Consider the following 72,089-nt stretch of genomic DNA (forward strand, 5'->3'; position numbering starts at 1 on the left):
CTATCGGAAAGAATCTGTCTTTCCTGCTGGATGTGATGGAAGATTCGAGACCTCAAGGGGAAAGTCCACCTGAGAAGTGAGCCAGTTCTGAAGCAGGTGAGCAGAGAAGCAGGACCTATGTTCTGATCACACAAGGAAGCCCTAGCTGCTCAGATGTGTAAGCACAAAAAGCTTTTGACTCCTTTGTTACCTGTCCTATTCTGGATCTTTCTGTTGCAAATAAATCTCATAGTCTAGCTGTACCAGCAGTGTTATTAGAAAAGGAAATTTGGTGGCAAAATTGCATATATTTTAGGAAAAACTTTCTTGTGGAAAAGTAGATTTTTACAACAGTGCAGGTTACTGTCAGTGTCTCATTTTGGGGTTTACAATGGAATTATTCTTTAATCTTGTTATCGAGCAGATATTAATAATAACTGGATACTTCTTTAACTTTCAGGGAAACAATACCACAAATGAGGAGGGCTGCTCTTTAGGTGGTCTTTAAGGGCAGGGCCACTTTAGAGATTTTACAAAAGAAAGATATGAGTTATTTTCAAAGTCTAACGGAGATCTGTCATAAAGGACCTGGTCTGCCAAGAGCCTCCATCTCTACTTGCTGAAGCACACAGACCTCAGGGCTCTGCCTGTTTCCTGGAGAGCTGCTCAGTGCAGGACACTACACCTGCCCTGTTTGTGGGCAAAGTAAAGAGCCAGCTGATGAAATGCCATTCAAAGACCCACCTTTGTAAGTGCCTAAAGTGCTAACAGAAGCCCAGCCAGCCCTCGGATCTCCAGGGCCCAGAGGCTCTGCCATGGGGAAAAGCTTTTCCAGTGCAGTGAATGTCAGCTGAACTTTCACCCATGGGTGAGGCTTCGTGATCATTCGCTCATGCTAATAACGGTGAGTGTGACAAGAGCTTTCCCTGGAAGTGAAGCCTAATTTACCACTTTGTGCACACAGGACAGAAACCTTTAAATGCCTTGAATGTGACAAAAGCTCCCATCTGAAGAGTACCAGCATGGACGCTGCTATGAGAGGCATTCCCTTGTCCTGAGTGTGGCAAGGGCTTTGCCAAGAAGCAGAAGCCAGGACCTTCATCAGTCTGCACACCTGGGAGATGTCATTTGCGTGCTCAAGTGTAAGATCTTCATACCTGCTCAGCCACCAGCACCTGCACAAAGGGGAGACACCTTTCCCCTTTCCCGTGCCCAGAGTGTGGCCAGCGCGTCACTTGCAGGGCGACATGAAGGCCCACCAGAACGTGCACAGTGCAGAGAGCACGTTCTCCTGCAGCGAGGCTTTCCCTGAACTCCAAGCTCCTCACCCACATCACAGCTCACACAGGTGAGAATTCTTTCCAGTGACTGCAGGAGGGCAGGAGTTTCTGCCTTAAGGCTGACATGAAAGCCCACTAGCGCATCCATAGCCAGGAGAGGCCTTTTTCTCATGGACAGCATGGCAAGAGCTTCGCCCATTAGTCTCAGCTCCCCGAGCCCCTCAGTGCATGGTGGAGAGAGGCTCTTCCAGTGCTCAGAGTGTGACAGAAAGAAGCTTCTGGCTGAAGGAATATCCGTTGCCCACCAGGATCTGCATGCCGGGGAGAGACCCTTCCAGTGCTCGAATGTGGCCAGACAGCCTGCCTGAAGAGTAGCACAAAGATCCACCATGGCTGGCACAGTGGACAGTGGACATTCTGTGGTGAAAGTGGCAAAGGCTCTTCCATCAGGTTGAACTCAGAGCACATGAGAGTCCCCACCAGGGAGAAGTCCTTTCAGTGCCCTGACCACCAGAAAACCATCCTCTCGGAGGCTGACATGAAGGGCCGTCGGTGCAGGCACTGTGGGGTGAGGCCCTTCTGCGGCCAGTGTGGCAAGAGCTTCCCTCGGAAGTCTAGTCACCGTTGCTGCGAAGCACTTGCTGTGCAGGGGCCGATGACCGAGCCCAGCAGAGCCACAATGTTGAGCAGCAGAGACTCCTCTGAATGGTGGCGGTGGCGGTGGCAGCTGGGGAGCAGGAGCAGCAGGACCGGGCAGACGGTGAGAGGACAACTTGAAGGAATAGTGTTTTACAGCCCCATCGTCTCATCCCTCTGCCCCATCCATCTTTGCTCTTCTGTTTGAGAAGCACAGGGAAGAAGGAATAACCCTGAGGTGAAAAACAACCCGAGATCTGATGAAGGTGACAGAAGTGTGTGCTCAGAATTCCCTGTCGTCCCTCAAGGTGGGCTGTCCCTGCACTCCCATCCATCCCCTACAGAACAGCCTCATTTCTGGAATTACCAGTCTGAATACTATTTTAGGTATAGGTTTGATATATTTGCTAATATTTTATTTACAAATAAATGGAATATCTCAAATTAGCTCCCATTCACATCTCACTGAAGCACTACTCTGCTCTCTCCCCAGCTGGGGATATCTGGGTCCTGTTCTGTGCATGGTTAAGGCTTCACTGGCCAGGAGTGCCCACATCGGATTCCTGACAGCTGAGCTGCAGTCACCGGCACCGTGGGCCTCCCTGCCCAGCTCCTCTCTTATAGCTGATGGGAGGAATATCTTAAGCTTGCCTTGAATGATTTTTTTTTTTCTTTTTCTAAGCCTTAACTCTCAAGATATGCTCTAAGTTTCCAGGGCAGTAGCTACAGTTTTTCCTTGTACTGAAGTGGGATAAAAACTCAGGGAGCAGCAGAAATGTGCTCTGCTCTCATTCTGTGCAGCAGGATTTTGAGGAGGTAAGAAGCACAGAGTTGACAGATTAAGCAGCTCTGGATTAGATTAGTGTTATTTAAAAATGAAGCTCATAGCTTGCCAGAGGTCACAGGGCAATGGACCCTGTCTGGAGTCCACATTTTAAAATTTCAAGACCACCTGCTCTGCTCATTGCCTCAGCCGTGGCTGCCTGACCCACTGGGCTCTCCTACCCAGCCTTCCTGAAGACTTTTTTCTCAGCTTATGTGCTCTTCTCTAATTTTTTACTGCAGCAAGTCCTTTCATGTCAAATTCTTGCTTTGTCATTGTTCTAACAACCTTGTTAAGAATGTGTTCTGGGCAACACAGAAATGAATTCAAGTTGTCTTTTGTATATACACAGGCGATTTCTCCTGCACATACTAAGCATAGTTTAATTTGTATCTAAAAAGTATCTTGCACACACTACAAAATCCTGGGACTCTTGAGCCCTTTCCTCTGTCTTTGAAGTAGTATATGTGCATCTGTGTCCACGTGTTCAAGGGCAACCCCATGAATGGATCACAAGGGCTGTCTTCAGTCCCTGCCGAACTTATCCTGTCAGGGTGGCCTGCTCTGAGAAGCATGGGCACAGCGTCACGCTGTGAAATCCTGGCTCTGGAGCCAGACTGCCTGGCTTTGAACCTCAGCTCTGTCACTTACTGGCTACGTGACCTCGAGCAAGTTACTTACCTCTCTGGTCTGTAGTTCCCTCACCTAAAAATGTGAATAATACCTGTCGGTGTTGTTGGGAGAATTAAATGGGCTACCTATATTAAAGTATCAGCCTGTGAGAAGCATTTTGATGGTGTGAACTTTCTATATTATCACGTAAATGTGATAAGACTACTTAGCATGGGACTTCCGGTCAAGATGGCGGAATACATGGTCCCTAGCGTCACTCTCTCCCACAAATCAACCGATTTAAACTATAAAAACATAACATCAAGTGCACATGGAATGGGGAGACGTCCAGTGAGGGGGGCAGGAGCTCCTCGGAGACCACATGCCCTGCGGGGCTGCCGTTGCATGATCTGGCAGATAAGCTTCACCGCCGCCACCCGGCTCCATTCCCAGCCCAGCCCAGTGCACACAGAGTGGGGAGACGTCTGGCAGGGGAGGCGGAGACTCCGTAGAAACCATACACCCTGTGGGGCCGCCACTGTGTGATCCAGCAGGTAGGCTTCACCGCAGGCACCCGGCTCCATTCCCAGCCTGGCCTAGTGCACTCAGAGAAGGGAAACATCCGGCAGGGGAGGCGGGAACTCCATGGGGACCACACTGCTGCTGTGCGATCCAGCAGCCCGGCCTAATCCGTAAGGAGCACAGAGACGTCCAGCAAGGGAGATAAAAGCTCCGTAGAGTCCACACGCCCTGTGGGGGGGCTGCCGCCACGTGATTCAGCAGCAGGTAGGCTTCACTGCTGCCACCCGGTGGCATCGCAAGCCCGGCCTAGCGTGCACAGAGCAGGGAGATCCTGCAGGGGAATGGGAAGTTCTGCAGAGACCACACACTCTGTGGTGCCTCGGTGCATCCCAGCAGCGTGGGCCAGAGCGCACAGAACAGGGAGAAGTCCAGCACGGGAGGTGGAAGCTCAGCAGAGACCACACACCCTGCAGTACTGCCCCGTGATCGAGCAGCCCGGCAGAGTCCAAGCTGACCAGAGAGGTGGCTCCCCAGAGAGGCCCAAGACCCGAGGCAACCACACATGCAAGGCACTAGTGGCCAACTGAGCAGTCACTGAGGTAGCCATACCAAATTGGCAACCTCAGCAACATCTTAGTCAGTCAATAGTGTCAAACCTGTGGACTGTGAAACCCCCTGCCACAATGAATACATAAAAGAAAAGATACCAGAAATACCAAAAATCAAGAAAGTACACTACCAAAGGATAATAACTCTCAAGCTCTAGATGCTATAGAACAAGAAGCCCTTGAAATGACTGACAAGGAATTTCGAGTGATAATTCTAAGGAAACTGAATGAGTTACAAGAATACTCAGCTAGACATCATGATGAAATGAGGAAAAGTATACAGGACCTGAAAGAGGAAATGTACAAGGAAATCAATGTCCTGAAAAAAAATGTATCAGAACTTGCCGAACTGAAGAAGTTATTCAGCGAAATAAAAAACACAACGGAGAGTTTAATCAGCAGGCTTGCAGAAGTTGAAGACAGAACCTCAGAACTTGAAGATGGGCTGTTTGAAATAACACAAGCAGACAAAGAAAAAAGAAAAAAGAATCAAAGGCATTGAAGAAAATCTGAGAGAGATATCAGACAACCTTAAGAGCTCAAATATCCGAGTAATGGGTATTCCAGAAGGGGAGGAAAAAAGAGATTGCATTGAAAACATATTCAACAAAATAGTGGCAGAAAACTTCTCAGGTATAGGAAAAATGACAGATCTTCAGATCTAGGAAGCTCAACGATCTCCAAACGTATTCAACCCAAAAAGGTCTTCTCCAAGACATGTTATAGTCAAATTGGCAAAACTCAAAGACAAAGAGAGAATCTTAAAAGCTGCAAGAGAGAAGCGTCAAATCACCTATAAGGGAGCCCCAATCAGGCTAACATCAGACTTTTCATCACAAACCCTAAAAGCCAGAAAGGAATGGGATGATATATTCAAAATACTAAAAGACAGAGATTGTCAGCCAAGAATACTCTACCCTGCAAGGCTATCCTTCCGAAGTGAAGGGCAAACAGTATATTTCTCAGACAAACAAAAACTGCAGGAGTTCACCACCACACGACCACCCTTACAAGAAATTCTCAAGGGAGTACTGGGTTTGGTTCCTGAAAAATAACTTCCACTGCCATAAAAACCCAAGAAAAATCTAAACCCACTAGTATAATAAAAATGGCATTCATGAAGAGAAAACAAACAAACAAAAAGGCATTCTACAACCTAAGGAAACAACAAACATAAAACAAACAGTAAATCAGAAAGCAAGGAACAAAAGACACCTAAGACAACCAAACAATAATCAATAAAATGCTAGGAATAAATCAACACTTTTCAATAACAACTTCTAATGTAAAAGGCTTAAATTCCCCAATCAAAAGACACAGACTGGCTGACTGGATTAAAAAGGAGGACCCGACTATATGCTGCCTTCAAGAGACCCACCTCACCCATAAAGACTCACATAGACTAAGAGTGAAAGGATGGAAAAAGATTTACCATGCAAACAGAAAAGAAAAACGAGCTGGAGTAGCTATTCTTATATCTGACAACATAGACTTTAAACTAAAAACCATAAAAAGAGACAATGAGGGACACTACTTAATGATAAAAGGACTGATCCATCAAGAAGACATAACAATCATAAATATGTACGCACCCAATGTTGGAGCAGCCAGATTTATAAAACAAACTCTATTAGACCTAAAGAAGGAAACAGACACTAATACCATAATAGCAGGGGACCTGAACACCCCACTGTCAATATTGGACAGATCATCTAGGCAAAGAATCAGCAGAGAAACACAAGATCTAAACAAGACTCTAGACCAATTGGAATTGGCAGATATCTACAGAACTTTCCATCCAACAACCAACACATACGTAAAATTATTCACCATGATCAAGTGGGATTCATCCCAGGGATGCAAGGTTGGTTCAACATACGCAAATCAATAAATGTGATACACCATATTAATAAAATCAAACACAAGGATTATGATCATCTCTATAGATGCTGAAAAAGCATTTGATAAAATTCAACATTCATTCATGACAAAGACCCTCTATAAGTTAGGTATAGATGAAAAGTATCTCAACATAATTAAAGCCATATATGATAAACCGACTGCCAATGTCATCCTGAATGGGGAAAAGCTGAAAGCTTTTCCTTTAAGAACAGGAACTAGACAAGGATGCCCACTCTCACCACTCCTATTCAACATAGTTTTGGAAGTACTAGCCAGAGCAATCAGAGAAGAGAAGGATATAAAGGGCATCCAGATTGGAAAAGATGAAGTCAAACTGGCTCTGTTTGCAGATGACATGATCCTATATATTGAACAGCCTAAAACCTCTACAAAAAAACTCTTGGAGTTGATAAATGATTTCAGCACAGTAGCAGGATACAAAATCAACACACAAAACTCAGTAGCATTTCTATTCTCCACTAGTGAACATGCAGAAAGAGAAATCAAGAAAGCCTGCCCATTTACAATAGCCACCAAAAAAGTAAAATACTTAGGAATTGAGTTAACCAAGGATGTGAAAAATCTCTATAATGAGAACTACAAACCACTGCTGAGAGAAATTAGAGAGGATACAAGAAGATGGAAAGATATCCCATGCTCTTGGATTGGAAGAATCAACATAGTGAAAATGTCCATACTACCCAAGGTGATATACAAATTCAATGCAATCCCCATCAAAATTCCAATGACATTTTTCTCAGAAATGGAAAGGACTATCCAGATATTTATATGGAATAACAAAAGACCACGCATAGCCAAAGCAACGCTGAGCAAAAAAAAAAAAGCTGGAGGCATAACACTACCTGACTTTAAAGTATACTACAAAGCTGTAATAACCAAAACAGTACGGTACTGGCATAAAAACAGACACACGGATCAATGGAATAGAATAGAGAATCCAGAAATCAACCCACACACCTACAGCCATCTGATCTTTGACAAAGGCACCAAGCCTATACTTGGGGAAGAGACTGCCTCTTCAGCAAATGGTGCTGGGAGAACTGGATATCAATATGCAGGAGAATGAATCTAGACCCATACCTTTCACTATACCCTAAAGTCAACTCAAAATGGATTAAAAAATTAAATGTACACCATGAAACAATAAAACTTCTTAAAGAAAACATAGGAGAAACACTTCAGGAAGTAGGACTGGACACAGACTTCATGAATATGACCCCAAAAGCACGGGCAACCAAAGAAAAAATAAACAAATGGGATTATATTAAACTAAAGAGCTTCTGCACAGCAAAAGAAACAATTACCAGAGTTAAAAGACAACCAACAGAGTGGGAGAAAATATTTGCAAAATATACATCTGACAAAGGATTAATATCCAGAATATATAAGGAACTTAAACAACTTTACAAGAAAAAAACAAGCAACCCAATTAAAAAATGGGCAAAAGAGCTAAATAGGCATTTCTCTAAGGAAGATATACGAATGGCCAACAGACACATGAAAAAATGCTCAACATCACTCAGCATTCGGGAAATGCAAATCAAAACGACACTGAGATACCATCTAACCCCAGTGAGGATGGCTAAAATCCAAAAGACTTTGAACGATAAATGCTGGTGAGGTTGCGGAGAAAAAGGAACTCTCATACATTGTTGGTGGGACTGCAAAATGGTGCAGCCTCTATGGAAGATGGTGTGGAGGTTCCTCAAACAATTGCAGATAGATCTACCATATGACCCAGCTATCCCACTGCTGGGAATATACCCAGAGGAATGGAAATCATCAAGTTGAAGGTATACCTGTTCCCCAATGTTTATTGCAGCACTCTTTACAATAGCCAAGAGTTGGAACCAGTCCAAATGCCCATCATCAGATGAGTGGATACGGAAAGTGTGGTACATCTACACAATGGAATACTACTCAGCTACAAAAAAGAATGAAATACTGCCATTTGCAACAACATGGATGGACCTTGAGAGCATTACATTAAGGGAAACAAGTCAGGCATAGAAAGAGAAATACCACATGTTCTTACTTATTGGTGGGAGGTAAAAATAAATAAATAAATTCACACACACACACAAAAAACCGGGGGTGGGGGGTGAAGGAGGGAGGTTTCGGTAATGGGCCACAATAATCAACCACATTGTATATCGACAAAATAAAATTTAAATAAATAAATAAATAAATAAATAAATAAATAAATAAATAAATGCATCAAGGCCCTTAAACGTAAAAAAAAAAAGAAAAGAAAAGAAAAGAAAAGCAGATGTATTCAGCTGAAGGAGATGGTAGGCTATCCCATCTCAAAAATATACATTTCCTGAGGGGTTTTTAAAGGAAGGCTTGAGGGAATGGAATGTGGGAGGTGAAAAGCAGGAGAGCAGGAGATGTGAGTTATGAAGGGTCCATTTCTATGGGTCAGGTACAAGGTCTTGCCGAGGCCTCATCTGGTTTCTGTTCTCATCTTCGCTGTTATCTAAGGACCCTGCAAGATTTTGATTTGCGCTGGTGTACGTGGCTGGTGCTGAAGGTCAGCTTCAATCATGTGGCCTTGATCATTTCTCAAAACTCTGCAAGTCTCAAAGAACTGTTACCTTTGCAAAGAAGTAATTCGCTTCTCAGCCTTGTTTTCCTACTTAGCGAGTGAGATAAGAAAGTCAGGAGATGGGAAGAAAGAGTGGAGAGAAAAAACTGTCCTTTTAAAAATCCTCCCCACCCTCCTCAGCCCAGGCAGCTTTAGGTCCCAACATGGCTTGGGTCTTGATCACTCTAACACCACCTCCTTAATTGAATATTCATTAGATAGCATGAATATGTCTAGCCAAACTATGGAAGTTAAACACAGGAAGAACGTGGGGCTGCCACTCACTCTCTGGAGCCAGCCCGCACTTTCCTGTCAAGTGTGTATTTCTTATTCTTTACATTAAAACTGTTTTGTCTTTCTACTCTGAAAAAAAAAAAAAAAAAAAAAAAGGCTACTCAGCATGGTTCTTCCAGCATAGCTTGCCAAACTTGTAGAAACAGAATTTTCTCTTCTAACCAAGCTTTTGACTGATTCCTGTAGCAGGGACCTCTTGGCTCAATACTCACTGATCTATGTATAATGCAAATCAGCTCTTATTAACTCCTGTTTCATATCGGATTTTAGCACTGAAAATGCTCTTCTCTACTCTCTCTATGGCTGCGGATATTTGTGAATAAGAGGAGGAACCGAAATAGTTAAACAGCATCAGCCGAGGTGGTCTCCGGGTTGGTTAGGGAAAGGCACAATTAGAAGAGGCCGGTAAATGACTTGCCTGCTCAGCAAGATAGACCTGGGAAGTGCACCATCCAGCGAGGGACGTTTTCATTATCAAATGCAACAAATGTCGCAAAATCTTAATTTGCATTATTCCCTCAACATCTTCCAAACTGGTCCTTTCTCTCTTTCTTTTTTCTCTTTTTAACCATTTGGGAGCAGTAGTCCATGAGTCAGAAGCTTATATTCTGTTCGGTGCTTAGCTTTGTTTCAGCACTGAGAGAGATGTAGGCAAATGGCAACACTATTTCAAAACTCAGCGTGTGCAACGTTTGGGGGAGAAAAATGTGCACTATATAAAGATGAATTAATAGCATGTAATGAAATGCCAAGCATGAAAGAGCTCAATGCAGCTGGAACAACTGGGTAACTCTTCGTGAATTGGGTGTCACCGAGTAGGTCACTGAAGGACAGCGAGGGAAGGCTTTGAGACAGAGATGGCCTGGATGAAGCCTGGAGGGGAGGATGAGCAAGCCGGCTGCGAGGAGTCAGGCAGTGCCTGTCCAGTGCGCATGCGAGACTGTGCTTTCAGGCGGAGTTGTTAAGAGAAGCAAACTGCACCTCTATGCGTGTCATTCCCAGATCAAACTTGGTGTCTTGTCTACCGGGCCAGGCTCTGTGCCACAAGCTTTCCTTCTGGGAGCACCATGTCGTAGTGCTGCTCAGATGTGAGCAGAGATGGGCTGAGGGGACAGTTGAGGTTGGCGAACTTATTTTCTTAGATAGTCCTTTTTAGTTCTATCCATGAACTTTTCCATTTGGGATAGGTTGGGAATTAGTACATAGGGTAGAAAGAGCTAGAATAAAAAGCTATTAAAGGGTTCACATATACAGGCTTTCATAGCAAAACTGCCCCTCCTATCATGGCAAAAATGGTCACCTCCACATAGAAGCATGGAGATGGGCTGGGTTTTTGTTTTGTTTTTGCTTTTGAATGCTAAGAGTATCTAAGATGAATTTCTGAGAAGTAAAAATGTTTGGTAAAGTGTTGCATTTAAATATGTTGCATCATAAAAGAAGATTCTGCAAAGCATTATATTGGTTTCATTTCTGCCTTTATTTCTTTTTTTTTAAATGTTTTTAATTTTTTAAAAAGATGACCAGTAAGGGGATCTTAACCCTTGACTTGGTGTTGTCAGCACTAACCGGCCATCCCTATATGGGATCCGAACCCATGGCCTTGGTGTTATCAGCACCACACTCTCCCGAGTGAGCCACAGGCCAGCCCATTTCTGCCTTTATTTTACAGGAGTAGATAAACCAAGACATTTACAGATCACTAGGTTTCTAATTATACTTCAGGAAAGAATTACCTTTGAGAGTACATAGTTATCACACCTAAGTAAAAGACATTGGTTTATTCACTGATTTGCTGAGATTTCTAAAGTGTATTTCAACTTTCTCTTTCTTATGTATTATAAAAAATCATACATAAGACAAAGGGAATTTTAAGGGTATTGTGTCTTAGTTTATCTTGGTTCAAGCCATGTAGATGATTCTATAGATGTCTAAATAAAACTGTGAAGTCCTAAACTGGGACTTAAAGTGTCATGCATTAAATTATCTAATTCCATACTGAACAAGTTTGAACCCTGATATGATTCCTCTTCCTATCATCACTTTCACAGAAGTTGTCTTCTCCTAGATTTAGCACTATGTAGAATTCTGTGATTTGTGGGAAGAGATCAGCCTTTAAGACAGGACTTTCTTTAATAAAAAATTAAGTTGACTCCAGAAGAGCCATGATACCAGCATGGGCTGCTTCCTACCTTAACACGTACCTCAGTTCCATCTCCTGTTGCTGGTTCATTTGAGAACACCCCAGGTCATATTCAGGTATCGTGAGCCTCGGCCAGTACAGGTACCTTGGAAAATGGAGCAGTTTCTCAATAACTTCATTCAATAAGCTACTTTATCCTTTCCTAGACTCCTCCCCCTCAATTTTGTCCTCTTTTAAGAAAATTTTTTGCCTTTAATTATGAAAAATAGAATGAACCTGACCCCAGTCTCCTGTAAACATAGACTGAAGATGTGACAGTAACACAGTCGAGAGGGGCCTGAGCACTTGTTCCATCGTCTCTCACTGCCCCATGCTTTACAGGGTATCCGCCAGGTCACTGGCATGATTTTACTGTTACTGGATTTTCTCATGTCCTTGGTTTTGACTACTCCATACCTTGGTATGTAAAGTATGGACTGGATTTCGGCGATATTGTCATGTACAGGTAATGCCAATAATAATCTGGAGATGAAGTGAACAACTTCTCTGTGGCTCAGGTAGCTGAGTCCTCGTTATTGTACAGAAAAGCCTATGACTTACTTAGGTACTAAAAAAGGAAAGTCACTTTCTCCTCCACAAGGTGTTTTGGAAAAGATCGGTTAGCCACCTATGTAGTACCTAGATTTTCAAAGTCACAATACAAGGGCAAGGGAAGAGTTCTATGCAGAGACTGACCAAATGCCCACTTCAGGACGCCCACGCATGAGGAACACCACAGATCCATTTCTAAAAGTATGTGTACAAAGATGCTACCCAGAGACCCAAGGCAGAAAACCTATAGCTACTCAGATCAAAAGAAATCAGCTTAAAATATCTCCTCTGTCTGGCTAGTGTTTCAGTATGACTCACAAGTAACAAATTAAAAAACACAAAAATGTAAAAAACAAAATACAATTTTTTATTTCTCCCAAGTTACAACAAAGCTTTTTTGAAGTACATATGTTGTCCAATTTTGCTGTGCTTCATCAAACATTATTAATTAAATAAGAGGTGTTTAGTAATAATTTTAAATTACATGACTGATAATTTCCTTCCATATACAAGAGAAGAAACTGGAGAAGAAGGGGCCAGATAATAAAAGGCTTTAGCCTGAGTGGAGTAGGTGAGTGGCATGACAATATTTGCTTTTTGTGAAGATCACTCTGGGGCATGTGGAAATGGAAGTGAAAGCAACTAGAGTCGGGAAGAGCAGGTAGAAGGTGGTCTCACACTGATCCCGCTGACAGATGGTGGTGAAAGTTGACATTATTATTGTATCAAGGCCACATACTTTCCTGACATAGGATGTAGGGAGAAGCACACTAAGACAAATATTTATTGGATGCTGACTATGGAGCAGGCATCAAGTTAGGCCTAGGGATATAGTGGTTACTATCAGTTATTGTCACTTCCCTTGTGAAATTCATATTCTTGGAAAATTAGTGACCCCTGAGCACTATTTGACAGGCCCTCTGCTAAACATTTCAAAATGAATTTTTTCTGTTGACACCCTGTAATAATTCTATAACTGAGCATTATCTCTGCCCTCATTTTACAGAGCCTTATTACCTTGTACCAGGTCACACAGCTGTTAATTGTCAGAGCTAGTCTGACTCCAGCACTCTTGTGATTAACTGTCTCTCTGTGAACTCTGACACTTTTCAAATAAGGTAGACGGGCGAGAGGGGATGAACACTGTGTCCTCATATGGCAGAAGAGAGTGAACCCACTCCCTTAAAACCTTTTATAGGGACTCAAATCTCAAACATGAGTGCTCTGTCCTTATGACTTAATCACCTCTTGAAGACCCCAACTCTTAATACTATCACATTAGCAATTAAGTTTCAACATAGGAACTTTGGGGGACACATTCAGACCACAGCAAATATCATCAACAACTTTATACTAATAATTTTGACAACTTATATGAAATGGGCAAATTCCCACTAAGGCTCACTCAAGAAGAATAGCCCTGTCTCTATTAAGGAAGTTAAATTTATAGTTAAGATCTTTCCCACACAAAATAATTTCACTAGAGAATTCTTTTTAAAAAAAGATGACCAGTGAGGGGATCTTAACCCTTGACTTGGTGTTGTCAGCACCACGTTCTCCCAAGTGAGCTAACCGGCCATCCCTATATAGGGATCCGAACCCGTGGCCTTGGTGTTATCAGCACTGCACTCTCCCAAGTGAGTCATGGGCCGGCCCTTCACTAGAGAATTCTACCAAACATTTAAGGAACAACAACAACAAAAATACCAATTCTACACAAACTCTTCCAGAAAATTGAAAAAGAGAGAACACTTTCCAATGCATTCTGAGGCCAGCACTACTCTGATACCAAAACCAGACAAATACAAGAAGAAAAGAAAATTAAAGACCAATATCTTTTGTGAAAATAGATGCAAAACTCTCAATGAAATTCCAGCAAGTCCAATGTATATAAAAACAATGATATATCATGACAAAGTGAGGTTTTTCTCAGGAATGCAGGTTGGTTTAGCTTATGAAAATTAACCAATATAATAATCCATGTAAACAAACAAACAAAAAAACCCCACCATATATTCCATTTCTGATTTAAAAAAACTCAGAAAACCAGGAATAAATGGGACATTCTTCAACCTGATAAAGGGCATATACTGAAAACCTATAGCTAACATCATATGTAGTGGGAAGACTAAATTGTTTCCCCTAAGCCAAGGAACGAGGCAAGGATGTCCACTCTCATCACTTCTCTTCAACACTTATTTCAACCAGTGAAATAAGGAACAAAAAAGAAATGAAAGTCATCCACAATAGAAGTAAACTGTCCTTATGTGAAGATAACATGACTTATGTAGAAATGATAATCCACTAGTGGAATCTACAATAAAGCTACCAGAACTAATGTGAGTTTAGCAAGGTTACAGGGTACAACATCAATATACAAAAATCAATTGTATTTCCATATACTTTGCAAAGAGTAATAGAAATCTGAAATTTTAAAAATGTTATTTAAAGTAGCGTAAAATATTACAAAATATATGCAAGATTGCATACTGAAAACTACTTGGCATATAGTAGGTGTTAAATAAATATTTAATGAGTAAACCAAGTGGTAAAAACAAAGGTATGGGGCCGGCCTGTGGCTCACTCGGGAGAGTGTGGTGCTGATAACACCAAGGCCCCGGGTTCGGATCCCTATTATAGGGATGGCCGGTCAGCTCACTGGGTGAGCATGGTGCTGACACCACCAAATCAAGGGTTAAGATCCCCTTACCGGTCATTTAAAAAAAAAAAAAAAAAGGTATGTAATCCTCCAGAGCCTCTACTCTTACCCTTTCACAACCAATACCAGTACAGTGAATATCTTTTATTTCTAATATAAAAGTGTTCTATTTAAGTTTTACTGCCTAATTTCCACAAATCCCAATGGCGCTGGTCTTTTTAGTAACAGCCACCAGATGCCTAGGATCTTCCAGCATTTGGTGACAATGAAACTTGAGCATTAAGAGAAGAATCTTAATTTGAATCTTAAAATATCTTAAGAATTATTTCACCTTCAAACAATGAGAAATGGTGGCCAAGACCATTGGCTTAACAAGGAAATGATTGGGCCAGTTACCTATTTCTGCAAACTTGGAAGGAACGTCACAGACAATCCCCTGCAAAAATGTCAAGTTGTCCTTACTTTCAATGGCTGACTACATCTATATTACGTGACATTTCCCTCTTTTGAATCACATCAAAGGCGGTCAATACAAAAGTTATTGGAAGATACAATAAAAACTGCAGCAGCTAAAATGTCACATTCTTAAATGTTATGGTAGAGTCTGAGTATGGTGTCTTAGCTATGCACAGAATGGAGTTAAGGAACATGGTAGGCAACCTCGGGCATCTGCCTGAGCAGTAAAGGTGTTGCTTTGCCTCACACGGATTTGTCACCTCTCTTCCCTGGGTGATGGAGCCGTGAAAAGGATTACTCAAAGCCCATTTCTTCCGAGCAGTGAGTGACCCTGAAGGGGTTAATTTCCCAGAACCTTCGAGAGAGGCATTCCTTCCTTTTGGAAATTAACCACAAACTGGGGTTCTTGCCCTGCATTTATTCTCCAGACCAGGAAGTTACAGGAAAAGAACATAGGTGAAATTATGGTTAAGTATAGTTTAACAATAGAGGCTGGTAACAAGCAAAGTGACATTCCATAATGCAATTTGCAAAAGCTTGAGTTGATCCACCAACAAAAGCTTGATCTTAGCAAACACTGTTTTTCCCTACAGCAATTTCCCTAGTATTTTTACATATCAATCAAGTAACTTGTCTGTCCTTGAGCCAGCAACTTTGCTGTGTTACAAAGACTTTAGCCTGAAGAAAGTTTCCCGTCTTTTGCAAGACTAACACTTCTTTATGTAATTCCAAAAGGTTAGGCCAAACCTGAGACTACACGGCTTTGAAGAATAGGCCTTGTGAAATACATTTGCTTTATAAATGTTGGTATACTCTACATAAAGGAGTCCTGAGTTGGGCCTGGGACTTTATTTCAGTCTGTAATCTTCAAGAGTCAAGGTGGATCCTTTGGGGGAAAAAATGTCAAAGGTAAAAAGACAGACAGACAAACGAATAAATAAAAAATGTGGATCCTTCAATGGAGAGCTGAGTTCGCTCAGAAGACTATGTAACAGCACGGGTAAATGATTATGATGTGATATTGTTAAAAATGTAGATGTAAAATTACATGTAGATTATATCTGTGGCTACAAAAGTATTTGCCTGAAAGGGCAGAGATTTCTGAAAATAAATTCACTTCTGAAAGCTTCAGCTTTTCCCTTTTTCTAGGATCACAATCACGGGAATGTAGGATCATTTCTGAGTTCTGCAGAACACACAAGAAACTGTTTCATCCCACATGGTTTAATTCCTGTATAAGATTGACCATAAATTTCTTACATGCAGAGCATGTAGATTGTGCAGCTGCTGTCTGGCCTCAGTTTAGTTTTCTGACCATATAAGCTCAGTCTGTGATGGGAGACATAAGTGCCAGGATTGTCACAGACCCACCCGAGACAATCTAGATGGGGAGAATTATTTTCCAATAGGCCACTTCTCTTAGGAGTGCCATGTAGTAGTAGAGGAAAACACATTTTCAGATTGATCTATAGGGGCTGGCTGGTTAGCTCAGTTTGAGCATGGTGCTGATAACATCATGGTCCAGGGTTCAATCCCTGTAACAGCCAGCTGCCCAAAAAAGAACAACAACAACAACAAAACCACAAAACACACACAAAAGAAACCACACAAAAATAATAAAAATAGGCAAATTGATCTATTAACCCAGCCTAATAGTGTTAGGTGGCAGCCGTGGGGACAAGCCAGGTGGTTCATTTATATGAATGAACTTCCAAGTTAGGGTCCAGTCTATGACTTAACGGTCAGCTTCTCTGCATTTACAACCAGTTATGGAGATCTTGGAGATATTCATGAAAGTAGCATCTCTCTCCATTCTGACCCTCAACACGGTGGTCTCCCAGCCTGCTTGTACCCACAAGCAAATTGGGTGAAATTAAGGGATAAAAAAGAACAAGGAACTTTCTGACTTAATGTAGTCATGTTTTGCTGAATGAAGTTCTATTGCTATCCTCTAAATGCTTTTTAAAAAACCATTATTTCTTTAATTTCACAAGATATGTGTGTATATACATGCACAGACATAGCACTTTGAGAGGTTTCCTCCCACACCTGTATCAGTAAAGGGCCTTAGTGAAATTGGTTGTATTTGTCCCACATCTGGGCAAACAGGGCCTTTGTTCCTCTCAGTTTAATAAAAATTCATGGAAAACCACTAAGAAAGACGAAAATTCTGACTGGGCTCTACCTTTTGAAGAGTTCTTTAAAATGATATTGAACTGTTTCACAGCCTACATTCATAGCACTTAGTGTGTACTCTGGTGTTAAAGTTACTTGCGTGTCTTTCTGCCCTACAAAAGTGACAATGAATCATCACATTCATAGGAATTAAAAAAAAATTATTAAATTAAAATTTTATAATTGCTAATGTCTGTGATTGGCCTGCTTTCTTTCTTCCTCACTTAATCTGTATTTAATTTAATTTAATTTGCCTTGTCAGGCACATTAACCCCCAGGTGTTAAAAAAATCCGAAACCCTAATACACACCACAGGCTTCTTTTCTGACATACAAAAATCATTATCTTAACCTACTTTTCTTCCCCAAAGTGACCAAGAGAGAAAACCTCAAGACTATATTTAGATCTATGTAAAGCACAAGAGTGCCTGTCTGGTATGTCTGTTTTGCAGAAAATCTCGAGAGGAATAAATAACATGAGGCAAAGTTCAGACAAGAATCTGATGGCCTGTTCATAGTTGAAACCGTGCAGAGGCTTCCCCAAATCCTATTTCTGGATTCACTTTACTGCATGCTCATCCCCACCCCCAGCCCAATACCCAGGACAGAAATGCAAATTCATTTGCTCAAGCAGAAAAAAGAAACCTAGGAGCCCACGAACATGAAACAGATTCTGGAGCCTCGTTCTCTCCTTTTCCCACCAACTGACTGGCTCGTGCTCCTCCGCCCGCTCTGGTCTCCAGCCTCACGGGGCACCGGCAGGTCCCGGCGACAGCCCCACTCGCCGCCGCTCCGCTAACGACACGTGTTCTTCCGGCCAAGCTCCGCCTCAGGAAGCCGAGCCTCGCTCCGCCCCGTATTTCCCAGGCCCCGCCCCCCCACGGCGCCGCGGGCCAATCGCGCCCTGAGGGCAGCCAGGCCCCGCCCCCCAGGGCCCGCCCCGCCGCCTTTGTTCTCCCCCGCTCGCTCTCTCCTCCTGTGCGCTCCCAGCAAACCGAGTGGCAGCCGCTGATTGGTGGCCGCGGCGCAGCCAATCAGAAGGGGGCACCTCACGTTAGAGCTCGGAGTTTTAAACGCGCTGCGGAGGGGCGCGCGGAGGACCCAGGGAGGGTCGTGGGTGGCGGGTCGGGGTTGGGCGCGGAGCAGGCGCACACGGAGAGTTGCGCGGGGGTTGGCCGGCCCGCGGCTTCCTACTCCTCCAGCCGGTCGCTGGGGGGACTCACTGCACGGCTGTCCTCGCTTCCCTCCCGTGGCGCTCGGGAGGTGAGGGGCGGTCGGCCGCAGCCGGAGGCCCGGGAGTGCGCCGCGCCCGCGCCTGCCGCCATGAGGCCCCGGAACGCCTGCCTGCTCGTCCTGCTCTTGGCGCTGGCGCAGCTGCTGGCCGCGGCGAGCGCGCGGGGAACGGACGAAGGTGAGCGGGCGCCGGGCCGGGCCGGGCCTGGATGGCGGAGGCGCAGTGTGCGCCGCGGGGCCGGGGCGGGGCGGGGCCGTGCGGCGCCGGCGACAAGTTGGCGTCCGCGCAGATCCCTCCAAAACAGGCGACAGGCGCCACGACCGACGCAGACTTGCTGGAGTTTGAGGGGCGGTGGCAGGGTTCCCGGGAGAGGAGGGTGGCCTGGAGGCCGGGGCTGCGGGGCTGGGGCCTCACTGGAAGCCCTGCCACCGCGGCTTGGACGCGGACAGGGGCGCAAAGTGCCTTCTTTGCAGCTGGTTTCTTCGCCCTCGCTTGCTCGGGTTTAACTCGGGTCCAGGCCGGCTGCCCTCTGCTCGCTCCTGGGAAAGCGGGGCGTGAGACCCGGCCACAGTGTCCAGGCGAACACGCCTAGCGAGGAGAGAGGGGCACCGTGGTCAGAGCCGGCTTCAGAGCAGGGCGAGGGTGCGAGGAGCCAAGTGGGAGCGCTCTGGGGCGGCCAGCATTTTACTAGTTAAAAATGTGGCCTGTAGGTCTGAAAGCAGTTGTCCCAGGCGTTCTGGTTTGAGGGATGAAGGGATGGCTCGGTCTTTGAGAAACGACATCTCTTTCCTTCCGCGAGCGTTTATGCAGCACCTAACTGGGCCAGTCACTGCGCTGCGTTCCGGGAGCAGAGGCCGGTGAGGGGTCCCTGCCCAGGAACGTGCCTTCCAGTAGGAACAGTGATCAGCTACCAGGCATCGTTCCAGCATTTTTCTTCGAAACCACCTAGCTGCAAACATAAGAGGACTTTGAAAATTAGGAAGTACTAGTTAAGAAAAGATTGCTGTTCCTAGAGAACAGGGTATCCCAGTGCTGGTCTCAACCTTCTTCCTCTCTGCCCTTTCTCCTATTCACTGGCTTTTTACCTACGGAGTTTGCTGCAGTATAAATAAATCCCTTTTTCTCATATTAGTGTGGAGGGAAAGCGTGAACTTTATACTCTTTTTAAACGGATTGAGTAACTTCTGTGAAGGTCACTGATTCAAAAGACTCTTTGCCCAAATAGAAAAGGAAGTAGAAACCAGCACTTGGTGGAGGGAAAAAAAAAAACACAAAAAACACCTGTGGAAAGAAACCAGCTAAGCGGTGTTGCTTACAAGTGTGTCTTGGGACCTTTATCCAAATCACCTGGCTGCTTATTTAAATACAGATGCCCAAAATATACTGAAGCGGAGTGCGGGGATGGGCCCTGAATCTCCTTTTAAATTAGTTTTCTGTTGATTCATAGGCAGAATAAACCTTGGGAAGCACATTAAAGTCTGAGGACCGTGTGGATGGCGGTTCTCTTTGAAATGTAGCTAAAAGTCATGATAGCTTTGTCCTGGTTTGGGTCCAGGAATCTGGGTTTTTTTGGCGGGGGGTGGGGGGCGGTTCTTTAACGGCCTGTGAGAGTGGCAGACTTGGGTGGTCTTCAAGGGCTGCTAGGGTCAGCGAGTTTATCTTTTGGGTCACAGGTCGCTAATGCAGTAGAGTCCCTCCTGGGAAGCAGCTGCCTCTGGGGTGAGCCAAGGAATCCCTGGGGTTATCATGCCATGGGCAGTCCTCCCAGGGCATGTCCTCTGGGGCAGGGCATGTAGCTCTTAACTTTGATTCCTGTCCCTGAGGGAATCCCTGGCTCTTCATTTTCAAAGCCTGTTGCAGTTCACTTATCCAGCAGATTTGTTTCAGGGCTGTGCATCCCCTACGGGAGATGTTCCAAGTCTTTAGGCTTTTTCTTTTTTCTCTGTTACATTTTAGATTCAAATAGCACAGTGATGTCTGGGCACCTAAATGCCTTCTCCCCACCTCCCACCCTCTATAGTTACTGAATAGACCCTAAGTCTTGATGGTTTAAGCCCCAGGTTGCAGGGCTTTCCTTGTCTCAGATTAAAAGTCACCTCTACTCTTCACATCCTTGCAGCTAAAATAGGAAAGGAAAATATTTTGATCCTGTTTATTACCTGTTTTCATTTAGGATTGGTTTGTTTAGATTTAAAAGTAAGTGGAAATTCACTTTTGTGTAATGCTGAGAAACTGCCCCTCTTCATTTCTGAGATGTCATTATTTTCAGAGCCTTAACATGGGAAATCTAAATTCCACCTAAAACTTTGGGCATATTGGGAAGAAAATCCAATGTGACAGTACAGCATAGCACTTCAGTGGTCAGGACCCTCCACTAAGTAGCTCTGTGATCCTCGGCAGGTGACTAAAGTTCTCTGTGCCTCAGTTTCTTCATCTGTAAAGTGCGTGTAATATATATACTTCCCTCAAGGGGTGAAGTGATGTGTTTAAGAGCTCAGCACAGTGCCTGGCACGTAACAATTAACAGCTAGAATATTATCTCTATCTAATAACAAATTGCCTGCTTTCAGTGTTTAATATAACTGTTCAGTTTTGGCCTAGTGATAGAGTTCATCTAACTGTTATAGGCACTGCTCTGGTGGGACTTGGAGAGCGGCCAGCTGAGGAAGTAGAGTGAGGACATCCTTAAAGTACACATCCCATCCTGCATCTAGGCTGGCAGGGACCCAGTGTTATCACCAGGTGTGTCCAGTGGGAATGGACAGGGAGTGCAGTGACCCAGTTAGATGAAGGGCCCCACATTTCAGGAGTGACGTTACCATGTGGGCTAAGTCATGTGGAGGTGAACGTGGAGGCTTTGTTCACTTCATGCTGAGGAAAGTTGCACCCTTTCAGAAGGTACTAGAAAGCTTTGGATATATTTTCTAGAATAGCCAACTTTAAAAGTGATGCCCAGTGAAGAGTGGTCTCCCCATTAAAATGTGGGTGTTTTGCTTGCAGGGATGTGTGGGTTTGGTAGGAAAACAGAGACATCACCTTCTCAAGTTGCAGAGGAATCGGTGCTGGGGTTGTCTGGGTTGGGGAGGAACGGAAAGGTAAGGGCTATGCCTGAATGCAGTCGAGAGTCCTTAATTATGTCAGGAATATCCTGTCATTGTTTATCCTTTAAAAAGATACTGAAATTCATTTTTTTGAAGTGTCAAGAAATAAGTTGTCTCTTAGAAACATTTTGTCCTGTTTTAACTTGTTGACACCCATTGAATTATGAGAGCTCCATCACTAGTAGGGTTCAGAGTCCACTTCAGGCTGAGCATAGGTAGGAAAACATCTTCACGTTTTCTTTTTCTGAGATTCCCACTGGAAGGGACTTGCTGATGTGGCTATGTGTTTTAGGCCTGTAAATGTAGCCCATGCACTGAGCGGATTGTTGAGGTCCTCTTCCTCTCCCAGCTGTGTTTTCTGCCTTGATGAAATTCCCCAGTGTTTGCTTTCCCACTTCCTCCAGTCTTCCCATCTGCCTGCAAGTAAGCTGAATTCTCTTATTGTGTAGAGCAGCCAGGCAGTGAGTGAGAGGGGACATGGATGGTACCCAAACCCTACTTGTTAGCACTGGCTTCCAGCCTGTGCTCAGGGGAGGAGGGAGTGTGGTGCCCACCTGGCCCCCAGCTGAAGCAGAGGAACATCCCTGCACCAAACCCCAGGGTCACTTGGGCTGGACTTTCAAGTGAGGGGTATTCAGATATTCAGACTAGCCTTTTAGAAAGCCGCTGTGACTAGTGTTGACTTATTTCCTAGGAAGTGTCTCCAGAAAAATGATGGCCCCTTGAAACACTCTGGCTGCAGAGTCGATGAAATTATCATGCTTGCTGCGCTCAGTTCTGTTTACCCATGTGCAGTAGCTGGAAAACCTGGTTAATCCAAACAGGGGTTCCATGCTTAATCTTATCTATGGCTTGGAGAGAAAATTAAGCTGAACCTTGAGAATAAGATGTGTGGTTTCTTGCATTCTGGGAAGAAAACTTAGCTTCCATGCAAAAGTGTACTTTATTGTATATTTTTGATGCATGTCGGCCCCATAAATTCCTAAATTCATCATCCCCAAATAACTTCTACCCTGGAAATTACTCAGAGGTGACTTTATAAGTAAAATATAATTCCTTACCTCCTTCCCCTTCGTGCTTCAGACTTTCCCTTGAGGATAAAAAGAATTAGTGTTCGTCCTGCAGAATGAAAAGTCGAGAATAAGTACTTGCTTTCTGTTTGTACTGTTTGGGGCCCAGGGAGGTAATCTGTTCACAGGAGGTTTTATTGAGGCCCTACCTCTGGAGAGCTTACTGGGTGAGGAGGAAGCGTATCAGTGAAAGATCACTTTGCCCTTGAGCACAGACATGGGGGGACCACCAAATGAGGTGCTCCTGAAATGCAAAGCGTGGAGTGTGGCTAGGGGAGCCTGTGCTGCCGGGGCAGGGGACGGCGAGGCCTGGGAAGACTGCAGAGGTGGCGGGCAGGGAGGAGATGGTGCACAGAGTGCAGAGCAGGGCAGGGGGCTGCAAATCTGCAGAGGGGCCTGTCCTGCCCTCCAACAACTGCTGGGGTGTTTGGACTTGAAATTCCAGAACTGTTGTTCTCAAACATCATTTAGCCAGGACCTCCTTTTCATTGAAATCTTAGGTGGCCATCCAGTATGCAAATTTAGAGAACTGCTGGGTGAGGGAGGACTGGTGTCACCACCCCATCTCAGGGTGGTCCCCAGGCACCACCCAGGGCTCCTGACACATTTTAAGACTTCTTGGATTCTGGGAAAGTTTTAAAGAGAAGAGTAGCCAGTTTCCTAACCAGTCTGGGTATTTTCCTCTCAGATTCTTCAAATAGAGAAGACTCCATTGAGGAGGACGAGGAGGAGGAGGAAGATGAGGAAGAGGAGGACGACTTGGAAGTTAAGGAAGAAAACGGTGTCTTAGTACTAAATGATGCAAACTTTGATAACTTCGTGGCCGACAAAGATACTGTGCTGCTGGAGTTCTACGCTCCGTGGTAAGGACTGACGTTCTTCTAGCTGGACAACCTCTGTGCATCCCGAGCCTGGCCCCTCATGAGGCCATCCAGGCCCCGGGGGGAGTGCCTGGCTGCAGGAGCTCACGCTCTTGCTGTAGGAACACTGGGCACTCAGTGGGTTTGCACTGAGGAGGCAGGCTGCTCTTGTTCCAGGGTCTGTGGGTGAACTATGAACGCATGCTCTGTTAGCCACAGCTGGGGCGGGCGCTTAACAGGCAGTGCTGACACGGAGACCCATGCTGGGAACAGACACGGCCTTGTTACACATGCTACCCCTGTCCTGTCTCAGGGCCACCCTTCCACTCCCCTGCACGTGCAGGCTATTGGCCTGTGAGGTCGGTTTTTATTGCACACACAGGCCCTGGGAGAGCAGTCAGGCACCCACCTCTTCTCCCGTCTTCCACCTCACAGTGCAGGGTGTTCCTGCCCCTCACCTCTCGTGTGTGTGCATCTCATAACCCCGGCTGTGCTCCCTTCCCTGCCTGCCCCATTTCATTTCTGAGATGAGAGTCAGGATGGACTCACGTTATTTGCCCAGTGCCTGATGTTCAAGCATAGTATAGGTGCTTTACGTAAAACATCTCGATAGTCCTTTTAACAGGTCTGTGAGGTTATATTATTCCTGTTTCATAGATCACCAGTTCTTAAACTTTTTGGTATTAAGACCTCTTAAATATTAAGGACCCCAAAGAGGTTTTTAGGTGGGCTGTGTTTATCAGTATTTTACCATATTCGAAATTAAAAATATTAGTTCACTTTAAAATAACAACCCATTTCATGTTAACATCAGAACACTGACATCCTTGTGAGTCAGGTGGCCTTTGAAAAACTCCACTGTACATGCAGAAAGAGTGAAAAAGACAATGTCTTACATGATGAATTTTGACCTCATAGACCCCCTGAAAGGGGGTCACTGGGTCAGACCTTGGGAAATTTATAGGCGCAAAAATTGAGGTTTAGAGATGTTGAAAGTATTTGCTCAGGTAGAGCTGGAATCAAAATCTAGACCTGTTTGTCTTCAAAGCCCCTTTGACCTTTTCCATTGTGTTGTGTGTCTTAACTGCACGTATTTCCTAAAGCCCCCATTTTTGTGTATGTTGGATTTAAATCTCTGTGGGTACAGTTAACCTGTTTCTCCTTCCCCAAATCTAATTCTTAGGTGTGGACATTGCAAGCAGTTTGCTCCAGAATATGAAAAAATTGCCAGTGTCTTAAAGGATAATGACCCTCCCATTGCTGTTGCTAAGATCGATGCTACTTCAGCGTCCATGCTGGCCAGCAGGTTTGATGTGAGTGGCTATCCCACCATCAAGATCCTTAAGAAGGGGCAGGCTGTCGACTACGAGGGCTCCAGGACCCAGGAAGGTGAGGTGCTACTTGAGCTGTTAGAGGAAGCTGGGGCCCAGAACTCCCTTCGCCAGGAACAGAAAGTGAGGGGAGTGGGAGTGTAGATAATAGAGAGAAAGGAAAACAAGTTGAGTGGACTCGTAACTGACTTCCCTGGGAGCACCAGCTCTCTGCTGGAATGTTTGGGGTAACCAAGATCTAAATTAAACTCATCCTTGGATGAGAGAGGCATCTGTGCATTTCAGACCACGAAACTCAAGATCTGGAGCAGCAGTGTTAAGAAATGACATGAGAGGCCAAGGTTTGTGGTGGTGTCCTAGAGCAGTGGTTCTTCATGTTTAGTGTTCAGCAGAGTCCCCTGGAGGGCTCCCTCCAGCAGATCCCTGGGCCCCACCCCCAGAGTTTCTGATTCAGTAAGTTTCAAGTCAGGCCAAATAATTTGCATTTCTTACAAGCACTCAGGGCTTGCTGCTGCTGGTCCAGAGCAGAAACAGAGAACCGCTGGTGCAGAGAGCCACAGTCCAGGGAGTCTCCAGATGGCATCTGCAATCTGGCCTGATGGATCTCTGCCTGACTCACTAATTAGGCACTGCATAAATTTTATTAAATGAATGAACGAATAGAAGTGTGGTATCTTCAAGGGCATAACTCTTTAATGACCATAAGGAAGGGGGAAAAAAAGATGATGCTACGTTTCCCGTTCCCAAAGTGGAATAGTAGAACAAACATTGAATAGGGTTCAGATCTTTATAGCTATAAAATAGGCATGTGTTGGGCCTTGGGTTCTCATCTGTGGAATGTGTGGTCAGTTGGATGTCATCTCAGAGTTCCTTTGAGTTGGTGTGAGAGTCTCCTCTGCTCCTTTAAGCAGTGGACCCTGTTGTGGACACACAAAGAAAATATGGTCACTTCCATTGATACTTAATTTCACAGTGTATTGGTCTATCCATTGACTAGGTGGTATGTTTATATGCTTCGTGATTGGAAGAGGTAGATTAATGAATAGGCTTTCTGCCCTGACCCTGGTGTTGCAGCTCCCCTCTCAGTGCAGCTGTTGTAACCGGTTTCTTCTGCATTCTTCAGAGATAATTTGTATACGTAAAAGCCAGTATGTTTTTTGTGTGTATAGTTTTTCTCCTTTTCACACAATTGTTGGCATATCTTAAACACTATTCTTCACCTTCGTGTTTTTATTTAACAAATATGTCTTAGCCATATCAGTACATAAAGAAGTTGATCTAGAAACGGGTTGAAAGTAGTATACTTCTATTGTTTAAGAGTAAATAGGTGTATATATTTAGAAGTCTGCCCAGTGTTTGACTGTGAGGGATGTGGCCCATTTTGGAACCTTTAGAACAGCACATGCTGGTAGGCCCCGCAGGCCACTCCAAGTGTGTTTTGCTGAGCAGGCCCCCACGGTGGTTGGCTCAGGACCCCGGCGTGGGCCCGGCAGGCCGTCTGCGCTGTGAGCTGGCCATGGAGGTTCCTCTTGTGCGTGACTCAGTTTGACGCTGCTGCCAGGCAGGAGCAGTTCTTAGATTTGGCTCCTCGGTAGGTTCTGCAGTGAAAAAAGGAGAGAAACAGTGTGCAACATTGGACCTAGGAACCAAGCACTTGGCGAGTCTTATGTAAGCGTGTATTATGTCTCACTCCAGTTGCTGAATCCGTTTCTGGGGAAGGAGGCTGCAAATGGGATTTTTTTTTTTTTTTTTAAAGACTTCCCAGGTGATGCCGTGCACCTTGAGCAGGGGGAGCTTATGTTATGCTCTTTCACATTTTTTCCGTTTTTGCATACATTTTACAGTGTGTAATGTGCTTGTGCTAGATGTGTGTGACTACATGTACATTTTGTGCATGTTAAGGAGATGCCCCAAAATCGTCTCAATAGGTGTCTGTGATCAAAACCACTGGGAGATTTCTGCTTTGTGCCTGCAGTTGGTCACACAGTCTGTTAATAAAGGAAGTCTCGTTCATCAGGCAGATCTTAGGCTGTCCAGAGAAGTCTGCAGGTCGTGCGTGAGGTGGTGGAAATGCCACAGACAGTTTTTGGGAAACAGTGGGCCTTCTGCTTCTTAACTGTGTCCTCGGAGCTGTGGAGGTGGCCGTGGCCAGAGATTCAGTCACGTGTCAGGAAGTGAAATGTTTCCTGTTCTCCTTGTGGACCTGCTGCTCTCCCCCTCTCCCCACTGCTTCTGGAGTGAGGCGAAGGACCTGCCAACTCGGGGTCTCCATGTGCTCAGTTTTATTTGGTTTCTTTCAGAAATTGTTGCTAAGGTCAAAGAAGTCTCCCAGCCCGACTGGACGCCTCCACCGGAAGTCACGCTCGTGTTGACCAAAGATAATTTCGATGAAATTGTGAATGATGCAGATATCGTTCTGGTGGAGTTTTATGCCCCATGGTAAGATGGGTGTCATTTCATATTAAGATATTAATTAGGCCCTCAGGGGGTGCTGGGGGTGTCCAAGGGAAGGAAGGTGCCAGGAAGAAAGAGAGTAGGAGAGAGTGCGGGTGGCTGATCTGTGAGGTGCCCAGCTTCACAGGCAGGGGACAGAGACTGGGCCAGCTGCATGGCTAAGCCGGGGGAGCAGTTGGAGAGACTGTTTCCAAGGGAGAGATGAGTGTATCTCCATGAGGGCCATCAGTCTTCCCAGGACACAGCCCGAGGTACCATTTATGAATTTGTCATGGGTCAGCTGGTAGTTCTGATTCTTGAGCAGGCTTGGTATTTATCACGATATGCTGTGTAAACCAGAATAGAAGCCATAAGAGTGGCCTCAGGTGGGTGTTGCCTATAGATGAGCCCCTGGGAGGCAGCGAGGCCAGGGAGCTTGTGAGCCTGGAATGGGCAGGCAGAGGCCATGGTTGACACAGGCAGGTGCCCTCGCTCTGGGCAGTGCCTGGACAACCCCAAACCCCAGGCTGTCTGGCTTCTGCTGCAGACACCACTGCACCTGGAAATGATTGGGTGTATGGATGAGAAGAGAAGACAGGGGTGGTTGGAGAAGAAAATGAGTTGGGGAAGAAGGCGGGAAGCGCCCTGGTGTGTGTGGGGAGCAGGCGGGCGGGCGCCCTCCCTCTCCCTGCAGTGCTGGAGAGAACTGCACTGGTGGTGCTATGATAGGGGCCCAGCCTGGTGAGCAGGAGGAGGAACAGCAGGACCCTGCCATCTGGCTGCCTGGCTGCTTCATGGCGTCTGTGTGTGTGACGGCTCAGGAGCTAGGGAGAGCGGTTAGGTCGCTGCACGCTCAGTGCGCGTGGTGCGGGTCCCTCTGGTCAGTGAGACCTCAGAGCATGGGCCCTCTCACTCACCAGTAGTTGCAGGTGAACGTTTATTTCATGTGTGTCTTAAGGACCTGGATGGGACAATGTTCTTTTTTTTTTTTTTTTTTAAAGATGATCGGTAAGGGGATCTTAACCCTTGACTTGGTGTTGTCAGCACCACGTTCTCCCAAGTGAGCTAATCGGCCATCCCTATATAGGGATCCAAACCCACGGCCTTGGTGTTATCAGCACCACACTCTCCCGAGTGAGCCATGGGCCAGCCCAAGACGATGTTCATTTTAACTCAGTAGTGGGACCCTACGGCAGTCAGGGCCCTGGCCTGTCCGTTCTTATTGTATAAACGGGGCTATGTGACATCTTAATTCCCAGCTCCCTGATGTGTCTCTTCCTGCCGGGTCAGTGTGTGTCCATGTGGGTTTGTCACACTCTTCAGCTCTCCATGCCTTTGTTCATGTCGTTACCTCTGTCTGCTGTCCCTCCCCTCATCCCACATTTCATGGGCTCCTGTCTAAATCCCTCATGTCGCAGCTCAGCTGTCCCTTCCTCTGTGAAAGACATTCTGAGCTCATATGCTTGCGAGCTCCCAACTCCCCAACCAAGAACATCCTCCCTTCCTGTACCTCGTCTCTCTCGGTCTCTCCCACGCCTTCTCTGTGCCTGTTACTGACGCTGCTGTCTATGTGTGTTGTGTGTGTGACTGCCTTCCTCCTGCTGCCAGCCCCTCACCTAGGCCTTCAGAGGTTTGCTAGATGTCACAGAATTGCCTGGGGACACAGGATGGGTTTCTGCACCTCATGTAGCTGGAAGGCGAGTCCACACTGGAACAGGTCCCTGACAGAACTAGCTTCCTCTTGGCAGGTGTGGACACTGCAAGAAACTCGCCCCCGAGTACGAGAAGGCTGCGAAGGAGCTCAGCAAGCGCTCGCCGCCGATTCCCCTGGCAAAAGTCGATGCCACTGCAGAGACAGACCTAGCCAAGAGGTTCGATGTCTCCAGCTATCCCACCCTGAAAATTTTCCGCAAGGGAAAGCCTTTTGACTACAACGGCCCACGAGAAAAGTATGGTATGGCCACTTCTCTCATCCCATGGTGGGGAAGGGAGCCCCCTGACAGGAGCTGCCCTTGGAGGGGCTGGCGTAGGTGCAGGTGGGGGGTGGGCAGCTCCGAGCCACTCCTCAGGCATGTGCTCTGCTCCCAGGGATCGTTAACTACATGGTCGAGCAGTCTGGGCCTCCCTCCAAGGAGGTTCGGACCCTGAAGCAGGTCCAGGAGTTTCTGAAGGATGGAGATGATGTCATCGTCATTGGGGTCTTTAATGGGGAGAGTGACGTAGCCTACCAGCAGTATCAGGATGCCGGTAAGTAGTGACCCTCTGTGCTGAACAGAACGCATGTGACCCAGGCCACCAGAGGGTGCTGGGACATTTGCTGCTCTTGTATAAAACTCCTTGGGCATTGATTTAGGGGATGGCTTGATGGAGGAATTGAGGCAGCGTTTGTGGGAGTAAGCTCTCCATGCTGGGCCTTCATTACGCCTGGCTGATGCTCACAATCACACACTGATCACACACTAAATTAGGTGAGACGGGCTGCACCATCTCCTGGACCCAGAGAGAGGGGCACAGTCAGACTCATCCAAGTCCATCCACTGTTGCCTTCCGACCGTAAAGTGAGGGTCTCTGCATCAGACCTGGCTTGAGTCCATGCTCTGCCATTGTTAGCACTATGACCACAGGCAGTGACATGGTCAGCTCGGTGTTCTCATGCCCCAGGTAGTGGTTTCTTCTTTGAGAGGTTGTTGAGATAATAGAGATGAAGAGCTTAGCACAGTGCGTAATGACACTAAGTGCACAGGGAATGCTGGTCTCGATAGTCTGGGAAGTGAAATTATGAGCAGCTGTCAGTGGTGTCTGCGAGAGTGGGGGAGGTGGCAGTCACCCCACCCCAAAACCCATTGTCTGCCCAAGTCTGGCTCCTTGATGCCTGGGGACAGGGGGACTTGCTATCTTGGATGGCCTCTAGGGTGGGAATGGAAGATGGGTTTTTCAGGGACACTCAAGATCCTCTTCATCTGTTTTCTGAGTGCCCCCCCCACACACACACCACAAACAGCTTGGTTTCTACTTTAGAGTACTAATTATAATCTTTTAAATGTACTGCTTGCCACTTGGTGTTAATCCCTCTGCTATACAATAACAGCTGCGCATAAACCAAATGCAGCTTAATGTTGTAATAAAACTTATAGTACGGCTATATTCTGTACGTGTTTCCTCCATCCATTGATTAGGTAGCCTTGCCATCCACTCCTAACTAGTGGGTTAGGAAGAAACATGCAGAGAGAAAGCCCTGTCACCTCTCGTAGAGTGACGGAGATTCAAAAGATGACTCAGAGCCCATGTATTCAGAGCAATGAGAAGCCCGAAGGGACTGCACTGAGGAAAACTTCGAGAGGAGAGCCCAGGCACAGCCCCGAGTCAGTTTCTGTTTTAGTTTTTATTGTAAAGACAAGAAAGTTACAGAAGGAAAACAGGTGGTTAATCAATCATAGTGAAAACAGACAAACTGGCTATGTGACAGTCTTCATCAAAGCAGGTGTAACTTAAAATAGATCAAACAATTACGATCAAAAGGAGTCGTAAAACTAAGCTGTGTGATGTACAAAAGGAAACAATGAGATAATCACCAAAGTGCTATAACTCCTCGAGAAACTCAAAGAAACAGCTTACAGTGAGATGTAGAACGTCCCCCAAGCACTAACTAGCAGAATGTCCTTGAAGATTTTGGTTCACATACTTTCCCTTCATTTAGGTTTATCTGCACGAGGGCATCTGCCCACCCACTGAGGGCAACTGCCCCCCCGAGCAATCACTTCTCGCTGTGCTTCAGTTCTCTTATCTACATCAAAGGGTTTAGTCCTGTGAAAGTTTTCTGGTCTTTTTCAATCTTAGCATTTCTATGTGTTTTCCTAAAGGGCTGGGCTTTGGCCCCCTAAACTACAGGCTTTGTCCTGTGAAATACATGTATTTTATTTCTGTCTCATTAATAACTTCTTAGTCGATATCCTCCACAAACCCCAACCTGCCCAGGGCTGTGGGCAGCAGTGGAGTCTCCAGACCTAAGTCTGGCTGCAAAGTGCACAAATTTATGTGCATGCAAATTTCCAGGGATCTTGTTAAAATAAGGGTTCTGGTGCAGTTGGTCTGGGGTGGGCCTGGGCACCACACTTTACATGGTCAGAAGCTCTAGCTTAGCTCAGGCAGGACAAGGCCTGCAGGCGGGGACAAGAGCCACTGGGCCTGCTGTGCCTACCCTCCCACTGTGGAAGCATGGAGGGCGACAGAAATGGCCCCAGGGAGACAAGATATTTTATGGAGAGGCTGACGGGGCAGGAGCAGAAGGGATGGCAGCAAGAGGAAAGGGTCTCTGTGGTTATGGGGTCAAGAAGTGAGGTCTTGACACAGATCCGTCTCTGCCCAAAGCCAACTGATGACAAGTACCTGGGGCACTGGAGGCTCAGAATGGTGGGCGATGAACGATCAAGGGCCTTCGACATAGGTGGATTGCTTTATTTAATCCTCACAATGGTTCTGGGAGGTAGATTTTAATGTCTCCACTGTACAGAGGAGGAATCTAAGGCTCAGGGAGGTTAATAATTAACATGCCTAAAGTCACACAGTCAGTAGGACACAAAATTGTGAATTGAATCTGTGTGATCCCAAAAGCCATCAGCTTTTCCAAGCTGCCCCCCTCCTTCCCAGAAACATGTGGTGTGCTGTCTCAGCCCTGTGTTTCCTGTAAACCAGCTGGAGGCCCAAACCTCTAGACCGGGAGTCCTTCAAGGGAGGGGTGACACCCCAGTACTTAAGTGACTAAATCACAGAATCATCTCAGGATGGGTTTGGATGCCTCAGTGAGGGGGCCGGGTGACTGGAGGTGAGTTCACCTACAGGATCTAGGGCAGAGGTTGTCATACTATGGGCCATCTGCCAAATCTGGCCCACCACCTGTTTATGTAAGCAAAGTGTTACTGGAACACAGCCATGCTCATTGATTTACACATTATCTGGCTGCTTTTACACTGCCACAGCAGAATTAAGTAGGTGGGACAGACCATATGGTCTTCAAAGCCAAAAATATTTACTATCTGGTCATTTCCAGAAAGTTAGCCAAGCCCTGTTCTGGTGTATCCTCAGACAGTGGCTTTATTTTGGAGTTTTCACAAGATTTAAGTAAAAGTATATATCGCAAAAGAACTGCATGCAGAGCTCCAGCCCACAGACAGGCAGCTCACCAACTCCAGGAGAGATTGAGACCCCCACAAAAGGCGTTGAAGAGGAAGGCGTGCAGGGGTGTGTGGCACACGCATGCCCTCACCGCACCATCCGTCCGCCTGAGCATCCGTGTGCTGCTCGCCATGCATGGCAGTCATTGGCAGCTCCTGACAGATTAGTTCAGGGTTTTTCTGTGAACATTCAGTTTATTTTTGACAAATTCCAAGACAAGGGATTTAGATATTATACCTGTATTAAGTTTTTAAAAACAAACTCCCTTCAAGTGTTCAAGCTCGAGGTGTTGTCCACACAGAATTGATGGTGGTAATTACACTATTTTCAGGATATTTGCTTTGGCTGAGATGGGTAACAAATTAAACCTCAGTCACTTAAGCAGTTTAATAAATTGTGTTTTCCTTCTGTTAACTTTTCAGCTAACAGCCTGAGAGAGGATTACAAATTCCACCACACTTTCAGCACTGAAATAGCCAAGTTCCTGAAAGTCTCCCCAGGGAAGCTGGTTGTAATGCAGCCTGAGAAATTCCAGTCCAAGTATGAGCCCAGGAGCAACGTGATGGACATGGAGGTGAGGGAGGGCTCCCTGCAGCAGCAGGAGGACCCCAGCTGAGCACCTTTTGGGTCTGAAGCATGGAGGCTTTGCTCCATTCTTCTGTAGGATCTGGAGTGCCTTTTGCAATGCTCTCTCCCCACCCTACAGGATCTTTGAATGCACAGAGTGGAGGTAGAACCGTCAGGCAGCAGGGATGGGCATGGGGGGGCTCGCACACACCTGAGGCCCCTGGCAAAGCTCCACCCACTTTTGCTGTAACAGTTGCTCCTGCTCCTGGCAGGCAAGCACTGGTGTCCCTCGGGTGCATATTCCACTGAGGGCTTGGCCTGGGTGTCTATCATGGCTGGGGCCCAGACGTGCAGCTCAGGCTGAGCCGGGCATCAGTGCTGGGAGGCGGCTCGGATGCCTAGGGCCTTCTGTTTACCGGGTGAGCTGCTGAGCTTGGCATGTGGATTTGCCCTCCATCCCACTGCCCCCACCGCACCCCCCTTGCTTCAGCTTCCTAAAGGGTGGCACACACACAGTTCTGGAAGGGTCCAGGGAGCTCCTGGCCCATGGTGAGCCTGGGTCCAGCTCAGTGGGGCCTGGCCTTCAATGAATAGATCTCAGATTGGGAGGGAATGTGGGGTGTCGAATCCACAGCTTTCATCGCACAGAGCCTGGGATGCAGAGAAGTGAGCTCTCGCACCCAGGGCCCATGGCCAGTTAGAAGCAGAGCTGAGGTGGACGTGCAAGTGTCCTGCCCAGGCTGTGCTGGCCCACAGCGCCGGGACCCTTGCTGGGCTCTGGTGGGACCTGAAGGGGCGGGGGGGGGGGGTGACAGGACAAGGCGGGGTGAGCCCAGCCTCCTCACCCGGAGTTCCTGGGGCCTCCACTGAGGGAACAGCCCAGAACCTGGGAAGGCGGCCATGCCTAGGAGAGACTGCCTTGTATCTTTCTGCCTTGCCCTTGTCTGTAAGAAGGACGTACCTCCTGTGAAGATCAGACCGGCTGGGATGGAAAGTTTTGCACAGTTCAGTCCATGTAAACAGCTGCTGGCTTTCCTTGAGTGGCTCTTACTGGGTTTGGTGGGCCCAGACCCTCCAGGTGTCTGCCTTCGCCTGAGAAGCCTCCTTAGTGTTCATGGGAGGAATGGAAGCCCCAAAGGCAGCAGGGAGTTATTGGGGTGTGCTTGAATGGGGGCAGGCCCAGAGCTGTCGCCTCCGAGACCCATCCCTTCAGACAGCTGCGCTTCCCAGCCCCCACGCTGAAACCCCTCAGAGCAAACATTTGTGCTGGTTAACAGCGGCAGTGGGAGATGTGGGTGTCAGACGGAGCCCGTTTTGGGGGGCTGGCTCTCACCCGTGCCCTGTCTGGAACAGGGTTTGGCGGAGGGGTCGGCCATCCAGGACTACGTGGTGAAGCACGCCTTGCCCCTGGTGGGCCACCGCAAGACCTTCAACGAGGCCAAGCGCTACAGCAGGCGCCCCCTGGTGGTTGTCTACTACAGCGTGGACTTCAGCTTCGACTACAGAGCAGGTGCGTGAGGGCCCACTGGGGTCTGGGGCCGGGCTCAGGCTCGCTCACTTAGAAATCCTGTCCTGGGGTGGCCCCGGTGTGGACTTTTCTTTTTTAATTTATGGCTTCGGGGTCATTTTTCATTCTGTGCTGTATAATTATCCATTTTCCTTCCCTTTTTAGCAAGGGAGGAGCTTAGAGTTGAGTCCAGCGCCATGTTAGAGATGAGGATGCTGAGCTGGAGAGGTTGAGAGGCTGCAGGGCCAGGTCAGGCCTGCCTCGGGCTCCAGGCAGGCAGTGCTGTGGCACCTGGGCACAGGCCTGTGGGGCTTGCTGGGTTTGCGGCCATAGCCCAGCTGCTCACAAAGCGTGGCTTTTTCAGAAGTGCTTGTCTCTCTGATTGGAGTGAATCCAGGACTGGCCGGTGGGCTCAGTCGGTTAGAGCACGGCCTTACAACACCAAGGTCAAGGGTTCGGTTCCCCGCACTGGCCAGCCATCAAAAATTAAAAAAAAAAAAAAAATGAAGTGAATCCAGGGCTTGTGCCTTGTCTGCGAATATTAGCGACAAAATCTTAACTACCTCGGAGTCTGAGCTGGGACTGTCGGTCCGTTTACCTGCTCAGCTCACAGCCCTCGGTCCATTTCAGCTACTCAGTTTTGGCGGAACAAAGTCCTGGAGGTGGCCAAGGACTTCCCCGAGTACACCTTTGCCATTGCTGATGAGGAGGACTATGCCACGGAGGTGAAGGACCTGGGCCTCAGCGAGAGCGGGGAGGACGTCAATGCAGCCATCCTGGACGAGAGCGGGAGGAAGTTCGCCATGGAGCCGGAGGAGTTTGATTCCGACACCCTCCGGGAGTTTGTCACAGCTTTCAAAAAAGGTGAGCCGGGGCCATGATCTCCCTTGGGTGGCTCTTGTGCTTCATCAGCACAGAACCTGGGCAGGCTGCAGAGGCATCTGGCCCCATGGAGGGGCGGCCCCTCCCAACCACTGGGCATGCGTGACTCTGACTTCCTTGTCCCAGGAAGGGTCAAGTGGCCCCAAACACCAAGGCACCAGTCAGCTTGGAAGTTTTGGAACATTTGGAAATTTTTTTATTTCCTTTTGGCAATTCTTCCATTGTTTACTTTGAAAGCAAAAGCAAGATTTGGGGGTTCATCTTAGGGCTCATTTAATGTCACTTAGCCTCCACCAGCTACAGTTCAGGCTTACAGCATGGCCACGCAGAGGGGACATTGGAAGATGCAGCCCAGACAGATGGGCAAAGTTTGGGTGCGATCAGTGCTGTTGCCGTGGCTTCTGAGCCTGGCTTGGGCCTCTGCATCCTCAGTCACTGGTTCTCATGGGCCTGACCCTTGGTTTTCGCTCCTGGACCCTGAGGGATAGGGAGACAGATGGAGAATCCCAATTCATGTGCTTTGTTTTCTTTTTCTTCTAGAAAAAGAGGAGGTGTGTCTTGGAAATTTAAAGGAGACTTATTTTTAAAACCTTTAGAATAGGCTTTTGGACTTAGAAATTAAGTTTTGTGTATATGGAAACCTACTGTGAGGCTTTAAGCAGAGTATCTTTATTGATCTTGGTTGAGCACATGGCCCCAGTTCCCCAGCTCTGGCCAAATTATGTGCAGACCACAGTGTCTTCTCAGAACTTCTCCCACTGTGGCTTTACGGTCCTAGGTGCTGGCTCTCAAAAACTCCATTGCACTGGGCAGCATCTCTCTTATGACAGCCTCACTGGACAGGACCAAGATGGCCCTTTACTCCTAGGTTGGGATTGACCTGTGCCCTCTCTGGGCTTTGCAGGGACTGGGAGAGAAGATACCAGTTAACCAGAGAGATAACGTGCCCATTGTTGGGGTGGGGCTTTTGGAGATGAGGCCTTTCCTGGCCTTGCTGCACAGTCTACCAGGGTCCAAGGCCTTTTCAGTGCTGACACCCTTCCCCCGCCTTGCTTTCCTTGGCAGGAAAACTGAAGCCAGTCATCAAATCCCAGCCAGTGCCCAAGAACAACAAGGGGCCGGTCAAGGTCGTGGTGGGGAAGACCTTCGACTCCATCGTGATGGACCCCATGAAGGACGTCCTCATCGAGTTCTACGCACCATGGTGTGGACACTGCAAGCAGCTGGAGCCCGTGTACACCAGCCTGGCCAAGAAGTACAAGGGCCAGAAGAGCCTGGTTATCGCCAAGATGGATGCCACTGCCAACGACATCACCAGTGACCGCTACAAGGTGGAGGGCTTCCCCACCATCTACTTTGCCCCCAGTGGGGACAAAAAGAACCCAATTAAATTTGAGGGTGGAGACAGAGATCTGGAGCACTTGAGCAAGTTTGTAGAAGAACATGCCACAAAACTGAGCAGGACCAAGGAAGAGCTTTGAAACCCTTGAGGTCTGCAGAGGGTCAAGGGACCAGACACACTGTGGCTTCTGATGGCTGCAGCCAGGGGTGCCAGCCCGTGGTGCTGCCGGGCCACATGCACAGTGGCAGTACCTTGATTCTTATTTTTTTCCCCCCAATTTTTTATACTTTGGTATTTCACCTCATGCTCTGAATATGGAATAGTCATGAATGACTCAGTAGTTTGGTCCAGATTTTTATGGAGGATACATCTATTTTTACCATTTTTTGGGGTTTGATTTTTTTTTTTTTTACCTTCTACTTTCTTTCACACTTCCTCAGAGCAGATAAGTTGAGACTCTTCTGTGCAAGAATATTTTCTTTTTTAATTTAAAGTTTAAGAAATCCTTTGCCAGATCACATTGATTTTGTCTTTTATTTTATCATTGAGGAATTGTTAAAGATTTGACTGTTTTAGTTTTTGGCTTCTTACTGTTATGGCACAAAGTGAAAACTGTTGCCAGCTCCCTGCCGAGGAGGACACCCGCCCAGGTCCCCCAAGCCAGGCTCAGCTCCAGAGAGAGGCCACCCACCCATGGCAGCCCCGCCTCTTCAGAGTCCCCACTGCTCAACTAGAAATGACCTCGGACAGAGCATGGGTACTTTGGGGTGGTAGAAAAGATAGGCTAGGCTGTCATAATGGAATAAAAATTATTAAAAATTAGCCTCCATAAATATGTTAGAAAACACCCGCTCTGTTCTGGGAACCTTGAGGTGGAGCAGGAGCCCAAGTGGGCTTGAGTTGAAGGGCCGGGGAGGCCTGGCCTGGGCTTGGTGGGTGGGCTGCCTCACCGACCCCTGCAGATCCCAGGGAAGGCTTATCATCAGTCTGACCTGGGCTGAGGCGCCTCGGAGGTCTCAGTTCCTGGTTGTGTGTTCAGGTGAGCACTGGCAGAGTGTTGTGATGGGGAAGGACACGGAGGCCACCCTGAGCACTCTGCGGGGGGCTGGGAGGAGGGGAGAGGACAAGGAGGGTGGGGCAGCGCCAGCCCAGCCCTTCCTTACAGGTTGCCCTGGGCCGTAGAGTTCTCGGGAGATTGTGTGAGATGTGAGCTCTGTTCCAGGATCATTCACGGAGCTGAGCCATTGCCGCCTCCCCATCACTCACCTGTTCCTAATTTCCACTGAAACAAAAGTGATGAGGCTGGAAATTTCCTGCCTTGGCAGTTCCCTCAGCAGTGACAGCTGTTTGTCATAGGGTTTGGGTGGGGTGCAGGGAACAGGTCTCACGGGAAGGGGCAGACGACTTTAGAGTTGGATCTGGCCGAGGCAGACTGAGAACTGCAGGTGGGCTGTGGTGTGTAGGTCCCCAGAATCTTCAGTGTGACGGGGAGTTTACTGCACCCCCATGATGCCCTCCATCAGGAGAACAAGTCGCCCCCATCCTGGGCTGGGGCCCTTCCCTCGGGCTCATAGGAGTAGACGTGGGTGGGGGGGCCTCACTTAAGGGCTTTTTTTGAAGCAAAAGTCACGTTCATTCAACGCTGTGCCAGGAGAACAAATGGTTCTTCTCCTGGGGCTTCTAGTCCAGTCAGGGGAATGCTGCCCATGAGGATAAAGGACCATGAGGAGGACAGCCAGTCTCCAGGAGAGAACAGCAGGGTGGCCTCATTTCAGTTGAGGTGTCAGGGAAGCCTTTCTGAAGTGACATTTGAGATGGGACCCTAAGGACAAGTTCGCTTGAGCCAGGCAAAGAATAAGAGCAAGTCCTGGGTCCTGCCGTGTTGGTGTTACCTGGATGTTTGTCAGAAATGCAGCCTCTCAGGCTGGGCCCTGGCCCTAGGGAATCACTCCGCATGTAGGATCTCAGGCGATTCATGTGCACGTTGAAGATTGAGAAACCAGGAATAAATGTTCCAGGCATTGGGCCAGCATGTGCAAATGCCCTGAGGCAGAAGTCAAAAAAGTATCCGCTTCTGAAATATAATTTGAAAGCCAGGTTGCCCAAGTGTCTTAACTGAGTAAACTTCATATTGACTGCAAAAGGCAAGACCTCTGTGAGGGAATTGACCCCAGACTGGTCGGGGAGCTCACAGAAGAGACAAGTCAATCAGTTCTGGTCCAGTGCGATCAGTGCCTCATGGGGGCATGGGAGCCCGGGGGACACCGTCCCAGGTGGAGAGCCTAGGTCAGCCCCTCAGAGAGCTGAGAAGAGGAGGAGGAGAGTCTAGTAGCAAGGGACTGGTGGATGGGCTGCATTTTGGGTAGAAAATGGGCTCTATCGGGTAAGAGTACCAGGACTCTTAACAGTACTCGTATCTCCAGGACTCCCGGGCTGATCAGATGTTGGGGTGGGTAAGTGGAACTAAGGGTGATTGGATGCCCAGGTTCCTGAATTAAGGTTTTTGTTATTATAAAACTTATCAAGCACACACAAAAATGGAAGGAGTATAAACAACACCCTTTACTCACCATCCACCTGGAACTATCAAAATTCTGCATTTATATCTGCCCGATCCTCTTTTTTTCCTTTAATGGCATACCCAGGACGTCTTTCACCCCTACATACCTGAGAATGCGTTTTCCTACAGAAACAGAGCCTTATCTCAGCTACCAAAATAAGTCATTTCATACCCAGTACATAGTCAAATTTCCCCAGTTTTCTCAGAAATGTATTTTTACAATTGGTCCTTCAGATCATCAGCAATGTCTGCACTTTTACTTATGTCTCTCAAGTCTCTTTCTAGAGCAATCTCCTATTGCCTATTCTTCTTTCCCCACAATTTTAATTCATTGAGAAACAGTGACATCAGTTGTCCTGTCACGTTTTGTACAAATCTGAGGAATGTTTAGGTGTCACTATCTACTTAGTATATAGGAGGTACTGCATATATAAATCTAGAGAGATCTGAGCATAGAAAACAATGCCAAATCTTAGACTAATAATAGCTGCCCTCAATTGGGTGCCTACTAGGTATTAGGGACTCAGTATATATTGTTAAAGCCTTAATCCAGGTTGGTTCTACTGTTTAGCTGTGTGGCTTTGAGCAAGTTACTTAACCCCTATCTGAGTTTATTTTCCCATCTGTAAGACATTTATAAGGATTAAATGAGATAAAATGTGTAGGGGCTTAGCACTGTTCCTGGCGTGTGGTAAGCACGGGACCAGGGAGGGTGTTGCTCAAGGTCACGTGTGGAGCAGCTGAGTCCCAGGCTTGGAGGTCTGGTTAAAGAATGCACAGTCCCTCTTCTAAATGGTTTTCCTTTAACCTAGCATGTGCTAAGTTAATGATGTGATTGTCAGTGTCTGAAAGAGGAAACTGGTGCACAGAACATTGGACACCAATTTGAAGGTCTGCAGAGCCCTGAAATGCTAAGTGTGAAGGCCTGTTTCCTTATGTTGCAACTGCTTATCTCTGTCTCCCGCCTGGGTATTGGGCCAGGATGGGCCACTGGCCTAGCTTGTGCAGACACAAGGTACTTCCAAATGGAGGGTGTGGGTCTGTGAGTGACTGATTCAGCCAGCAAGGCTGGAGCTGAGCATCTGTTTTCAAAAGCTCCCAAATACCATCACATTTTACCACTGGAATGTAGCACGTAGAGAAGGAAATGGGGGTCAGGAGATTAAATAATTTCCTCCATAGCACAGTGTCAGTAAATTGGGAAGCCAGAACCAGAACTGAGAACCAGTGTTCTTTCCATGACACCAGCAGCTCCCAAAATGTGTTGGCAAAACACTTCTGAAGGAGATTAGTAAGTGCTTCATTAAAATCAAATTCTGTGAGTTATTTGGCTTGGGTAATACTGGAGCTAAGAAATAAAAATAAAAATGCTTCAGTGGGATTCCTTGTGAAGAACCTCTCAGAGTCTGTAGCACTGGCATGCAGGTGACTCTCCTGGAGATGATAGGACCTTTACCTGGCTTCTTTGACTTCAAATTCCACAAATCCACGGCGCTCCAAGTGACCAGCTCTCCTGCTGCTGTTGGCTTGAGTGCACAAGGGATCTTCAAAAAGTTAATGGAAAGATTCATTAATTTTGTTCTATTTTTCATGAGCTTTTTGAAATACCCTCATTTTATGAGAGGACACCTGCCCATAGCTCCTGCCCCAGGCCCCGAGGAAGTGCCAGGGCCTTCCACTGTCAACAGTGGGCCTTAGGGAGAGGGCTGTGCGCCAGGAGGGCTCCAGGAGACCTGCTGTGGATTGAATTGTGTCCTCAAAGTTCATATATTAGAAGCTTAATTCCCACTGTAACTGTTGAGAGTGGGAAATCTTAAGGTAATTGAAAGGTGCAATCTTGAAGTGGTGATTAGATTATAGGACCGTGCCCTAGTGAATGGATTAAAAATGGTGGTCAGGGGCATGGTTCTGAGGGCTTTAAAAGAAGAGCATGAGAGGTTACTTTGTCTCCGTTCTGCCATTTTCTGCCATGTGAGACCGCTGGGTCACTGTTGCCACCACCAAGGTCTTCACCAAATGTGTTCCCTACACATTGGACTTCCCCAGGCTTTGAAACTATAAGCAATAAATTTTGTTTCCTTTCATATTACCCAGTTCTAAGGTATTTTGTTATAAGCAACAGAAATGTACTAATATAAAGACCCAAGGACAAATCTCACCCTCAAGCCCATCACTGTGCACAACTTCAAAGAGCAAGTAACATATGTATCTCACCCTGTTTTCTGAAGATACTATCAGGTGGAGCAAAGGGATTAGACCCTTATCTGCGGGGGTACTTCCAAGACCTCCAGTGGGTGCCCAAAACCACGGATAGTACCGTACCCCGTATGTACTATTTCCAAATTTATTTTTCCTTCTTCACAGTTTCATGGATAGATTTTCTCTTACTGTCTATCTTAGCAGCATCAGCATGTGATTTTTTTTTCTTTCCTTATTAAGTAGAGAGCTTTTACCTTTTCACTTAAAGGAAGCACTTTACAGTTTCTGTTTGGCATGTCTAAATCACCAGCATCACTCCTCTTGTGCTTTGGGGCCATCATAAGGGTGACTTGCACACAAGCGCTGTGACACCACGACAGTCAATCTAATAACCCAGATAGCTGCTAAGTGACTGCAGGGCAGGCAGCGTCTACAGCGTGGAGATGCTGGACAAAAGGAGGATTCACGTTGGGTGGAGGGGACAGGATGGCGCGAGATGTCATCCCACTACTAAGAATGGTGCACAATTTAAAACTTATGAATTGTTTATTTCTGGAATTTTCTATTTGATATTTTCGTACCACAGTTGACCTCAGTTACAAACTGCGGACAGTGAAACCTCAGATAAGGGGGTTCCTGTCATAATGACTTAAAGAGGTATTGAAAGTGCATTCGGTGGGACCTCAGGGGAAGCAGCCGTCCCCTGCAGGTGTCCTTGTCCACGTGCTCACTGGCTGGTCCAAGCACAGGGCTTGGGAAGCAAAGCTGGGAGCGGGAGGCGACCCAGGGCCGAGCACAAGTGACGGATTTTGATCATTTTGAATGAGTAAGTGGAGAGTGATAGGTCCTTGGGGGACCAGGCTGGAGGGGCCAGGCGGGAAGGGGCTCCCCTGCCCAACCTCCGCTTAAGTCACACCCCCTCCCCCAACTGCACGTGCTTTTCACCCGGCTCAGCACAAAACAAAATGAGCATAGGTTTCTAATTCTACGTGTTCCCATCTTAGGTTACCGAGATAGATACGTTGAGAAGAGGACAAAGGACCACTTGTTAGTAAACAAAGACCCAGAAGGGAGCCTCTTGGAAAGCATTGGCTGTGCCTTGGGGAAGGAACCTCATAAAGCACTTTGGGAGTGTTTGGGGAGGAATCTTTGATGATAAAATCAGGGAAATCTCCCTTTGCTTTGCCCTAAATTGTAGTTTAGAACTTTAAGACAGACAAAGAAAGACTTTTGACAAAGTAAGATTACTTTAAGAAGCAACTCCGGGTAGGGCGGCCTGGCCTTCTGCAGCAGGTCCCACCTGTTCCAGCCTGTGGACTTGACCTCCCGGGAGAGAGCCGCCCTGCCCACGCTGCACCGCGCAACTCACTGCGGTTGACCCTGTGCACAAGTCCAGGGGTCAAGGGAGCACAGACCTTGGTAGATGGCTCCAGAGCCCCCTCGGCTTCCTTTTCAGGGTATCCACAAGGGCTATGGGACCCCCCCAGGGGCAGGGTGAAAGGGATGCAGGGTGGACGTCGGAGACTCGTTTGAGACCCAGTCTGCCACTACTTAGCTTACTAACTGGGCAAACCTCCCAACCTCATTTTTCTCAGTCATAAAACTAGAAAAAATATTGCCAATCCTACCCCCTTCACAGGATTGTCATGAGGACCAAACCACTGTTATTTAAAATTGGGATGGAATTTACATAATATAAAATTAACCGGTTTTTTTTTTTTTTTACACGAGGTAGGTGTGAAAAAATTGAAACTTTTTAAGTGTACAATTCAGGAACATCTAATACATTCTCAATGTTCTACAATCACCACCTCTATCTAGTTCCAAAAACGTTTTATTCACCCCTAAAGGAAAGCCTGTACCCATTAAGCAATCACTCCCTCCAGCCTCTGGTAACCACCAATCTTCCGTCTCTATGGATTTGTCTGTTCTGGACATTTCATGTAAGTGCAATCATACAATACGTGACCTTTTGTGTCTGGCTTCGTTCACTTAGTGTAATGTTTTCAAGGTTCATCTGCATGGTAGCATATATCAGAACTTCATTCCTTTTTCCAGATGGATAATATTCCATTGTACATATGGACCACAATCTGTTTATCCATTCATGTGCTGATGGACACTTGCTTGTTTCCACCTTTTAACTGCTGAGAAAAGTGCTGCTGTGAACACACGTGTACGTGGATTTCTCTGAGTCCCTGTTTTCAATTCTTCTGAGTATATGCCTAGGCGTGGAATTGCTGGGTCATATGGTAATTCTGTGTTTAACTGTTTGAGGAAATGCCAGACTGTTTGTTGAAAGCATTTTTCACAAAGTCAGGAATCATTCAAGTGTGAGGAAGTGTATGTCACCACCCTGGTCATCTTCCCTAGGGTCCACTAGTTTGTCAATGTCTTTTTTTAAATGTGGGGCCCAAAACTGACCCCTGGGCTCTGAGTACCACCAGACCAGAGCAGACCCCAAAGGATAATGACAGCTCTGTGTAACTATGTAAGTATTTGCATTTTTATTTTGTGGCATTCTCTTATCTGGTACCTGCTCAGATTTTTTTTTTGTTTTTGTTTTAAACTGAAAAGGGAAAGTTCAGCCTTGTTAGTTTGTGTCTGTTGTCTTGTTAGTGTCTGTTCAGCCAGGGAAAATGATTCTGAACCTTGAGAGCTCACATTCTTACAAGATTTTTTTTTTTAATGTGCTGGTAAACCATACATGGCTTCTCATTTAATCTTCCAAACGGCACTCTACAAGGTAGATTACCTTGGTTATGCCCATTTTATAGATGGAGAAACTGAGGCTCAAGCAAGGTAAGCTACTTGAACAAAGACACATAGCTGTAGATAGTGAAAACTAGGACTCGAACCCAGATAATGGAATTTCAGCCCATGCTGTTAATCTCCAGTGTCTTCCTGATTCTCACTGCATATGACCTATTGTGTCAATGATAAATTTCATTAGCCACCGCAGGTGTCTTCATTCATGTGGTTGATGAAAACAAGTTAGACATGGTCTGGCCAAGGAACAGCCCATGGGACAGCCCGAGGGACCTCCTCTCCCAGGAAGATCTCAGTCCCCATCAGCAGCCTGTGATCCTGCTTGTTGAGCCTGCTTCAGCCACCAAACCAGACCGCCCCCAGCCCACGCAAAGGCAGAATGAGAGATGTAAACAGTTTAATAAAATCAAGCCGTGCAACTAAAAACAAAAAGAAATTAAACTATTTTGGTGTGCAAGTTTTTCTCATTAATTTCAAGTTGGCTCTCTATACATCCGCCTTGTGCTTAATCATCCATTCTAGACTTGTGCTAGAGCAGCATCAGTTTAGAGATTCTCTGTAATTTACGAAACTCTTACTCTCATTTTTCCCCTCTTTTGAAAATTAGGACAACATTTACCTGTCTAGTTTTCTGGGGTCATTATTCTCCTCAATCTCCTTCATTCATTCACTCAACACACGTATTGAGCACCTGGTAGGTACCAGATACCGTGCTAGGTACCAAAAGGAGTCAGATAGAGTCGACAATTCTAATTTCCCATCAGCCTGGGGTGGGTACCCAGGGGCATATTTTGTCGGGCCCTGGAAACTTGAACTCAAAAAGGGGCAGCTGCCTTCCTGCCCCTCTGGTCTGCACTGTCCCAGTGGGGGCTCCCCTCTGCAGGAGGAAGATCCTTCACCAGAAGCAGAAGGGAGCCCAGCAGCCCCAGTCCTTGTTGCTACAAACACATCCCTGCTGTCCTTTTGCTATTCCTTGCATTCAGAATGAACTTCAGGTCTTTCGGAGCTTTGCCTCTCTGACACTTGTACGGAAATCTGTTCCATTTGCCTTTATTTAGTTATCTTTGCTTCTGCCTTTTGTCCCTTTAAATTCTGAAGTCCTCAGGAGCATCCAAGACATTTTGGTGTTTCGGATGCCTCCCCCTCACCTTCCTGTGATGGTGTTTTTCGGTTTTTATCATTTGGGGTTTCCGGAGGAGGCAGGGATCCTGGGCAATGGGGGAGGCACCCGCCTCTGCCAAGATGCCAAAGTGTCAGCTCCCGGGCGTGGAGCCCTGCTGCAGTTGACAGATGTAGGAAGCACAGGAGCTTATCAAGCAAGGCTCACAGTTTCCTCCAGGTCCCACAGGGTAAACAGACGCAGGAGGTCTGTGCAGATTGGAGGCTCTCCAGGTCCCTGTGGCGGCTGAAACACTGGAGCAAACAGGATGGGAGGAGAGACGCTCTGGTGACGAGCTGCTAATTTTGCATGTCTCTTTCCCAGGATGCTCAGCAATGCTTCTGATTCTTGTTAAATACATTTATCCTATGTATTGATAAATAGGTGCTCTGGAGAATCCTTAGAGGACATATATGATCGATGCTATAAGAGTAGTTATTGATAGCCTACAAGTAAGACATCACCATAAAGTAAAAATGAGCAAATATTTGAGCTTTAAATAGATCAAGCAGCAGAAGGGCCTTTCGGCTGGTCCGAAGGTAGTGAGTTATCTCAATTGATTGTTCTCAGTCAGTTACAGATCGAACTCCTTGTTCTACTCTTCCCCCCTTCTCACTACTGCACTTGACTAGTCTTTTGCAGGGTTGTCCCCGCTCCAGGTATCCCATTGTTCTTGTTTTAACTTCATTTAAAATATTTGAGTCAACACCAACTAGTAGTATTACTGTTTTTGCATCATTGAGATAAGAGCTGGGAATACAGGGAAAAACAAAACAAAACAAAACAAACAAAAAAAAAAAAAAAAAAGGAAAATAGTCTTTTCCCTCCAGGAGCTAACAATGAATTTGGGGACACCCATCACAGACCAAAAAACAAACAACAACAACAACAACAAAAGACATGGTACAGGTGCTAAAGACCAATGATTGGTAGAGACAGCACATGTCTTAAGAAATCAAAGAAAGGAAATGGGGTAGGGTGAATAGGGCTTTTATTTTCCCCACTTTTTAATATAGTGAAGGTTTTATTTAATTTCTACATTCTTTAAATCATTTGGAAAAAAAGAAAAGAAAAGAAAGAAAGAAAAAGAGAAAGAAAGGAAAGGAAAAGTCTTTGAAGCTATGTGAGGATTTCAATACGTTTTAATATCAGTAGGTAAAGGACTGATATCTGATGATACTCAAACACTCAACAGACAAAAGCAGGAGACATTTCAAAGCTGACAATCCCGTTAAGTTTTGAAAACAGAGATGTGAACATTCTTAGACATAAAGTATTTTAGAGGAAGCAAAATGAAGTCCAAGAGTCTGAAAATAGAGAAGAGAGTGGGAGATGGGCAGAGTACACTGTGGGACGCCCAGGTGAGACAATTGGAGCTGCTGTCTAGTCCTGGTTCTGCCCTTGGGTTCTGGTGTCAGGAACCTTGAGAAAGCCATCGGCTGCCTCCTCACCTGAAACAGGGGGGTCATAACACCCTTTGCTACATGGTATAAGTTCTTAATCTCAGAGACAAGATATGGTTTCATAAGATTGGGATGGTGTCTCAATACAGTGTGACTGCCACAAATAAAAGGAAATATTTTCTTTGCCCTTATAGGTGCAGGCCACCCAAGGCACCTTGAGAGCACACTTGGGCTTCCCAAGGGCTTCCATGGTTATCGCCTTGTTTCAGTTTCAAAATGAACCCACAAGAGAGGTAAAGGGGTCATAAGGAGCACTACCCTCAGGAGGCCAAGACTTAGGGAGACTGTGGGCTCTTTGTGGGTCTTTCTCAATCTAGGTCTCCTGCCCTTTCCTGTAAAGCTCACTGTTTCCTTGCAATGGACATATCTTAATTGCAGTGGATTGTTCAAACCAACTGATGCTGGTCATACACCAGCCATTAACATAGGACTATCCTTGTATCTGAGAAACAATGGCAGTTAAATGATACTGCGAAAGAGTACTGTCTGCTGGCCATAGTCAACATTCTGCATTTGCCAAAGACGACCCTTACATCTGTATTGACGGTTTATAAGGTACAGAGATTTTCATCTAATTTATTCATTTAATATTCTTTGCAATCCAGTTAGGTCAGTATGACAGACATTGCCATTTTACAAATGAAGAAACTGAGGTGCTGCGAGATTACACGAACTGTCAGCCACTGAGTTTATTACTTGCAGAGCCAGAGTGACCTTTCTTCTTCATGAGGACCCTCTCTGCTACCCCACGATGAAAAACTGGTGACGAAACAATGGCAACAAAGCCATGAAACTGATTGCTGTAGTATCCCAGTCAGTAGAAACATTGTAAAAAAACTAAAAAAAAAAAAAAAAAGATTAGATAAATGAGAGAGAGAGTGTGGCAAGCGAAAGAGGTAAGTAACTGACGGTGGAATAACTGTGACCGTGGACACTAAGAAACTAAAAAACGTGACAGCAGTGTCAGCTTCTCTGATTTTAGGAAGATTTCCACAGGTATGGGGTTGCGCAATCACACCAGTCTCGATGGCATATGTATCCCTTCTCCAGAAGATTCCTAACCAGATAATAACATCTGCAAAGCAACAATGCATGGCCAATGCGACAACGAGGGCAGCCGAGAGTCACATCATAACTCTAGAAGGAAGAGTTTGGGATTAGTTCTTTCTTAAGACTTACATATTTCACTAAGATAAGGTTGTCAGATAAAATACAGGATGCCCAGTTAAATTTGAACAATCAATAGTTTTTTTTAGTATAAATGTGTCCCCAATATTGCATGGATATATATATCCTGCTATCATTCATACACAGCAGTTTAAAAGCAAAATAATTTTGATTTGCAAAAGCCAGGCTTTTGAAAAAAGAAAAAAGGGCATTTGTTCGATACCCAGATCTTTACATTTTACAAGAAAAGCAAAGCTTGGTGGAGCCAGGTCTTAGAGCCAATAGCATGAACCACGGAGTCTGAGAAATACATGAGGAAGCGTGAGCAGCTTGCCCACCACTCAGCAAGCAGGAAAGCAAAATTTCTGCGTTATTTCCAGCTTAGCAGCTGGGGGATTTCTGCTCTCATCTTTCACCTTGCTGATATTAACCCACAAACTTACACACAGATGTATGAAGTGTTTTATTTTGTAGAGGGAGACAGAATCGTGCTATTCGGAGTACTTTGCAACTTGCTGCACCTGCTCTTTCCCTTGCTTCCCTCTCTCCATGCCTGGCCCCTGGATAAAAAGATGCATGAGATACGGTTCATTCCTTAAGTCACCTAAACCTATGTCTCTGCCTGTTCTCCACGAACAGTTCAGAGACAAGGGGACCTCCCTTTTCAACGTACTGCATGCCAGAGCCCTAAACCAGTAAGCTTCGCTGGCGGGGAGTGATGCACGATCTGATGTGTTTAAAACACCGTGTGGCACGACCTTGTGCTGTCCCGCGGTCGGGGTCTTCTTTTTTCCTCCCCATGCAGCAAAAGGCGAGTCAAGTGAAGCAGTGGGAGTGGAGAAGGAACAAAGAAATCTGTAACTGGTTGTGATCAATTAGTTGTAAGCACCACTGCACTCGGACCCACCGAAGTTCCCTACCACAGCCTTGTTTATATAAGTCTCCAAACTTTCATCTCTTCTACAGTTACGGTGATTAGTCATAATTGGGTTTCCTTTTTAATGTATAAATGTACGCTCAAATATAAACCATATATTTAAAAAACGAAACGTTAAACGCATTGGCTTTGTTGAGAAAAAGGCCTTTTTCTCTTCAATGGAATCCGAGGTGATCCGCGGCAACTCCGCTCAAAGCATTGTGGGTGATTTGCATACAAAACAAGCAGCGGTCACGTCAAGACGCCAAGAGGTGGGTCCTGACGTTCTCTAAAGCGCCGGGGAGGCCCCCGCTTGGTCTTCAACGGTCAGGGCGCCTGGAGAGCCGGCCCCGCGCTCTCTGAGGAGGGACACGCGGGGACAGCGTCTCCGGGCGGGCGGGCGCGGGCCATTCTGCACTCGGGGACCCGCTGCGGCGGGTGTCAACCGTCGCGTGGCCCTGCGTCCGCGGCGAGGAGCGACACTGCGCCGGTTCGTCCCAGACCCTGGCGTCCCCCACCGAGCTCTGGGGACGCCGTTCTCCATAGCGACCCTCTCCGCTCCTGTCGAGCGTTTTTGTTTCCAAGACACCTGGGGGCTCTGAGCCATCCTGGAGGGGGACGGGGGTCGCCCCCGTGTGAGCAGAACGGGAAGCAAGTGAATGTTGACCCTGAGGCCAAAATAAAGAATGCGTGGTGAGCAATACCGTTTCTAAACGTGATGCTGCGGAGAAATAGGGCGCACGGTCCCCGCAGGCAGAGGCCCGGGGCTGGGAACTTTCTGGGGTTTCCTCCCAGGAGCAGGTCCCAGGGGCCCGACGCCCTCGACCCTTCCTCTGCGGCCCCACTGGCTGGAGCACCTTTGCAAAGTGACAAGGCATTTCCCTGTCGCCTGGGAAGGGGACAGGGGACTTGGGGGAGAGTGACAGCTGGCCCAGCCGTGCAGCTTTCGCGGGCACTGGCATCTCCAGTCTCAGCGGCCAGGACCCCGTGACTTGCCCCTCGGAGCAGGTCATTTTGAACAATCCCCTGGACGACAAAATTATTTTCAGTAAAACACATGTAATAATCAGTAATAACTATTGTTTTCTTGATTCGTCCTTTAGTTTTAAGACAGCGACTAACAATTTTAAAAAGAAGGAATTTCTTTCTGTTTTAAGGATCTTTTTTTTTTTAATTCGGAAAAATATTTCATGTATGAATTGAAATTCGCCCTTGCCCAATAAAAACATCACACCTTGTGATGTCCTCTGCTTCCCTGTTTTAAAGACTGTGTGTTTTAAATCTTAAATTAAACACATTTAAATTTAATTTTTAAACCGATTTAAATCAATTTATTTTGAATTAAACCTTAGAGCTCATTGAAATTAATTTTTCATTAAATTTTAAACAAAATTTCCAAGAGGTGACACACAATGACAGAAACGAAGAAGCTCGAGTTCTGTTTCTTGGCTGCACAGTCACTATCCTGCGGTGGTTTGGTGGGTCTTTTACTGTTGTTGTTGTTTTATTGACTTTATTTCTTAGCGCAGTTTTAGGTTCACAGCAAATTCGAGCTAAAGGTACAGACACTCCCTATATACCCCCTGTCCCACATACCACGGGCTCCCCCACAATCAACCTCTCAGCACCAGAGTGGTACATTTGTTACAATTGTTGAACCTACATTGACACATCTTTGTTACCCACAGTCCACAGTTTACTTAAAGGTTCACTGTTCGTGTTGTGCATTGCATGGGTTTTGACAGAGGCATAACGACATGTACCCACCACTACAATATCATATAGAATAGTTTCACTGCCCTAAAACTCCTCTGTGTTCTGCCCTAAAACTCCTCTGTGTTCTGCCCGTTCGTTCCGTTTCTCCCCTCTAACCCCCAGCAGCCACTCCTCCTCTTACTGTCTCCATAGTTTTGCCTTTTCCAGAATGTCCTAGAGTTGGAATTACACAGTATGTAGATTTTTCAGATTGGCTTCTTCCACTTAGTAATATGGGCTGAAGTTTCCTCTGTGTCTTTTCATGGCTTGATAGCTCATTTCCATTCAAAGCTTAATAATATTCCATTGCCTGGGTGTTCACAGTTTATTTATTCATTAACCTACTGAAGAATTTCTTGATTGTTTCCAAGCTTTTGGCAATTGTGAATAAGCTGCTATCAACATCCATGTGCAGGTTTTTATGTGGACATAAGTTTTCAACTCATTTGGGTAAATACCCAGGCGTGCAATTGCTGGATCATATGAAATATATATATAACATAAAATTTACCATTCTAACCATTTTAGGTGTACAGTTCAGTAGTGCTGATAACCTTAGTGAGACTGGTGAAAGGGCCTCCTTTCTTAAGTTAAAAAAAAAACCAATTTAATTAATATATTATTTATATATCAATAATAACAATAGCAACAGATAGAAAATCATTCCATATAATTGTATAAACTATGCATAAATGTCAAATTATTAAGCACAAAATAATAGAAATATGAGTTTTAAACCACTATAAATAACAATACAAAATCAAGGTACAATAATTTTCTATAAAATAATCTTACATTCATAGAAAGAAAATGGTGTCACAATGCTTACTTGCTTTACATTATACACTGATTAAATTCCCCCAACAACAAATAAACAACTGTTATGAATAGCAAACCATTACAGAGTAATGTAAATTTATGTCTAGATCATACTTTTTGGATAATAGTAGTAGATGTGTATTAGTTATTACATAATAAAAGTGCTTGTTGGTGTTACACGGGAATTCGGTAATACAATTCTGCTGCAATAAATAACAGCTGAGTTAGAACAGCAATGCAAAATGTCAAATTTAGCCAATACTCTAGTTAGCACCAAGAGGAGATGTGTTAAATTTGAAAAATATCACTGATCAGTGCAGAAAAAGAACTCCTCATTTAGCAGAACAGAATATTGTGGGTAACAATATTTCAGATATTAGGTCAACAAGGTTGTTCTCCAGTCAAACTTTTTCCTTCTTTGTAATTCCAAGTGGAATGATCTATATCAATCCTGTTAGAATGAGGCAATTTACTTCTTTTAGTAAATTTGATACGCTAATTTTGTTAAGACACTTTATTATTATTGCCAGAACACTGTTATTATAAATATGTAAATTACCCATCACTGGAGTCAATAAAATTATAAAATATAAATATTTTCAAAATAATCCAGATTCCGCAATGGGAGTGCATCTGTGTGTATGTAATGCTCTTGTGCAGGGCACGCCTTGCACACCATACATGAAGCAATCGTAGTCCTTTCTTCCTGCTTATAGGTGTGCACACGCACACGCACGCACACTCACACGCATGTGCATGCACGCACACACAAGGCTGGCTGAAATGAGATCCTGCCCTTCTGGTTAGGTGGGTGAAACGTGCGTAAATAACTAACCTCTTTCTCGAGATTAGGGCCAAGCTGACAGTTTCCCAGTGGGACTTACACTAGTATTCCCACGCGAGATATTCTCTTTTCCTTAGGAAACAGGAAAACTTTCAGACTGAACATTTGGATGAATGGTTTGTTTTGAAAGGGTATTTTTAAACTTTTCTCTGGTATGCACGGTGTTTCATAACCCAGTCTGTGATAACTCATGGGCAAACCTATGACATGAATAGTGTGATTTGTAGGAATGTCGGCTGCATCCATGTTCCTGTGTCTCTAGTTGCTGCCCCTCCCACAGACCCAGCAACTGTAGCATGTGGCATGACTGGATCTTTGTCCTTCAGTGCGTTTGTTCTGCAGGCACTGGCGACCTCACCATTTTCTCACCACCTTCAATTATTTTTTATTGTGGTAAAATATATGTAATATAACATTTATCATTTTAACCATTTCAAAGTGTGCAGTTCGGTGGCATTAAGTCATTCACATTGTCATGCGACCATCACCATCCATCTCCGGAACTTCTTTCATCTTGCAAAACTGAAACTCTGTACCCCTTCAACACTAACTACCCATTCTCCCCTTTCCCCAGCCCCTGGCACCCACCACTCTGCTTCCCGTCTCTGTGAATTTGACCACTCTACGTATCTCATATGAGGAGAATAATTCAGTATTTGTCTTTTTGTATGCCTGGCTTGTTTCACTTAGCATAATGACCCAAATATTCATCTGTGTTGTACAATGTGGCAGAGTTTCTTTCCTTTTCAAAAACTGTGGTAAAACACACATATCATATAATTTACCATATTAACTATTTTTTGAGTGCACAGTTCAGCAATGTTAAGTACATTCAGAGTGTCGTGCAAACATTCTCCAGAACTCTTTTCATCTTTCAAAACTGAAACAGGGAGGCTGCTACTGCTGCTGAAGGGTATTGCTACAAACTGTTGCTGTCAGGGCCCCTGGGACCCTCTGGGAGGCCACTGCTGCTGCTGCTGGAGGCTGCTGTAAGCTGCTGCTGAGGACTGAGCTCGTGTCATCTGTCAATGGCTCCCGGGATCTTTCCCAATTACCTAGCTCGTGGACTTGCATGTGAGGGGTCTAGTGACCCAGCCTGGCATGTGAGGGATCTGTGACCCAGTCTCTACAACGGGTTTGGAAGGTATGAGGGCCCTAGCAATGCAATTAGCTATGACGGCAGGACTCTGACAATTGCCCTAGCCAGACAAATTGCCTTAACCCTACACTCTGGGAGAGTCCTTGGAGAGGTCATGGCTCCTTGGGAAGCTTCACTCAGGAGAACTGAAGATAGCCTCGTGTGCCCTATGCCCACGTAGGGAGGGTCAGGGTCAGGTGGGGGGAGGTGCACAAAGGCAGAGACATGTTGGGGCTGGGGCATTTCCAAGGAGGGTGGGACATGAGATATTTATGAGGGAGCAATGCCTGTGAAAGGAACGGGCACAGGGTTGGGTGGAGGGAGAAGCTGGACTCTGACACAGATCCCACACCAGCAATCCGGATGGAGCTTTGGAGCAAATCATGCCCATTAGATTCAAACTAGTTTTTAAAAGTTTTTAAAAGACAAAGGAATGCTAGAACAGATACTTGTTTCATAGCAACAAATTACTCACAACAGCCAAAGAGTGGAAACCCCCAAATGTTCCTTGATAGATGAATGGATAAACAAGACGTGGCATATTCCTACAATAGAATACTAGTCAAGTTCATAGAGACAGAGAGTAGAATGGCGGTGGCCAGAGCTGGGGGAGGGAGGGGGCTGGGGAACTATTGCTCAATGGCTGTGGAGTTTCAGTTTTGCAAGATGAAACAGTTCTGGAGATTGGTTGCACAACAGTGTGAATATATGCAGCACTACTGAGCTGTACACCTAAAATGGTTAAAATGGCAAGCTTTATGTTATATATATATTTTACCACTATTTTTAAGAAGAGAAAAGAAAAGGTAAAGGGTGATGCAGGTGACAGGACATCTAGAGCACAATCAGGCTCCAGTGTGGAGCGGTCAGGACCCTGGCTCAGTTTCTCTGGAATTCCCTTGCTCGGTTCTGCTTCCCCTGTGGGCCTCGTCCTCAGGTGCCTTCCCTCTTCCTCCGCAGTGGGGACAACATGCTTACGTGGGGACAACATGCTTACTAGTGTACATCCAGCAGGAGAGAGACGCCTCCCCCAGCTGTGGAACTAAAGTCCATCCCATCGATAGGCTGTGATCATGTGCCCAGATAGTCAATATAATCAATACCAGACGCCAGGTCAGGGCCACGCGCTGATGGGCTGAGACCCTGAACCAGCTCCTGGCAAGGGTGTTGGACCAACTGGATTGGGGTGGTCTAAATGGGACCATCTATCCCTAAAGCTGCGGAGGGGGCCACTTTCCTTGAGTGGTGATGTAAAGCTACATGACTAGGCCAGTTGGGTTACAGCAATAGCTATGCTCATTGTCTGGCTAGGTATTTCATAACTAAAGCCAAAACGTTTTATTTTAATTATACTAAGTTTCCATTTGTATTGTCAGGGCTAGGGCTCAGACCCTTCAAACCCATTGTACAGACTGGGTCACAGAGCCCTCACATGCTTGCCTGGGTCACCAGACTCCTCACACACAGGTCCACGAGCTAGGTAATCGGGAAAGGTCCTGGGAGCCATTGGCAGACGACATGAGCTCAGTCCTCAGCAGTTGCAGCGGTAGCAGCAGTCTCCAGCAGTCTCCCGGAGGGTCCCCGGGATCCTGGCAGCAGTAGCCTCCAGCAGCAGTAGCGGCATCCCCACAATCCCCCCACCCCCGGGGTATCCGGGGAGTAGGGGGGACCTGTGGGTCAGAGCCACTTGTCCTTTATACTTAAGTCTATAACCCAGGACACCTGGGTGCACATGTGCAATTACTTTAGACAATAACCAAGGAACACCTGGGTGCACGTGCATATTTACATCCAATGCTCAGCAAGAGTCTGAACATCTGAGGGGCCCTGACCATTGTCCCGTATTTTCCCTACAGGTGGGCTCTGTGAAGGAGGGGTGGAGAGATGAATGAGCACCTCTGTTAGCAAGAAGGCGGGAGGGGACAAGAACCAGCCAAGTCCACGACCACTTCGTCTTCCCTGTCCACGCCCCCTCCTTCTGCCAGCCTTTCCCTTAGTCCCATATTTTGAAATTAGTGTAAATAATCAAACTCATACTTTACCCACAGCAAGTGCCCATATTAGACCCCTTGATTATTAGACTCAAATGTCATGCCCTTGAGGAGCTCAATAATTTAGGAGAAATATCCAGTTTGGTTGTTTACATAAATTCAAGTAGATAACTGCCAAATCTCTACTTCAGAAAGATTCAGTTTTAATCTTTTAAAAATTTTGCTTAATAAATCAGAAAAGTCAACACTGAAAAGTGCAGACCTAAATCAACAGTCTTTGACAGGTGCTTTTAACATTCCCAATGAAATCAGGACAGTCAAATGGCAAAACAAGCACAGCAACTGGAGGTAAGTTTAATGGAACGTGGGGAGTTTGGGTAGGATGGGGCTCTTTAAAGGCCAGTCGTTTAAAGGCCTTAGAATAGTTGCCCGGCAGCTTTGTCATGGTCAACTGCATTTGTGAATAGACGTAAGTGTACGCCTGTGCAGGGTGATGCTGCCACGTGTGAACAGCTCATGGCAGCCCCGTTCCTCATCTCTCCACTTGGTCCTTAGGGAGCCTTGTCATTTTACCTGACTCATAGCAAGTTTTCTCAAATGAGGTGTTGGTTTGCTCTTTCCTTCCACTATCAAGATTCTGGATGAAAGGACTTTTATAACTGGGGAGACCTTGGAGAATACTGAGTCCAGTGTTAACAAAGCCAGTGCCCTGTTCTGGAAGGGAATTCTCTCAGTCAACCCCAATTTCCGATGCTAATGGCCTCAGTCTTCCCACTGGTATTTCAGCTCAGCATCCTGGGCTCAGCGACAGTGGAGAGATGACCAGAGGTGTAGGTAGGTCCTGGTCCTTGGATCTGGAGATGGGGTTTGGTCAAGGTGGCCTTGGGCCAGACCTCTCAGGGTCATGGGTGGGAGGGGAAGGAGGCCACTGTAGGGGAGTCTAAGCTGTTGTTCCTTCAACACCAGCAGAAGAGGGAAGGCAACTTTGAGTGGCAGGAGACCCTATTCCTCCCATCATGGGTGTTCTTGTCTCATTTCCCTTCCTCGTTCTCTCCTTTTTCTGCAACGCTTTGTCTTTACTGGCCTAGAAATAGGATTAAAGTATACTTTAAAATGTTTATTGATTATTTTTATACAGTTCTGAGTTCGTGATGGCTTATTCTTTTTAAAGTGTGTGAGCTAGATACTGTATTTCTCTCTGACCAGGAGACAGCATAGTTACCGGAGACAGTATCAGCTGACCTGGTTTAATATTCTGGCAACTAAACATCCTCACTTCCTGGGAGATGGGGCTATAAGTGGGTTAGTACTAAAACTGCAATTTAAGTTGTAAAATGTTATTTGTTATAAGTACCATCTCCTGGATGTGCCCACCATCCACATTTATAAATTGTATCCCCACCAAAACACCTTATCCCCATCAGTTTAATCACAGTGCTACAATTAATGGGCTGTTGTGATTGTGGGCAATCAAGTAACTGCTTAGAATCTTATTTTCTTGACTTGGAAAAGGAGGACTTGGTCTAGAGACCTCTAAAATGCATCTCTAGAGTTCAGTGATTCTGGTATGATTTTTAAAAGAATTTTTTACAGCTTTATTGAGGTATTCACACACCATAAAATTCATCCTTTTAAGTTATACAATTCAGTGTCTACTGTATACTGACAGAGTTGTGCAACTGGAAAGCTACGCGACTACGCCAGTTGTTGGGTTGAGGCAATAGCTACACTAATTGTATGGCTAAAGCCAAAACGTTTCATTATTTTAATTATACTAAGTTTGTATTGTCAGGGCTAGGGTTCAGACCCTTCAAACCCGTTGTACCGACTGGGTCACCAGACCCCTTACACACAGGTCCACAAGCCAGATAATTGGGAAAGGTCCTGGGACCTATTGGCAGATGACATGAGCTCAGTCTTCAGCGGCGGTGGCCTCCAGCAGCAGTAGCAGCCTCCCTGTGGCCCGCCTCCCCCCGGGGGCATCCTAGGGATGGGGGTCACCATGGATCAGAGCCACTCATCCTTTATACTTAAGTCCATAACCCGGGACACCTGGGCACACATACTCGATTACATTAGTCAACAGCCAAGGAACACCTGGGCGCATGTGCATATTTACATCAAATGCCAGGCAAGATTCTGAACATCTGAGGGGCCCTGACCATTGTCCTATATTTTCCCAACAGCAACCATCACCATTAAGTAATTTTAGACATTTTCATGACCTGGAAAGAAACCCTGTAGCTATTAGCAGTCACTCCCCATTTCCCTTATGCCCAAACCCTGGCAACCACTAATCTACTGTTTTTATAGATTTGCTGATTCTGGATGTTTCATGTAAATGGAATCATAGCATATGCGGCATTTTGTGTCTGGCTTCTTTCCCTTAGCATAATGTTTTCAGGACTCATCCATGTTGTAGCATGTGTCAGTAGTTCATTCCTTTTTATGGCCGAATAATATTCTATTGCATGAATGGACCGTATTTTGTTTACGCATTCAGCAGTGAATGGACATCTGAATTCTCACTTTTTGACTATCATGACTAATGCTTCTATAAGCATCCGTGTACAAGTTTCCAATGTGACTTCAAGTGGTTCTTTATTTAGGTAGGTCTTGATATACTTTTTACCACTGTGGGTCAGTGGATTGCAGGAGATAAAAGATTCTCCATGCCTGTCCTTCAAAATAAGAGGACAGCACTCAGGGAGGCAGCGACTAAAATACTGATACACATTTGTTGAGTGATTGAAAAGAAAGACAGAGTGCAAAAGAATCAAGTGGTGGTACACGGTGAGACTGCCTCCCCAGGTGCTTATGACAGACAGACAGATTAGGTACACGATGTTTAAATCATTAAATATTGATATCCTATGATTGCTATGGATTAAGAAAAAGGGAAGAATGAGGAAAGTGTTCAGAAAACTCCCCATCACCTACCTAATTTATGTGAAATCCTGAGCCACACAGTACAACTCTGGGAGCATGATTCTCAGTACACTCTGTACTCTAGACTCTGTAGCAACAGTGCCCCCTGGAGTTGTGCAGTGCACGGCCCACCTGGCCATCCACAGTGGCACTGGGGAGGTCACCCTTGGATAGGGGCTAAAGGGTCACATTCTCAACAGGCTTGCTCTGTTTTCCAGGGCCAGTGCTTCCCATATCTGTACAGCAGGAGCCTACAAAAGCATAGGCCTAATATCAAGGATTAAATATTCTATTTTAATTAAAATATGACTTCCCTGTAGTCTAATTTCTTTCATATCCTTTGTGCCTGTAGGGAAAGTGAAGGAAAATGGTCAGGGTCATATAAATATTATATAATATATAATATACATTTATATAAAATATATTTTGTATTATATATTTGTTTATATACCTATTACCTATATATTATATATTAATTATTTATAAATATATTTCTATAATATATAATTAGAATCTAATATATACTAATAAAAAGTGAGATATAATCACTTAAATTAATCAACAAATCAGCCCACCTTAGTGCTCCAAGGAGAGAATGATTATTTACTTCAAGGGTATATTGTGTATATTTCTGCCCAATAGGAGGAAATCAATAATTACAGCTTGAAACTAATCTTTGTATGAGTTCACTTTAAAAATTCAAATATTGTAATTAGAACATTGCCCAGGGATCCAATTTAGTCTTAATGATACTTGCCAGCAGGCTCTGATGTTTTAACTGAGATGATAATTATGCTGTAGATGGATTGATGTGTTAACTGCTGCATGTGTCAACTGACAGCACTACAGCAAAAAAGCTTCCTGTGCAACTCACAGGCTCATCACCTGCAGTCACAGGAAGCGTTTGTCTCTGAGCTCTAGCAACACCCACTCACCAAGTTCTTGCTTCATGTGGACATTTACACAGGGTCTAATGCAGACTCACTGGCGATACTCAAGAGAAAACTGTACACAAGGAAATGAAGACTAGATAATCTGGGAAAGGACTCTTTGTGGCAGCAGCTATAGGATGTGAATGTGTGCACAGATTTGGGAGTGTTGTAATAAGGGAAGTCAGACTATCAGAGGAATACAACGATTAAGATGCAGACAGCATAAAGAACTGCCCCACTGAATTTTCCACCAAAAAGTACAGCATGGAAAGGGAGAGGAAAGGGAGTAACTTTGCGGTGGACAAAGCTGACACACAACCTCAAGCTGGGTGATGAAGGTTTACATCAACAGTGATAAGCCATGTGGATAGTATAAAACTTGATGTCATGTGATGGGAGCAGTACCATCAGCCTGCGTATCCACAAATTCCATATCTGTGGATTCAACCCAAGGCAGATGGAAATGTTCAGAAAAGAAAAAAAAAAATGTAATAACGCAACAATACAAAATAATACAAATTAAAAACCAATGCAGTATAACAACAACTTACATAGCATTTAAATTGTATTAGGTATTATAAGTAATCTAGAGATGATTTAAAGTGTATGGGAGAATGTATGCGGGTTACATGCAAATACCACACCATTTTATATAAGGGAGTTGAGCATCTGAGGATTTTGGTGTCTGTGGGGCGCAGGGCAGGACGGTATCATCAAATCAATCTCTTGCAGATACCAAGGGACAACTGTACTTCACTTCTGAGATCTTCCTACCCCAAACCTGTAGCCCCAGTCCAATGATGAGAAAAATATCAGAGACGTTTCAATTAAGGAACATTCTACAAATACCTGACCAGCAATCCTCCAAAGTGTCAAGGTCATCGAAAACAGGGAAACTTTAGAAACTGTTATAGCCAGCTATGGTTTAAATGTCCCCTCCCAAACTCATGTTGAAATTTAATTGCCATTGCAACAGTATTAAAAGGTGAGACATTTAAAGAGGCAATTAGGCCACGAGCACTCTGCCCCCGTGCATGGATTGATGCGGTTGGTGTGGGAGTGTGTTCCTTACAGAAGGATGAATTCGCCCACTTTTGCCTCTCTTGCCCTTCTGCCCTCGACCATGGGATGACACAGCAAGAAGGCCCTTGATCTTGAACTTCTCAGCCTTCAGAAGAGTGAGAAATAAATTTCTGTTTATTATAAGTTACCCAGTCTGTGGTATTCTGTTACTGCAGCACTAAATGGACAAAGACAGAGCCTAAGGAGACATGACTATTAAAAGTAATGTGGTGACCTGGATGGGATCTTGGAAGAGAAAAAGGACTTTAAGGGCAAAAAGAAAATCTGAATAAAGTACAAACTTTTGTTAATAATGATGTATCAGTATTGACTGATTAATTGTGACAAATTTACTAGTGTAAGATGTTAATAATAGGGGAAATTGGGTGCAGGGTATGTGGGAACTCTCTAGACTGTCATCACAATTATTCTATACATATAAAACTGTACTGAAATAAAAAGTTCATCTGTTTATTAAAAAAAAAACTGGCCCAAGGTTGACAAACATTTAGCTACTTCCTTGTAAAGTGAATTCTGAATGAGTGTCACAGGAGTCATCCTCTTCTGGTTGAGAAACCGAGGCACAGACTGAGGGATTTGCTCAGAGTTTCAACAAGAAACAAAGACTCGGAAGCACAGTTTAAGTGGGGTCCTGGTGGGAAATGGATTTCCCCCATAAAGCCGGCTGTTTACCATGCTGGAGACATCAACACTAAATCTTCCATCTTTAAACTGTATTTTTAAATTATGAATGTCAGTGGTACATGGGGGTAACAATAGACGCCTTCTACGCTCTTAGAAGGAGGGAGATAAAAATAAGGTCTCCCAATCAGAAATTAGCTCATCAATTAGAACTGTCTTACAATGACAAGAACTGTCTTACAATGTGATGGAAAAATTGGAGTGTCAATTTTGGGAGCAGGACTGGGTTGTGGTTGCCGTGAACTGCGAGGAAACTTACGCTTCTGCCCTCTTCCTTGTGTGGGGAAAGATTGTGATCGGTTGTCAGCTCTGGAGCTGGTAAAGCAGTCTAAGGAGCCCAGAGTGGGCAGTGAATACCCAGGAGCTGACGAGGAGAGGCTGCCCTGCCACGAGACCTGGGCTCTCCGCAGTCTCCACTCCAGCGTGTGTCATTCAGCAACTTCACTTTGCTCAGGACTCCTGGATCCCCATTATGGGTTGAATTGTGTCCCCCCAAAAGACAAGTTCAAGTCCTAACCCCTGGTACCTGTAAATGTGACCTTATTTGGTAGTACGGTCTTTGCAGATGTTATTAAGATTTGAGTTAAAATGAGGTCATACTGGATTAAGGGGGGGGGGGGCCTTAATCCAACATGACTGGCCTTCCAAGAAGAGGCGAAAACAGTGGAGAGAATATCATATTAATACACAGACACACAGGGACGGAGCCCATGGGACGATGGAGGCAGAGACTGGAATGTTGCAGTTGCAAGCCAAGGACCACCAAGGATTGCCCACAATCACCAGGAGCTAGGAGGAGACAAGGAAGGATGCTCTCCTACAGGTTTTGGAGGGAACATGGCTCTGCTAACATGCTGATCTCAGACTCCCAGCCTCCAGAACTGTGAGAGCATTGATCTCCGTTGTTATAAGCCACTCAGTTTGTGCAACTTTGTTATGACAGCCCTAGGAAACTAAGACACACACCAAGAAACCTCATGTTAGTGTTGATTTAGAAGTGTAAGCATCCTGGTTCTCACTGTATGTACAGGAAACCATCGGCATTCTGGCTTCTCTGTCCATCTTAGTACTGTTATTGCTTTATTCTCCGTGGACTGACAAAACTAGGGTTCTGAACCTACAAGGAGGAAGATCTGCTGGACTCCTCCTCGCCCACCGTCTCCTTTTCTTTCCCCCTCCTGCCCCTTCCAGACCTGCCCCTCCAGCAGGCCCCAAGGGTGGGGTGAGCAGGATGAAGCAGGAGGGGCCTCCCAGGTCCCCACCTTCAGGATGCTGAGATGCAGACCCTGAAGGTATGTAAATGCAGGCCCATCTCTGCTTCCAAGGGTTAGCCAGGCACCAGACACCGCTCTCTTATCAGAAACAGCCACTCACCCATGCCCACTCCCACCACTGCCCTTGCATCTGCAGCTCTGTGTCAATCACGTTTGCATCCAGGTGCAATAAAGCCTAAAGCTCTTCTCCCTTAGGTGTGCTTCTGGGCACTGCCTGATGTCTCCTGTGCTTGGGGATGAGGTGAATGAACCTTCATCAAGTCTAACGGCTAGCAGGGGAGTTAAAAGATGTACAGTTGACTCTCGGACAATGCAGGGCTTAGGGGCACTGACCCCCTGCACAGTCGAAAATTCACATGTAAGTGTTGCCTCCTAGCTTCCTGGTGACCAAGAAGCTTCACTGATAACATAAACAACGGACTGACACATATTCTGTATGTTGTATGTATTATATACTGTATTCTTACAATAAAGTAAGCTACAGAAGAGAAAAGCTTATTAAGAATCATAATCATAAGAGGGGCTGGCTGGTTAGCTCAGATGGTTAGAGAGTGGTGCAGATGATACCAAGGCCCAGGGTTCCCTCCCAGTGCCAGCCCGCCACACCCTACCAGAAAAAAGAAAAAACAGTCTAAACTTGTATTGTTCAAGGGTCAACAGTACATGGAGATTTCTAACAGGCTTCGTACCTGTTCTTATGGTTCATATAACAACAACAACAAAACTGAAAATAACAGGTGTTGGGAGCCTGTGGAGAGACTGGAACCCCTGAGCACTGCTGGTGGGAATGTAAAACGGTGTCGCCACCGTGGGAAACAGTACAGCAATTCCTCAAAAAATTAAAAATGCAATTACCACATGATCCAGCAGGGGTAAATACCCCAAAGAATTGAAAGCGGGGCTAGGAACAGATATTTGTACATCCACGTTCATAGCAGCATCATCCACAATAACCAAAGGGTGGAAGCAACGGAGTGCCCATTGACGGCTAAATGGATAAACAAAAACGTCTACATACAATGGAAGGAAATTCTTACACATACTACAACATGGTCTAAACTTGAGGACACTACGCTCAGTGAACAAGCCGGTCACAAATAGAGAAACACTCCATGTTTCCACTTGTAGGAGGTACCTACACAGTCAAATTCATAAAGACAAGAAAATAGAGTAGTGGTTGCTGTGGCTGGGGGGAGGGGAGGAGTGGAGAGTTGATTAGCAGGAGCAGAGTTTCAGTTTTGCAAGACAAGAAAGTTCTTCTTTTTCTTTCCTTTTAAAGATGACTGATAAGGGGATCTTAAGCCTTGACTTGGTGTTGTCAGCACCACGCTCTCCGGCCATCCCTATATAGGGATCCGAACCCGTAGCCTTGGTGTTACCAGCACTGCACTCTCCCAAGTGAGCCACGGGGCTGGCCCTTTTAAGACGAGAAAGTTCTGAAGAACGGTGGCACGACACTGGGAATGTGCCTCGCACTACGGAACCGTACGATGGTCAAAAATGGTTAAGATGGTACATTTTATGTTATGTGTACTTTCCCACAATTTTTAAAATTTTTAGATAAAATTTTAAAAATTAAATTCTAATAGGAAACCAGAAGTTTGCCATAAGAGAGGCGGTGCTGTGGGAGAAATTTTGCCAGACCCCTCTCCAAACCGTGCTCTGAGCATCCTTCTTCACAGCTCCAGAAGAATACAGTCCTTGAAGGATGTCCAGTCATTTCCGAGCACACCCTTCTACTTACGTATATCCACGGGAACAGAACCACAGGGAAAGGTTCTCTTGTTTTACCACAGACAGGTCAGCCCAGAGTGGAGCCTTACCATTAGAAAAATAAGTCTTTACCGTCCCCACTCCAACACGCACAGCGTCTTCAGTTACAAAATAAACAGCCGTCTAGGCAATGCAAGGACAATCTGGCAGAGCCTGGGGTAGTCGATACCATAAGTAGATGCTTTGTTTGCAGAGTCTCAGAGGCTTTAGATAATTTGCTGTAATACTGCAGTGCTTCTTTGGGTTTTGTTTTTCACTTGTATTACTGCCACATCTCTTTTCTGCATCTCCCTCAGGGCCTGGCCCTCGGGGCTGCAGGTGCTTTTTCTTGAGCCTGGAAACACAGCAGGATCATAACGAAGGCAATCAGGACCTCTCAGCTCAAGTACCAGAGGCTGGACCCCTCCCCTGTTTAGGCTGGTGCTTCTCATGGACAATGAGTTCTAGTTAGAATCGAGAGGGGTGAACCCCTAGCCTCTTGACCAGGAGTTCCTAACCTGGGTCCTTGGAGGGGATTTAAAAGGTCCATGGTACTCCTTATATTTTTAAAAATTCTTTTCTCCACTATATGTGCGTGTGTTACAGGGAAGAAGACCCCTAGCTGTCATCAGATTCTCAAAGGAGTCTCTTTGTTGGTCACAAATTTCACTTTAGCTAGTATATTTAGGATTGATGGTTCCCCAAGCCCAGCGCAGGTCTGGGTCATTGAGGGAGCTCATGCCCCTGTCCAGGGTCAGGAGAACCTCCTGGCTCTCATGAGGCAGCTGCAGCCATGAATCCATGCTCTCTGCTACAATCTGTATCAGCGAAATGCAAGCTTCATCTCTGCCTCTCCCTGCCCTATCTGGTTAGAAATGCAAGTCTTGCATTGAGTTAGTGCGTCTAAGACGCAGAACCTAAATCCCATCAGAAACCTAGCTGCAAAGGCTTCTGGGAAATGTAGTTTTTAGCCTGTCGTCCTCAGTGCAGAAAGAACTCTAATTGTTTAAAGAGCCCGACCACCGTGCGGGCCACCTGGTGTCTGTCACAATTTTGAACTACGTAAAAAGTAACCCCTTGTTACCACTTCTTTGTTTCAATCCTTCTCTAATAGTAGGGCTACCACATTGCTCACTTTTACAGTGATTATTTCACTGGCACCTACATCAACAATCCTGAAAACTGGGGACGTGGAGTGGTGAGTGATTCCATGGACCACATAGATGAGCGAACAAGTGGCAGGGCTGGGACTCAAATCGGGGTCTGTCCAACTCCAAACGCCAGTGCTAGGTCCATTAGTGCTTCCCTGTGTGCTGCAGAGAATCTGCCCAAAATATTGTCACCGACTCATCCTGACCCCTCGCATCAGCCGTGCCCTGCTCCCACTTCAGCATGAAATAAATTCTAGCTTGCTGCAGATCAGTCACTCAGGCAGCAGAGCCTCAGCAAAGAACAGAGGGAGAACCCATAGCTTCTGCCAGCCTCTTCTCCAGGCACAGACATTGCCCCCTACACTGCCCTTAAAAAAAAAATGCATTTTAACTAAGTATATAAGAATATGTATTTATTGAAATACAAAAATAGATGTATTTATAGTATTTACCATTTTCATTTATCTGTATTTGTTTTAGATGTTTAGATAGAATAACCATGGCAACATTAAAATTCTTCATCAAAGATTAAACTAAAAAGTCTAGTAGTCCATCAGCCTTTGCATTGTGCCTTTTGCCACAAATTTCTAACTGATTGCCTTTTCTGGCTCCCCCCCCCCCCCTGCAAAAATGAAAACATAGATACCATCCCAAAGAACGGTTTTGCAGAAAGAGATGTGAAGGGGGAACAGAGGGAAGAAATGGTAAAAGAAATTAAAGAGGGGGGAAAACTGTGGAAGAAAAAGAAAGAAAAGAAAAATGAGTAAGAAAAGACGGAGGAGGAGCATCAGAAAAAATATTAAGATCCAGGCAATGTCCTGGGAGCCCGGGAAGGGGCTCAGATCGAGGCTGTAAGATCCAGGCAATGTCCTGGGAGCCCGGGAAGGGGCTCAGATCGAGGCTGTAAGATCCAGGCAATGTCCTGGGAGCCCGGGAAGGGGCTCAGATCGAGGCTGTAAGATCCAGGCAATGTCCTGGGAGCCCAGGAAGGGGCTCTGATCAAGGCTGAAGGCAACTTTTGAATCCCCCACATATACACAAATACGCACATGCAGCATTTTCTACTTTCCTCAACGAACTGCTGAGCAAGGCCCCCCTCTGGTCCTGACCAGATTTAGAGCCTATGACAGACAAGAGTTGTCAGGATTATGGGCATTTAGCCAACAAAGCAGCATTTAAAGATTACCTCTCAAATCAACCCATCCTCATCTCCAACTGCGTCATATCAAACGTGGTTGTGCAGAAGCTGGTCTGGCCAGCTGCATACCAAATTCATGCCAGCAGGTGCACCTCACCAGCCCCCGCCCGCCTCTTGCCCTGTGCCCCTTTCTTTCTCGTTGCTCTACTTCTTCTTCTCTTTCTCTCTCCCTTTCTTTTCTTTCTCCACCATCTTAGTTAAAACATACCCTTTTTCAGGTGAAATTCACATGACATACAATGAACCATTTTAAAGTATACATTTCAGAGACATTGGGGCATTTTGTACATTCAAAGTATTGTGTAACCACCACCTCTCTAAAGTTTCAAGACTTTTTCATCACCCTGGAACACCCCGTACCCATTAAGCTTCACTCCCCATTTCTCCCTTCTTCCACCCCCTGGCAACCACTAATCTACTTTCTGTCTCTGTCAATTCGACTATTGTGGATATTTCATATAAAAGGAATCATACAATATCCGACCGATTTACTTAGCTGCTTTCACTTAGCATAATGTTTTTGAGGTTCACTTAAGTTGTAGCACGCATGAACACTGTGTTCCCTGTTACAGCTGAATATTAAGCCATTGTATGATACAGCACAGCTTGTTTACCCATTCCTCCACCCATGGATATTTGGGTTGTTTCTACTTTTTGGCTATTATGAATCATGCTGCTATGAACATTTGTGTACAGGTTTCTGTGTGAACATATGTTCATATGTTTTCCTTTCTCTTGGGTAATAGAAAAAGGAGTAGAATTGCTGGGTCACGTGGTAATTCTATGTTTAACTTTTTGAGGAACGGCCAAGCTGTTTTCTATGGTGGCTGCACCATTTTACATTCCCAACAACAATATAGGAAAGTTGCTATTTTTCCACACCCTCACCAGTTTTCTTTTCTTTCTTTTTCTTTTCTAATTACAGCCATCCTAGTGGGTGTGAAGTGGTATCTCATCGTAGTTTCGATTTGTGTTTCTTTAATGACCAGTGATGTCAAACATTCTTTCATGTGCTTGTTGGCCATCTGTATATCTTCTTCACAGATTGTCTTCACATGAAGACAATTTTCTAATTACCTTCAAGCACAAAATTTTTAATTTTGATGAAATTCAATTGATCTATTTTTTATTTTGTTGCTCCTGCTTTTGGTGTCATATCTAATAATCCACTGCCAAATCCAAAGCCAAGATTTGTCTGTACGTATTCCTCTAAGAGCTTTAACGTTTTAGCTCTTGTATTTAGCTTGTTGATTCATTTCGAGTTACTTTTTGTATGTGGTGTGAGGGAAGGATCCAAATTCATTCCTTTGCATCTGACTATTCAACTGTCCTAGTACCATTTGTTGAAAGGACTACCCTTTTCCCGTTAAATGGTCTTGGCACCCTTGATGAAAATCAATTGCCTGTAGATATACAGCTTTATTTCTGGACTCTCAGTTTTATTCCATTCATCCATATGTGTGTCCTTACGCCAGTACCACATCGTTATTACTGTAGCTCTGTACTAAGTTTTGAAATGACTTTGTTTTTTTCAATAGTGTCTTGGCTATTTGGGGTTCCTTGTTATTCCATATGAATATGAGGGTCAGTTTTCCAATTTGCACATATGAAGACTGTTGAAATTTTGATAGGGATTTTATTGAATCTGTAGATTGCTTTGAGTATATTGCCATTTTAATATTAATTATTTAAGTACATCAACATGGGATACCTCTCTAATTAGGTCTTCTGTAATTTTTTTCTTTTTTAGTGATGTTTTGCAGTTTTCAGTGTACAAGTCTTTCACCTCCTTGGTTAAATTTATTCCTAAGCATTTTATTCTTTGGGATACTATTGTAAATGATATTGTTTTCTTAATTCCCTTTTCAGATTGTTCATTACTGCTATATAGAAATACAACTGATTTTTCTGCGTTGATCTTGTATCCTACAACTTTGCTGGATTTTAAAAATTAACTCAAGCAGTTTTTTTGTGGATTCTTTGAGGTTTTCAATATATATAATTACGTTATCTACGAGATAGTTTTATTTCTTCCTTTCCAATTTGGATGCCTTTTGTTTCCTTTTTCTTATCTGATTGCTCTGACTAGGATTTCAGTGCAATATTGAATTCAGTGCAGTAGTGAAAGTAGGCATCCTTATTTTGTTCCTGATCTTAGGGGGAAGACTTTCAGTGTTTTACCATTGATTATATTAGCTGTGGATTTCTAGTAAACGTCCTTTATCATGTTAAGAAAGTTTGTTCCTAGTTTGCTGAGTGTCTTTATCATGAAAGTGTGCTACTTTTTGTCAAATGCTTTTTTCTGCATCTATTGAGATGATTATGTGGGTTTTTTTCTTCATCCTATTAATGTGGTGTCTTACATTGACTGATTTTCTTGTGTTGAACCACCCTTGCATCCTTGAGACAAATCCCACTTGATCGTGATGTATAATATTTTTGATATGCAGTTGGATTCAGTTTGCTAGTATCTTGTTGAGGATTTTTGTGTCTATATTCAAAATGATTTTGGTCAGTGGTTTTCTTTTCTTGTGGTATCTTTGTCAGGCCAATGCTGGCCTCATAGAATGAGTTAGATAGTGTTCCCTCTTGTATTTTTTGGAAAATGTTGAGTAGGATTGGTGTTAATTCTTTAAATGTTTGGTAAGATTCACCAGTGAAGTCATCTGGTCCTGGATTTTACTTTGTTGGGAGTTTTGGTTGTTTTTGGCAGCTGGTTGGTATGGGGATCTGAACTCTTGACCTCGGTGTTATCAGCACCATGTTCTAACCAACTGAACTAACCAGCCAGCCCCTGTTGGGAGTTTTTTGATTATTGACTCAAATCTCTTTCCTTATCATGGGTCTGTTGAGATTTTCTGTTTCTTCTTGAGTTAGTTTTGGTAATTTGTATGTTTCTAGGAATTTGTCCATTTCATCGAGATTATCTAATTTGCCAATACAATTGTTTGTAGTATTAGTTTATAATCCTTATTTCTGTCAGGTCAGTAGTTATGTTCCAATGTTTATGTCTGATTTTAGTTCTTTATGTCTTCTTTTGTTTTTCTTAGTCTAGCTAAAGCTTTGTCAATTCTGTCGATTATTTCAAAGAGCCAACTTTTTGTTTTGTTGTTTCTATTGTTTTTTATTCTTGATTTTGTTTATCTCAGTTTCATTCTTTATTATTTCCTTCATTCTGCTGCCTTGGGGTTAGTTTACTCTTCCTTTTTAGTTTCTTAAGATGTAAGGTTAGGTTGTTGATTTGAGATCTTTTGTTCTCTCTATTTTTTTTTTTTTGTGTGTGTGTGTGTGTGTGTGTCTGGACCGTATGGGGATCCGAACCCTTGACTTTGGTGCCTTTGTGTTATCAGCACCATGCTCTAATCAAGGGAACTAACCAGCCAGCCTTTTTCATTTTTTAATGTAGGCATTTACAGCTATAAATTTTCCTCTGACCACTGCTTTCACTGTATTGCATACATTTTGATATGCTGTGTTTTCATTTTCATTTGTTTCTGAGAATTTTCTAATTTCTGTAGTGATTCCTTCTTTGGTCCATTGGTTGTTTAAGAGTGTATTTTGGGCTGACCCCGTGGCTCACTCGGGAGAGTGCAGTGCTGGGAGCACAGCAGTGCTCCCGCTGCGGGTTCAGATCCTATATAGGGATGGCCAGTGCGCTCACTGGCTGAGCGCGGTGCGGCCAGTCACAAAAATGACAAAAAAAAAAAAAAAAAAAAAGACTGTATTGATTAGTGGGCTGGCCAGTTAGCTCAGTTGGTTAGATCATGGTGCTGATAACACCAAGGTCTTGGGTTCGATCTCTGTACTGGCCAACTACCAAAAAAGAAAAAAAAGAGTGTATTGTTTAATTTTCATGTATTCACAAGTTTTCCACTTTTTCTTCTGTTATGGATTTATAGTTTCATTCCATTTTGGAGAAGATACTTTGTCTGATTTCAATCTTTTTAAATTTACTGAGAATTGTCTTATGGCCTGTCATTTGGTCTAGCCCAGAGGATGTTCCATGTACACTTGAGAAGAATGTGTATTCTGCTGTTGTTAGATCAGGTGTTCTGTATATGTCTGTTAGGTCTAATTGGTCTATAGTGTCATTCAAGTCCTCTATTTCCTCACTAATCTTCTGTCTAGATGGTCTACTTGCTATCAAAAGTGGGGTATTGAAGTCTCCAGCTTATTGTAGAACTATCTATTTCTCCCTTCAGTTCTATTGATGTTTGCCTCATATATTTTGGGGCTCTGTTGTTTGGTGTGTCTATGTTTTTAATTGTTTTATCTTTTTGATGAATTGACTCTTTTGTCATTATATAGTGTCCTTCTTTCTCTCTTCTAAAATTTTTTTACTTAAAATCTATTTTGTCTGATATCTGTGAATGCTCCCCAGATCTTTTGGTTGCTGTTTTCATGTAATAACTTTTTTCATCCCTTCATTTCCAACCTATTTGTGTGTTTGAATCTAAAGTGAGTCTTGTATAAGCAGCATATAGTTGGAATGGGGAATGATTACTTAATGGGTACAGGGTATTCTTCTGTTAATCCCATTGGTGAAATTTTCATTTCAGCCATTGTACTTTCCAGCTCCAGAATTTCTATATGGTTCATTTCTATAATTTCCATCTCTTTATTGATATTTCCTGCTTGTTCATATTTCACTTATTATTTGTTTTAGTTCTTTGTCCGTGATTTCCTTCACCTCTTTGAGCATGTTTAAGACAGTTAACTTAAAAATTTGTTTAGTAAGTCCAACGTCTGGGCTTCCTCAGAGATGGTTTCTGTCAATTTTCCTTTTCTTTTTTCCTGAGAATAAGCCATACTTCCTGTGTCTTTGTAGGCTTTTAATTTTTTGTTGAGAACTAAACATTTTGAATATTTTAATGGAGTAGCTCTGGAAATTAGATTCCTCCACTCCCCAGGGATTACTGTTGTTGCTTGTGAAGGGCTATAGTTTCTGCTGAGTGACTTTTCTTTTATCTCTTCAGTCAGCCAGTAACCAGATGGAGATCTCTCGAATTCCTAGATTCAATAAGAAAAGAAAAAAGTGTTCTATCACTTCAAATTTTTTGTCACCAGGAACCTGTTTCAGTCTGAAGGGTTGAAACAATGACCAGCATCTGTGCAGGCCCCTCAGTGATTCACCAGGCAGTTCAAAACACAAAACCCTGATTTTTGGAGGGCAAGGTCCTTATTTCCCACCTGGGCACCAACACATTGCATCAGGAATTTGGGCCGTCTTCCCTGAGGATGCCTGCAATAGGGCTAGCATCTGGAAGCTGGTAACTGCTGTACAGAAATTTACCAAAATTTACCTGCCTCTTTCTTCACCAAGCACTCCCTGAATGCTGCAAGTGTTGGACTAGACTCCAGAGTACCAAAATAGTTCATTCTGACAGTTCTTGCCAGCTCAATAATTAGTCAGTTGACGGACCCATTCCTGGAGCTTCCTGCTCCTCCATCTTCTGTGACATCTCAAAGGGTACACTTTTAAAGACATACCTCTGCTCCTCCCATCCTTTCCTAAAACAACAAACCG

The 72,089-nt window shown here is 45.1% G+C and overlaps 1 protein-coding gene across 1 annotated transcript; it reads left to right on the plus strand.

Moving 5' to 3' along the window:
- The first annotated feature begins 18,375 nt into the window (after positions 1 to 18,375).
- On the plus strand, positions 18,376 to 37,616 carry PDIA4 (protein disulfide isomerase family A member 4). Its single transcript, XM_063099339.1, has 10 exons — positions 18,376 to 18,695; positions 23,378 to 23,552; positions 24,733 to 24,938; positions 27,181 to 27,319; positions 29,062 to 29,267; positions 29,402 to 29,560; positions 32,908 to 33,059; positions 34,406 to 34,562; positions 35,190 to 35,423; positions 36,507 to 37,616. Exons 1-10 carry the CDS (start codon positions 18,608 to 18,610, stop codon positions 36,920 to 36,922), a joined length of 1,932 nt encoding a protein of 643 aa, XP_062955409.1. The 5' UTR covers positions 18,376 to 18,607; the 3' UTR covers positions 36,923 to 37,616.
- Positions 37,617 to 72,089: the final 34,473 nt, after the last annotated feature.

The sequence above is a fragment of the Cynocephalus volans genome, chromosome 6 (genome assembly GCF_027409185.1).
Source record: "Cynocephalus volans isolate mCynVol1 chromosome 6, mCynVol1.pri, whole genome shotgun sequence".
Taxonomy (NCBI): domain Eukaryota; kingdom Metazoa; phylum Chordata; class Mammalia; order Dermoptera; family Cynocephalidae; genus Cynocephalus; species Cynocephalus volans.

Excerpts from the sequence above, each read along its gene's own strand:
- PDIA4 (XM_063099339.1), top strand. The coding sequence starts at position 18,608 with ATGAGGCCCCGGAACGCCTGCCTGCTCGTCCTGCTCTTGGCGCTGGCG. Across the intron at positions 18,696-23,377 it reads CGCGCGGGGAACGGACGAAG|ATTCTTCAAATAGAGAAGAC; the intron begins GTGAGCGGGCGC and ends TTTTCCTCTCAG. Across the intron at positions 29,561-32,907 it reads CCAGCAGTATCAGGATGCCG|CTAACAGCCTGAGAGAGGAT; the intron begins GTAAGTAGTGAC and ends TTAACTTTTCAG.